The sequence below is a fragment of the Carcharhinus amblyrhynchos genome, unplaced genomic scaffold (genome assembly GCF_965287045.1).
Source record: "Carcharhinus amblyrhynchos unplaced genomic scaffold, sCarAmb.v2.hapA chromosome_142, whole genome shotgun sequence".
Lineage (NCBI taxonomy): Eukaryota > Metazoa > Chordata > Chondrichthyes > Carcharhiniformes > Carcharhinidae > Carcharhinus > Carcharhinus amblyrhynchos.
The window spans coordinates 67,230-139,089 of NW_027649882.1; the positions used below are offsets into that span (position 1 = coordinate 67,230).

General features: G+C 45.8%; 3 protein-coding genes across 3 annotated transcripts; all 3 read right to left on the bottom strand.

Annotated features, from left to right (window-relative positions):
- Nucleotides 1-3,375: 3,375 nt before the first annotated feature.
- On the bottom strand, nt 3,376-15,454 carry LOC145338694 (putative G-protein coupled receptor 139). Its single transcript, XM_080183092.1, has 2 exons — nt 15,271-15,454; nt 3,376-4,304 (listed from the first exon to the last, which is right to left on the bottom strand). The coding sequence occupies exons 1-2, from the start codon at nt 15,452-15,454 to the stop codon at nt 3,376-3,378; spliced, it is 1,113 nt and encodes a 370-aa protein (XP_080039218.1).
- Nucleotides 15,455-31,195: 15,741 nt separating this feature from the next.
- Nucleotides 31,196-33,514, bottom strand: LOC145338692 (ferritin, middle subunit-like). The gene is made up of 4 exons (XM_080183089.1): nt 33,413-33,514; nt 32,163-32,309; nt 31,666-31,791; nt 31,196-31,342 (listed from the first exon to the last, which is right to left on the bottom strand). The coding sequence occupies exons 1-4, from the start codon at nt 33,512-33,514 to the stop codon at nt 31,196-31,198; spliced, it is 522 nt and encodes a 173-aa protein (XP_080039215.1).
- Nucleotides 33,515-46,808: 13,294 nt separating this feature from the next.
- Nucleotides 46,809-55,706, bottom strand: LOC145338695 (putative G-protein coupled receptor 139). The gene is made up of 2 exons (XM_080183093.1): nt 55,610-55,706; nt 46,809-47,704 (listed from the first exon to the last, which is right to left on the bottom strand). Exons 1-2 carry the CDS (start codon nt 55,704-55,706, stop codon nt 46,809-46,811), a joined length of 993 nt encoding a protein of 330 aa, XP_080039219.1.
- Between the last annotated feature and the right edge of the window lie 16,154 nt (nt 55,707-71,860).

Genomic DNA, 71,860 nt, shown 5'->3' on the forward strand with positions numbered 1-71,860 from the left:
GATTCTCAGTCTGGACAGAGTGGGATGTGCTTGGAGATGGAATGGCACCCCCCCCCCCCCCTTCTCATTCTGGGATTCTCAGTGTGAACAGGGTGGGATGTGTTTGGAGATGGAGTGCCCCTGTTCTCATTCTGGGATTCTCAGTGTGAACAGGGTGAGATGTGTTTGGAGGTGGAGTGCCCCTGTTCCCATTCTGGGATTCTCAGTGTGAACAGGGTGAGATGTGTTTGGAGATGGAGTGCCCCTGTTCCCATTCTCGGATTCTCAGTGTGAACAGGGTGAGATGTGTTTGGAGATGGAGTGCCCCTGTTCTCATTCTGGGATTCTCAGTGTGGACAGGGTGGGATGTGTTTGGAGATGGAGTGTCCCTGTTCCCATTCTGGGTTTCTCAGTGTGGACAGGGTGGGATGTGTTTGGAGATGGATTGCCCCTGTTCTCACCCTGGGATTCTCAGTGTGGACAGGGTGGGCTGTGTTTGGAGATGGAGTGTCCCTGTTCCCATTCTGGGTTTCTCAGTGTGGACAGGGTGGGATGTGTTTGGAGATGGATTGCCCCTGTTCTCACCCTGGGTTTCTCAGTGTGGACAGGGTGGGATGTGTTTGGAGATGGAGTGCCCCTGTTCCCATTCTGGGATTCTCAGTGTGGACAGGGTGGGATGTGTTTGGAGATGGAGTGCCCCTGTTCCCATTCTGGGATTCTCAGTGTGAACAGGGTGGGATGTGTTTGGAGATGGAGTGCCCCTGTTCCCATTCTGGGATTCTCAGTGTGGACAGGGTGGGATGTGTTTGGGACAGGATGTCCCAGTTCCCGTCCATGGGATTCTCAGTGTGAACAGTATCGGACTTGCTTGGGGCAATATGTCCCACTTCCCCTAACTCCCCACTAGGATTATCAGGGCAAACATATTGGATGGGTTTGGGGACAGGCTGTCCCAGTTCCCCACACTGGGAATGTCAGTGTGAACAGGGTGGGATGTATTAGGGGACAGGATTTTCCTGTTCCCCACCCTCGGATACTCGGTGTGAACAGGGTGGGGTGTGTTAGGGGACAGGATGTCCTAGCTCCCCACCCAGGGAACCCGTGTTGACAGGGATGGGATGTGTTATTGGGAAGGATTTCCCAGTTCCCAACCGGGGATTCTCAGTTTGGATAGGGTCTGATGTGTTAGGGTAAAGGATGTCCCAGATCCCAGTCCTGGGATTGTCAGTATGAAAAGGTTAGGATGTGTTTGTGACAAGATGTCTCAGTTCCCCACTTCGGATTCTCAGTGTGAATAGGGTGAGAATTGTTTGAAGAGAGGATGTCCAGTTCCCCACCCTGGGATTCTCAGTGTGAACATGGTGGGATGAGTATGGGGACAGGAATGTCCCAGTTCCCCACCCTGGGATTCTCAGTGTGAACATGGTGGGATGAGTATGGGGACAGGAATGTCCCAGTTCCCCACTCTGGGATTCTCAGTGTGGACAGGGTTGGATGTGTTTGGGGACAGGAATGTCCCAGTTCCCCACCCTGGGATTCTCAGTGTGGACAGGGTTGGATGTGTTTGGAGACAGGAATGTCCCAGTTCCCCACCCTGGGATTCTCAGTGTGAACAGGGTGGGATGTGTTTGGAGACAGGGTGGCCAGTCCCTCACCCACAGGACATCCTGCCCCCAAAGATTCCACACAATTCACTCTGAGAATCCAAGCTTATCGTATCTGCTTGGGTTTCTCCGGTTGCTCTCGTTTATTCCCACAATCTGAGAAGCAAGCTTGTTAGGTGCATTAATTTGTTAGGTGCATTGGCCATGCTAAATTCTCCCTCAGTGTACCCAAACAGGCAGCAGTGTGTGACGGCCAGCTGATTTTCGCAGTAACTTCATTGCAATGTTAATGTAAGCCGTTGAAACTTTATAAATGTTAAGCTTCCTCTGATTACGAATTGCTGAATATCGCTGGGAATCCTCATCTAGCTGTTAGTGTAAGTGACCGTGAATAAGTCCATAATTGGAAACAAGAATCCTCCTGCAGCTTTGAGTTTAGCTCCTCGATCCAAGGGATTGGGTATTTACCCAGCTGTGAGAAACAGTTTACTGTTTGTTTAAAGTTTCCCAGTACAACACATTTTTATTCATTCTTGGGACTTGTGTGTCACTGGCCATCAAGCATGCATGGCCCATCCCTAGTTGCCCTTGTTCAGAGGGGAATTATGAGTCAAACACATTTCTGTGGCCCTGGAGTCACATTTAGGCCTGACCATGTAAGGACGAATGATTTTGTTCCCTAGAACATTAGTGAACTGGATGTTTTTTTTCCAAAAATTGACACTGGTTTTATGGTCACCAGCTGATGCTGAATTCCAGATATATTTATTCAAATTCCACCATCTCCTGTGACGGGATTGGAACCCGGGTACACAGAACATTAGCTGAATTTCTGTATTAAATAAAACTACCAGTCCATCACATCTACACCCTGAGTTCTGGTAACCTGGACACACCATTTTATATATGTCTACAGGGCTCACGGATTGGACAGCATTAACTGCCTCAATCAGGGAGCTCATATTCCAAGAAGTCCACCTGATTGTTATCGTTAAATTCATTAAGTATGTATCTCTGTCTCTTTATGTGTTTCTCTCCGTCTCTGTTTCCCTGTCCCTCCCTCTCTCTCTCTAGCTCGCTCTGCCTTCTGTTCTTGCTGTATCCAGTATACTCATTCAATCTCACTCTTTCCCATTTGCTCCCATTCTCTGTCTCTATATTTCTGTGTCTCTCTGCCTCTGATTATTTCCTCTGCCTACCTTTCTGTCACCCTTCCTCACTTAGTCTCCCTCTCCATCTCTTATTCAATCCTCCCATCTTTCTTCCTCTGTCTCCCTTTTTTAGGCTGATTGGTGTCAATAAATTGTCCCTGAATTGGATCTCCCTTAATCTGGCGCACATATAATTCCCTAAATTTGCACCCCCTTTATTGTGGGTTCCACTACAGGTAGACAAAAACGTTGATGATCGACGAAATACTTGAATAAGGCACTCACTGAGTGTTAAAATGGGTGGCCTGTTTCCTGTGCTGTGCTGTTCTTTGTTCTCATTCCCTGTCCATCTCCCTTTTCTCTCATTTTCTGTCCATTTCTCTCACCCTCTACCCCTGTTTCTATTGCTCTTTGAGTATCTCTATCTGTCACTGTCTCTCTCTCTTTCTCTCCCTCTCGGTCTCTTTTTTCCTGTATCTGTTAGAAACTCTTTCAAACTCTGTCACTTTCCATCTCTTTGTGCCCTTCCCCTTCTGTCAATCTTTGTCTCTCTATCACTCTCACTGCTGCTATCACTGTCTTGTCTTTCTATCTGTCACTCAAACACTGTTATTTACAATTTGAATGGCCAATGGGATGAGTCAGGAGTCTTGCGGTTGCAGTTTCTTTTTGGGGGAAATGAGTTGAAGAATTGAAGTAAACGGATATTTCAGTAGATTTTTTAGCTGTTGTCTGAAGTGAGTCTGTGTCACAGCATAAATGACAGTGTTTGTGCAGCAACTTGTGAGTTGCAGCATGATACCCAATTCCACAACAAAGTAATCTAACCATCCCAACTGATAGCCCAAATAATAAATCCGTTTCCATATTGTATAAACCATTAATAATGACCATAAGAGAATGAAATTGGCTGAGATAACAAACAGTAAAATGATGGATTTCCTTCGACTCTCCATCTCTGGGTCTCTGGGATTCTCCCCACTGCTGTGAGCCCGAAGTCTCCTGCGGGCTCTGCTGCTCACTAAAATGTGCTTGATGGTGAAAGCATTGAGTAGCAGAATCAGGGGAAATGGGACAAATGGGGTTAGAATATTGTGGAGGAACTCAATTGTTCCCCAGACCAGAGATTCCCGAACATCCCACATGACATAACAAAACCAGGGGTCGTTGAACAGCAAATATTCATTTGAAAACATAAAATACCAAAAACTGTTCTTTAAACAGCCCAACAGTGTCACTGTTCCCAGAACCACAGTCGCCGATTTCTCGCTGCAATATTTACTTTTCAGCTTGGGGCAGCAAATGGCCACAAATCGATCAAAGGTGAAAGTGACGGTGAACCAGACAGAACAGTCAGTAGCTGCATAAATCAGGACGGCGTGGATGTTACACACAGGGACCGATTGCAAGAAATCAAACTGTTCCCGATAAACAATGGGAATGTGTCTCAATATCAGGTCGAGGATAATGACCAGCAGATCCCCCACTGACATGGCCACCAGGTAACGAGTGACACATTTCGACAGACCACAGTTTCTCCTCACCAGTGTCACAATTGTGATTATGTTCACTGTCAGGAAGGGAAATAAAGAATAACATTAGACACGATTCAGGGAAAGAAGTTACCATTTAGACTGAGGATGGGTTGAAATATAAATAAGAAGTATACACATAAAATCACTTAGATCTTGTTTTAATCCAGCGCATCTTTCTTTCAGTGTGAGAGGAAAGAAGAGCATCGGAGGAAACCCACACAGACATGGGGAGAAGGTCCAAACTACACACAAACAGTGACCCAAGCCTGGAATTGAACCCAGGTCCCTGGCACCGTTAGTCAGCAGTGCTAACCACTGTGTCACCATGCTGCTCCGCTTTCCAGCATTGACCCTCACTCAGCTACAAGTAAATAGCCCCTCTACCTTGTGGGGGATTGGGAGGGTCAGAAGGCTGTCAGAATATCAAGGCTGCAGTGCTGTAGGTGGTAATCTGTTGTCTCTCAGACAGCTCACTGACAGCCCCTGCAGCAGAGCTGGTACCAAACATTGCTGGTTTCACCCTTTCCTCTGGACAATACTAACATTTGGCAGAGAGAGATCCTGATGCCTTGAATGCACAGAATCTCTATTATATTTATCCAGGACTGTAACCAGGAGAGGAGGCATTGTTAGCACAACACAGGAAGAAACAGTCATTTCATAAACATAGAACACTGCAGCACAAACAGGCCCTTCGGCCCACAAGTTGCGCTGATCATATCCATACCTACCAGGCCTATCTATAACCCTCAATCCCAGTAAATCCCACGTACTCATCCGGAAGTCTCTTAAAAGACTCCAACAACTTCACCTCCGCCACCACCGACAGCAGCCGATTCCACTCACCCACCACCTTCTGAGTGAAAAACTTACCCCTGACAAACTCAACTGGCAAACTCAATTTCAAACGCGATTGACACAGATAGCCAAGTTCTGCACATATGAGGACAGCCTCAAACACAATCTTGCGTTCATGTCACACTATCTGCAACCCCCACGACTTGCCTGGGCTTGCAAAATCTCACTTACTGTCCTGGCTGGGGACAAAACACATCTCGTTAACGTTTTCTTAACCCTCTCTCCACTCACATTGCCTGCATCTTTAAGACTTGTTTACCTGGCATGACTCACATTTCAAACATTATCTTGTCAACTGAGTTTGTATCTTTATATGTCCTGTTTGTGAACAAAGCTCTCACTCCCCTGAAGAAGGAGCTTGAGACTCCGAAAGCTACTGCTGCCAAATAAACCAGTTGGACAATAACGTGGTGTTGTGAGACTTCTTACTGTGCTTATTCCAGTCCAATGCGGGCATCTCCACATCACAGAATACAAGTACCAGGGTTACTTTCAACAGTGGGAGAAAGCCTCAGGGTTCAGAGAACAGTGAGTGTCCAGAGTACTCAGTAAGTTTGCTGCTGTCCCACTTACGGCCAATTGGATCGTTAAAGCTCACTGAGTCCTCTCTCGGCAGGAAGGTTGCTAATCTATACACCAGACAAGGAAAACTCAAACCAAGGCCAGTACAAAGGAAAAGCCAAGCCGCCTGCCTTAATGACTATTGTCCGGTGACATCGATATCCAATATTACGAAATGCATCAAAAGGAAAGTCATGGCATGAATCAGTTGCGGCCTCCCAGATTGCCCGGATCCACCACAGGTCATCTACCACCGCAACAGGTCCACAGACACCATCTCCCTGACCCTACAGTGAACCCTGGAACACAGACTCGTGTGTAGCGACTATAGCTCAGCCTTCAACAACGTCCTTCTAATGAAACTCATGTTGAAAATCCATGGCCCGAGGTTCAGCTGCTGCCACTGCAATTGGATCCTGAATTTGCTAACCCACAGACAGCAAAAAATAAGGACAGTCAATAACACTTCCTCCACTAACATTCTCTGCAGAGGTTCTCCACAAGGCTGTGTCCTCAGCCCCTTACTATACATATGTGCTGAAGACTGTGTGGGCAAATTCCCCTCCCATTCAATGTCCAAGATTGTTGATGTCACCACATAGTGGGTCGCGTCTCAAACAATGATGAGACGGAGAACAGGGAAGAGACAGAGAATCTGGCAAACTAGTATGTCTTCCTCAATGTCAACAAAGCACAGGAATAGTCACAACTTCAGGAAGCAGAGTGGAGTACATGCCCCTGTCTACAACAATGGGGTGAAGTTGAAATGTTCGGCAGCTTCAGGTTTTTCATGCTCCAAATCACCAACAACCTGTCCTGCTCCCTCCATGATGAGCCCTGTAGTTAAAAAACTCTCCAGCAACTCTACTTTCTTAGAGGGCTAAAGACATTCGTAATGTCAGCTACGATTCTCCCCAATGTGTAAAGATGCACAGTAGAAACCATCCTTTCTGGTTGTATCACAGTTTGGTATTTCTCCTGCTCTGTCCAAGACTGCATGAAAATTCAAAGCCCAGTGAATGAAGCCCAGTCCATCACTCAAACCAACCTCTCACCAATTGACACTGTCTATACTTCCTGCTGCCTTGGAAAAGCAGGCAGCCTAGTTAAGTACTCCACGCACGATGGACATACACTCTTCCACCTTGTTCTATCGGAAAAAATAAAGTGCCAAGTTTGAGGACATGCACCAACCGACTCATAGAATCATAGAAACACACGGCACTGCAGACGGACGCCATTCAACCCATCGACTCTGCACTGACAACAATCCCAGGCAGCCCCATCTCCAAACTCCCGCATACATACCCTGCTAATACTACTAACACAGATATCCCGGGACACTAATGGGCAATTTAACATGGCCAATCAACCAAACCAGTACTGTGGACTGTGGGTGGAAACCAGACCATCTGGAGGAAACCTATGCAGACACTGGGAGAATGTGCAAATTCCACACAGACAGTGATCCAAGCCGGGAATCGATTTCAGGTCCCTGTGAGCCAGGAGTGCTAAGCATTGTGGTACCACGCTGATGACACAAGAACAGTGTCTTCTTGCTGCCAGCAGACATTGGAATGGACCTACATGGCATTAAGTTGATATTTTTCTGCACCCTAGCTATAACTGCAACATTACACTCTTAAATCTCTTAGAACATAGAACACTACAGCACAAACAGGCCCTTCGGCCCACGAGTTGCGCCGATCACATCAACACCTACCAATCAGTAGACCTATCTATAACTCCCAATCCCATTAAATTCCATATACTCATCCAGAAGTCTTTTAAAAGACCCCAGCGAGTTCGCCTCCACCACCACTGACGGCAGCCGATTCCATTCACTCACCACCCTCTGAGTGAAAAACTTACCCCTAACATTACTTCTGTACTTGCCTCCCCGCACCTTAAATCTGTGTCCTCTCGTAGCGACCATTTCAACCCGGGGAAATAGCCTCTGAGAATCCACCCTATCTATTCCTCTCAACATTTTATAAACTTCTATCAGGTCGCCTCTCAACCTTCGTCTCTCCAGGGAAAAGAGTCCCAGCTCCCTCAACCTAACTTCAAAAGGCATGCCTCCCAGTCCAGGCAACATCCTTGTAAATCTCCTCTGTACCCTTTCAATAGCTTCTACATCCTTCCTATAGTGAGGCGACCAGAACTGCGCACAGTACTCCAAATGAGGCCTGACAAGGGTCTTATAAAGTTGTAGCATTACCTCCCGATTCCTAAACTCAATCCCTCAATTAATGAAGGCCAGTACACCATACGCCTTCTTGACCACATCCTCCACCTGCGAGGCCGATTTAAGAGTCCTGTGGACCCGGACCCCAAGATCCTTCTGCTCTTCAACACTGCTAAGACTCCTGCCCTTGATAGTGTACTCGTTCATCCCATTGGTTCTGCCAAAATGGACGACTACGCATTTATCCGCGTTGAAGTCCATCTGCCACTTCTCCGCCCAGTCCTGCATCCTAAGTCTGCAGACAATTCGAGTCACTCCATGTGATATGAAGAAATGGTTGGAGGCACTGGATTCTGCAAAGGCAATTGGTCCGAAAAACATTCCGGCAATAGTACTGAAGACTTGTGCTCCAGGATTTGCCGCTCCCCTGGCCAAGCTCTTCCAGTACAATTATAACACTGACATCTACCCAACAATGTGGAAAATTGCCCAGGTATGTCCTAGACACAAAAAGCAGAACACATCCAACCCAGCTAATTACCGCCCAGTCTGCTCTCCATCATCAGTAAAGTGATGGAGAGGAACATCGACAGCGCTATCAAGCAATAACCTGCTCAGTGACGCCCAGTTTGGGTTTCGCCAGCATCACTCAGCTCCTGACCTCATTACAGCCTTGGTTCAAACATGAACAAAAGAGCTGAATTCCAGAGGTGAGGCGAGAGTGACAGCTCTTGACATAAAGGCCACATTCGACCGAGTGTGGCATCAAGGACCTGAGTCAAACTGGAATTAATGGATATCGGGGGCAAACTCTCCACTGGTTAGACTCATACCTGGTGCATAGGAAGATGGTTGTGGTTGAGAAGGGTCAGTCATCTCAGCTCCAGGACATCTCTACAGGAGTCCGTCCCGGTAATGTCCTGGGCCCAACAGTCTTCAGCTGCTTCAGCAATGACCTTCCCTCTATCATGAGGTCAGAAGTGGGGACTTTCACCAATGATTGCACAATGTTCAGCACCATTCGCGACTCCCCAGATACTGAAACAGTCCGTGTCCAAATGCAACAAGATCGGGACAATATCCACGCTGCAGCTAACAAGTGCCAAGTAACATTCGCACCACACAAATGCTACGCAATGCCCATTACCAACAAGACACGAGCTAATCAACGCCCTTAGATGTTTAATGTTGTCATTGGTCTCTGGTCTCTGGTGTAGTCCCGGAGGATTGGAGGATAGCGAATGTTGTCCCATTGTTTAAGAAGGGGAACAGAGACTTTGCCGGGAATTATAGATCGGTGAGTCTTACTTCTGTTGTGGGCAAGGTTTTAGAAAAAATTATTAGGGATAGGATTTATAGTTATTTGGAGTGTAATGAATTGATTAGAAATAGTCAGCATGGTTTTGTAGCGGGTAGGTCGTGCCTTACTAACCTTATTGAGTTTTTTGAGAAGGTGACCAAAGAGGTGGATGGGGGCAAGGCAGTTGACGTGGTATATATGGATTTTAGTAAGGCGTTCGATAAGGTTCACCATGGTAGGCTTCTGCAGAAAATGCAGATGTATGGGATTGTGGGTAATCTAGGAAGTTGGATCAGGAATTGGCTATCAGATAGGAGACAGAGGGTGGTGGTGGATGGTAAATATTCATCATGGAGTACAGTTACGAGTGGTGTGCCTCAGGGATCTGTTTTGGGGCCACTGTTGTTTGTAATTTTTATTAATGATCTGGATGAGGGTATAGTTGGGTGGATTAGTAAATTTGCTGATGACACCAAAGTTGGAGGTGTGGTAGATTGTGAGGAAGGGTGTCATAGTCTGCAGGGAGACTTAGATAGGTTGCAGAGCTGGGCCGAGAGGTGGCGGATGGAATTTAATGCGGAGAAGTGTGAGGTAATTCACTTTGGTAGGAGCAACAGATGTGTCGAGTATAGGGCTAACGGGAGGACTTTGAATAGTGTGGATGAACAGAGGGATCTAGGTGTGTGTGTACATAGATCCCTGAAAGTTGGGAATCAAGTAGATAAGGTTGTTAAGAAGGCGTACGGTGTCTTGGCGTTTATTGGTAGGGGGATTGAATTTAGGAGTCGCAGTGTAATGTTGCAACTGTACACTACTCTAGTGCGGCCGCACTTGGAGTACTGTGTGCAGTTCTGGTCCCCGCATTACAAGAAGGATGTGGAGGCGTTGGAGAGGGTGCAGAGGAGGTTTACTAGGATGTTGCCTGGTATGGTGGGGAGGTCCTATGAGGAGAGACTGAGGGATTTAGGGTTGTTTTCGTTGGAAAGAAGGCGGCTAAGAGGGGATCTTATTGAAACATATAAGATGATTAGAGGTTTAGATAGGGTGGATAGTGATAGCCTTTTTCCTCGGATGGAGAAAGCTAGCACGAGGGGGCATGGCTTTAAATTAAGGGGGGGTAGCTACAGGACGGATGTCAGGGGTAGGTTCTTTACCCAGCGGGTGGTGAGGGATTGGAATGCCCTGCCTGCTGCAGTTGTAAATGCGTCTAGTTTGGGGGCGTTTAAGAGATCTCTGGATAGGTTTATGGACGAAAAGGGATTGGTATAGGCTAGTGGGTCATTGTTTTTGTAACTGGTCGGCGCAACATCGTGGGCCGAAGGGCCTGTTCTGTGCTGTAATGTTCTATGTTCTATGTAACCATTAGTGAATCCCCCACTCTCACCAATCTTCGAGTTACCATGGACTAGAAACTGAACTGGACTCACCATATAAACACAATGGCTACAAGAGCAGGTCAGAGACTAGGAATACTGCGGCGAGTAACTCACATTCTGACTCCTCAAAGCCTGTCCACCATCTTCACGGCATAAGTCAGGAGTGTGATGTAATACTTCCTACTTGCCTGGATGAGTTCAGCTGCAACAACACTCAGGGAGCTTGACACCATCCAGGACAAAGCAGCCCGCTCGATTCACACCAAATCCACAAACATCCATTCCCTCCTCCACCAACACTCTATAGCAGCAGTGTGTACCATCTTCATGAAACACGGCAGCAATTCACCAAAGATCCTGAGACAGCACCTTCCAAACCCACAAACCCTTCCATCTAGAAGGACATGGGCAGCAAATAAATAGGAACACCACCATTTGCAAGTTCCCCTCCAAGCCACTCATCATCCTGACTTGGAAATATATCACCGTTCCTTCACAGTTGCTGGGTCAAAATCCTGGAATTCCTATCTAACCGCATTTTGAGTCAATCCACAGATCATGGACTGCAGCGATTCAAAAAGACAGCTCACCACCATCTTCTCAAGGGGAACTAGGGATGGGCAATACATGCTGGCCAGCCCAGGTCCCACAAATGAATAAAACAACGCCAACTCAATTTGCAGATTAAACTATTCAGGTCTTCCACCAAGCTCTGTTCCCCATTACTACTTCTGCAGCGTCATTTTCCAGCAGTCCAATGTGCACTCTTGCATCTTGTGCATCCATTATATACCTAAAGAAACTCTTGCAAACTTATTTTAAATGTATATTCTCATAATTCGTCTTCTGTCTCCTTATTTCCTTTTTCACTCGCCCACTGTTGTTCTTTAAATTATTCCCACTGTGCTGGCTTCCCAATAGTTTTTGCTGCATTGTATGTTTTTTTTATTTTCTTTGGGGATTTTTACACTGTCCCTGACTTTGTCAGCCACGGTTGCCTCATCCTTTCATGATTATGCTCCTTCTTGGCATAACATTTTCCTGTCCCTCCTGAATTACACCCGGAAACTCCTGTCATTGCTGTTCCACCATCTATTCTGCTCGGTCCCTCTCCCAATCAATTCCAGACAGCTCAAAGAACAAATCAAAGAACAAAGAGCAGTACAGCACAGGACCAGGCCCTTCAGCCCTCGATGCCTGAGCTGATCATGATTCCTGCATAAACTAAAACTATGAAACTACAGAACCCCTCAGCATTCCATTCAAATCCTATTCTGCTAAATGCCTCCGCGATGTTGCCATCATACCTGCTCCCATCACCTGCCTGGGCAGTGTGTTCTAGATATTCACCACACTCCGTGTTTTAAAAAAAAACTTGCCTCACACATCTCCTCAAACTTATCCCCATGCACCTTAAACCTATATCCACTAGTACGTGATGTTTCTACCCTAGGAAGGAGGCTCTGACTATCCACCTTGTCGATATCATTCATTATCTTGTAATCCTCTATCAGGTCACCCCTCAACAAACCGAGTTCATCCAACTTCTGCTCATAGCTAATACCCTCCCGAACAGGCAATATCCTAGTAAAACTTTCCTGCACCCTCTTCAAAGCATCGTCATACATTTGGTTGTGTGGTGACCAGAATTGTACACAAATAAGGCTTATTTAAGTCTCTGTATATCTGCATTGCATGACCTGTCAATTTTTATACTCAATGCCCTGGCCTTCTTGACTGGCTTATTCACCTGTGTTGCCACTTTCAGTGATCAGTGGACATGTACGCCCAGATCTCTCTGCCTGTCAATACTCCTAAGGGCTCTACCATTTACTGTATAATTCCTACATACTTTGGACCTCCCAAAATGCATTATCTCACATCCATTCAGATTAAACGCCATGTGCCGTTTCTCTGTCCAACTCTCCAATTGATCTGAAGCTTCAATTATCCTGTGACAATCCTTTTCACTATCTGCAATGCCACAATTTTCTGTGGACATTTTGTGAACTTACTAATCGGACCAGCTCCATTTGCCTCCTAATCATTTATGTATACTGTGAAGAGCAAATGTATCAGAACTGATTTCTGTGGAACACCGCTCGTCACATCCTTCCATTCAGTAAAAAATCCCTCACTGCTGTCTTATGTGGCCAAGCCAGTTCTGAATCCATTTTGCAAGCTCCCATCTGATTCTGGGTGACTTCAAATTTCATATATGTACCATGAGGTGCCTTGCCAAAGCCTTTATTGAAGTCCATGTATTTCACAGCCGGTGCCTTTTCCTCATCTTTTATCTTTGTCACTTCCTCGAAAAACAAGTTTATTTTGCACAACACCCCCCCCACCCCTCTCTTCACAAAACCATGCTCTCTGTCACTAATAAGTTTTTTTTTCAAATATGAATAAATCCTGCCCCTAAGAATATTTTCCAGTGTTTTCTCTGTGACTGATGTAAGATTTCACCGGCTTATAATTTCCTGGATTATCCCTTCTGCTCTTCTTAAACAATGGAATAATATTGGCTATTCTCCAGTCCTCCAGAACTTCACCTGTAGCTGATGATATAGAAATTTCTGTCAAGGCCCCTATTCCCTCAGGCTCTATAATGTCCCAATTAAACATTAAAAAAGTGACTGCCACACTCTGACTGTATCTCTCAATTCCACCACATAATCTAACAGCACGTTCCAGGCACCCACCACACTCTGCGTGAACCACCCCCACCCTCCACATCTCCCTTAAACTTTCCCCCTCTCAGATTGAACCTGCGCCACCTGACACTTCTACCCTGGGAGAAAAAAAAACCTCTGATGATCACCCGGCTTTTTCCTCTCATGATCTTGTAGAAATCTATCAGCCACTGTCTTTCCAGTGAAAATAATCTGGTTTCTCCAGCCTCTCCTCCTAAACAAAACCCTCGAGACCAGACAGCATTTTTTTTTAATGTATTTGTTGGGCGTTGCTGCTTGGCCAACATTTTAAATTGTCCATTCGCAGTTGCCCTTGAGAAGTTGGTTGTGAGCCAGTTTCTTGAGTCGCTGCGGTCCATGTGCTGTGGGTTGACCCAAAATGCCCTTTAGAAGGGATTTTCAGCATTTTAACAAAGCGACTGCAAAGGAATTGGCGATACATTTCCAAACCAGGACATTGACTGACTTGGAGGGGAGCTGCTCGTTTCCATATGTCTGCTGGAGGGCAGTGTCCCCATGCATCTGCTGCCCTGTCCAGTGGTCTTGGGTTTTGAAAATGCTGCCTAAGGACCTTGGGTGAATTGCCGCAGTGAATCCCGTAGATAGTACACACTGCTGCTACTGAGCATTGGTGATGGAGGGAGTGGATGTTTGTGGATGTGGCGCCAATCAAGCGGGTCTGCTTTGTCCTGGATGGTGTCAAGCTTCTTGAATTTTGTTGGAGCCGCACCCATCTAGGCAAGTTGGGAGTATTCCATCACACTCCTGACTTGTGCCTTGTAGATGGTGGACAGGCTTTGTGAAGTCATAGAACATAGAACATAGAACATTACAGCGCAGAACAGGCCCTTCGGCCCACGATGTTGCGCCGACCAGTTACAAAACAATGACCCACTAACCTAAACCAATCCCTTTTCGTCCATAAACCTATCCACGGATCTCTTAAACGCCCCCAAACTAGGCGCATTTACAACTGCAGCAGGCAGGGCATTCCAATCCCTCACCACCCTCTGCGTAAAGAACCTACCCCTGACATCTGTCCTATAACTACCACCCCTTAATTTAAAGCCATGCCCCCTCGTGCTAGATTTCTCCATCCGAGGAAAAAGGCTATCACTATCCACCCTATCTAAACCTCTAATCATCTTATATGTTTCAATAAGATCCCCTCTTAGCCGCCTTCTTTCCAGCGAAAACAACCCCAAATCCCTCAGCCTCTCCTCATAGGACCTCCCCTCCATACCAGGCAACATCCTAGTAAACCTCCTCTGCACCCTCTCCAAAGCCTCTACATCCTTCCTGTAATGTGGGGACCAGAACTGCACACAGTACTCCAAGTGCGGCCGCACCAGAGTTGTGTACAGTTGCAACATGACGCTGCGACTCCTAAATTCAATCCCCCTACCAATAAACGCCAAGACACCGTATGCCTTCTTAACAACCTTATCTACTTGACTCCCAACTTTCAGGGATCTATGTACACATACACCTAGATCCCTCTGCTCATCCACACTATTCAAAGTCCTCCCGTTAGCCCTATACTCGACACATCTGTTATTCCTACCAAAGTGAATTACCAAAGTAAGTCAGGAGGTGACTTACTCACCACAGTATTCCTCGCCCCTGTCCTGCTCTTGGCCCCACTGTGTTTGTGTGGTGAGACCAGCTGAGTTATTTTGGTAAATGGTAACATCCTGGTGATCTCTCTTTGCACTGTCTTCAAAACTTACTCGTCCTTCAGGTAGTGTGGTGAACAACATTGCACACAATACCCGAAGTGTGGACAAACTAATGTTTTCTCTGGCTGCATGGGATATGGGGTGAATAATCAACTCAAGGGCAAGTGTTAATGAAGGGTCTAATCAGTGTGGATCAGACTCAGGTACAGGAATGGAGTAAATAGACAGGAAACAGAGATTAAGTGTAAAACTGAAGCCAATGGACTCCATGTTCCCAGAACTGAAAATAACAAGACTAGCAATCAGACTTAGATGACAAACAGAATAAGTGGAAACGGAGACTTACCAGGGACACCAACAATGGCCAGGATTGGAAAGTAAACCCCTTGTATAATCCAGAGCACAAAACGGATGCGACTTGTTAACGGTAACAAACCAAAAATAGATAAAGAAACAAAGTACAGACCCTCAGCAAAACTCCTGTCCAGTGTTGGAATATCCCCATCCGTTATTCCCAGATTCTGATCCATTGTTGGAACATTCCAATCCATTGTTCCGAGATTCTGATCCATTGTTGAAACATTCCATTCCATTGTTCCCAGATTCTGATCTCTCCTCCCCCTCCCTCTCTCTCCACAGCCGCTGATCTCTGTTCGTGTCGAACAGATTCCCTTATTAATAGAGGGAAAACCCTTTCCGCACACTAATCAGATCCATGGAGACTCACATCAGTTACAGTCACTAAACAAACAGTTCAATTAACCCCATTCAATCCAACACTTTTCATATCACAATGGAATAGAACATGTACCCAACTGGATAATGGTGGAGGTTCACTGAGAGCAGGACGAGTGGAAATAGTGGAGACACTGGCCATAAACTTTCAATCTTCCCATTTCTTTCAGAATAAATTTTATCAGATGTGGGTACTGCTGGCAAGCCCGAGTATTCATTGTGTATACCTTGCTGCCCTTAAGGGGATGGTGAGCTCCCTTTTTGAACCATTGCAGCCTGTCCATTGGGACAACAACAGAGCTGTTAGGGAGGGATCCCAGGAATTGGACCCAGTGACAGTGAAGGAACAGTTGAAATATTTCCAAGTCAGGATGGTGTGAGATTTGCCAATTGTAGTAGTGTGGCCCCTTTTAGGGAGAATTTCCTATGGACCATGTGGTCAGGCCTGGCCCTATGGAGCGTTGAGGTGGGATGAGGAGACACTCGAGTGTGAGGGTGCAGATTCTGAGCCAGGGGAGGATTTGATGTTGGACCCAGGAAGGTGCAGTGTACAGTTGCAGAGTTATGCTGTCTGATCATGTGATAAATACAGTTTAGGATGAATAGAACAACCAGAGTAATCCCACGCAGAGACGCGTAGACTCACTAAACTCCACACAGACACTGACCTGAGGATGGAATTGAACCCGGGTCTTTGGCGCTGTGAGGCAGCATGACTAAGCACTGTGCTACAGTGCTGCCCAAATGTGCAGGATAGGGGTATTGGCCATTCTAAATTGCCCCTTAGTGTACAAAGATATGCAGGTTAGGCGGATTGGCCATGCTAAATTGCCCCTGAATGTCAGGCATTAACAGGGTAAATATGAGGGGTTACAGGAATGGGGCCTGTGTGGGATTGTCGTCGGTGCTGGCTCAGTGGGCCGAATGGCCTCCTCCTACACTGTTGGATTGTATGATTGTAAAGAACACATTATAAATGAGAAATGTAATTGTGTTTGTAAAGGCTCCACACAAATAATTCACAAAACCAGGATTATATGCAGCAGTTGTATTAAAAGCTGTGAATTTTAAATTGTATCTCTGAAACCTCATTAATACCATTTATTCCCCATCACAGAGAAAGGTGATTATTCTCATGGTAAGTTATTTATTCATAATATTCATTCAATTTCCTTCACTAAAAAGAACAATCTGATGGATTAAAGTAAATGTGTTCTCTGGATAATTAAACAAAATCCCTTTGATTTGTGGTGATGGTTTTCATGGCCATAAGGTCTGGGTGTGGTAAACAGTGGCACACTGCCACTTGGTAAAGTATCTGACAGCACTTACATTCTTGATTGGGCCGACTTTCCTGACTCAGGGTGGGTGGTTTGGTTTATTATTGTCATGTGTTAGTATACAGTGAAAAGTATTTCTTGCGTGCTATACAAACAAAGTATACCGTTCATTGAGAAGGAAACGCGCAAGTGCATTATGTAATATTACAGTCATAGCGAGCGTGTAGAGAACGATCAACTTAATGTGAGGTAGGTCCATTCAAAAGCCTGATGGCTGCAGAGAAGTAGCTGTTCCTGAGTCAGTTGTTACGTGTCCTCAGATTGTGTACATTTTCTCCTGATTGAAGAAGGTGGAAGAGAGGATGTCTGGGTTGTGTAGGGTCCTTGATTTGCTGGATGCCTTGCTGAGACAACAGGATGGAGTCAATGGACGGGAGGCTTGTTTGCTTGATGGATTGGGCTTTATTCATGACCCTTTGTAGTTCCTTCTAGTCTCTGGCAGAGCAAGAGCCATACCAAGCTGTGATACAACCAGAAAGGATACTTTCTATGGTGCATCTGAAAATGTTGGTGACAGTCGTAGCTAACAGGACAAATTTCCTTAATTTTCTGAGAAAGTAAAGCCATTGATGGGCTTTCCTAACTATATTGTTGGCATGGAGGGACCAGGACAGATTGTTGGTGATCTGGGCACCTAGAAACTTGAAACTCAGAAAACACAAAACTCAAAAAGGAAAGCTTTCCCCTAGTTCTAGGGGTGAAGATGGACAGGAATCCTTATTTACAACATTGGCTGCTAGGAAGCAGGTAAGTTTAAATGTCCCAATGTATGGGAAAATGTAAGTTTGTAAGGTAGGTTTGTGGGATGGGATGGGCTGGGTGAGTAGTATTTCGGATACACTGGGGAGTTGAATGGCATGGGGGGAGGTGGAGGTCGCAGGTCAAGGAAAAACAAATCAATCTCTTAGTCCAGCACTCCTGACACAAATCCCTCCCTCTCTGCTTTGCTCCGGTCGAACAATGAGCAACAGTGTTATTGTCGAATTTGTTAGTGTTTAAAATGCTGGAGTTGTTGTTGAAAAACACTAACAAATTCAACAACAACCCCAATATTGAAAACACGAACAAATTCAATGTGTGAGTTGAATGTTGGTGTTGTTGCTGAATGTGTTAGTGTTTTTCAATGTTGGGTTACTGTTGAATTTGTTACATTTAATGTGGAGAAGTGTGAGGTAATTCACTTTGGTAGGAATAACAGATGTGTTGAGTATAGGGCTAACGGGAGGACTTTGAATAGTGTGGAGGAGCAGAGGGATCTAGGTGTATGTGTACATAGATCCCTGAAAGTTGGGAATCGAGTAGATAAGGTTGTTAAGAAGGCATACGGTGTCTTGGCGTTTATTGGTAGGGGGATTGAATTTAGGAGTCGCAGCGTCATGATGCAACTGTACACAACTCTGGTCCGGCCGCACTTGGAGTATTGTGTGCAGTTCTGGTCCCCACATTACAGGAAGGATGTAGAGGCTTTGGAGAGGGTGCAGAGGAGGTTTACCAGGATGTTGCCTGGTATGGAGGGGAGATCCTATGAGGAGAGACTGAGAGATTTGGGGTTGTTTTCGCTGGAAAGAAGGCGGCTAAGAGGGGATCTTATTGAAACATATAAGATGATTAGAGGTTTAGACAGGGTGGATAGTGATAGCCTTTTTCCTAGGATGGAGAAAGCTAGCACGAGGGGGCACGGCTTTAAATTAAGGGGGGGTAGTTATAGGACTGATGTCAGGGGTAGGTTCTTTACCCAGAGGGTGGTGAGGGACTGGAATGCCCTGCCAGCTGCAGTTGTAAATGGGCCTAGTTTGGGGGCGTTTAAGAGATCTGTGGATAGGTTTATGGACGAAATGGGATTGGTTTAGATTAGTGGGTTAGTGTTGTTTTTTTAAAAGCTGGTCGGCGCAACATCGTGGGCCGAAGGGCCTGTTCTGCGCTGTAATGTTCTATGTTCTATTTTTCAATGTTGTGGCTGTTGATTTTTAAATTTTTTTCCCCCAATGTTGGAATCGTTGTTTGATTTGTTCATGGTTTTTCAATGTTGGGGTTGTTGTTGTTGGAGTTGTTACTGTTTTTCAATATTGTTTTTATTGTTGAATTTGATGGTTCTCAGTGTTGAGATTGTTCTTCCATTTGTAGGTGTTTTTAAATGTTGGCTTGTGGTCGAAGAACTTGTGGTTTTCAATGTTGGGGTTCTCGTTGAATTGTTGGTGTTTTTCAGTGTTGGGATTGTTGTTGAACTTGTTTTCTGGTATTGGGGTTGTTGTTGCGTTTGTTAGTGTTTTTCAATGTTACACTTATTGTTGGATAGTGTTGGGGTTGTTGTTAAATTTGTCCTTGTGTTTCAATGTTGGGATTGTTGTTGAATGTGTTAGTGTTTTTCAGTGAAGTTGTTGTTGAACTTGTTGGTGTTTTTCAATTGGGGTTGTTGCTGAATTTGTTTATGTTTTTTAATGTTGGGGTTGTTGTTGAATTTTTTGGTGTTGTTCAATGTTGGGGTTGTTGTTGAATTTTTTGGTGTTGTTCAATGTTGGGGTTGTTGTTGAATTTGTTAGTGTTTAGAATATCTCACTGTGTATCTAAATATATTTAGTGAATATCTAACAGCTTGTTTCCATCCTGATATAATTGCCTCATCACAATTTCTGTCCACGTTGAATTACCTTTTTGATATTAACTTTCTTACTCTTCTTGCTCTCTTCATTCTTGAAAGGTGGCTTAAAGCTTCTCACTTCTTTAAAAGAACGCGCTGTCTCATATTTCTACTTTTTAAATATTAGCAGGATGGCAATTCCAGAAATTGTAATATTTGTGGCTGAAAGTAGAATCAAACAGAAATACATGTCAAATTAGACAAATAACCCTTACAATAATTAATGTGTCTGTATTACAGGTGTACACATAACTTTCCCAGATCCTCTGTGACGAGTGGATGCCTCGGGCTGGTGTGCACCAACACTCCAGAAATGGTGTTTCTGTTTAGTTCATTCAATTTCTTTTGATGTTTTGGTATCAGTTACATTGTCCCATCAGAGGCTGTCACCCATTTATTGATTTTTTTGGCTCAATTATTGATTATTTTGTCTTATCAAATGAATATTCACAGAAGTTAGCATCAGACATTTAATCTGATGGCCCAAGGGTTCCAGTCCCTCTGGCAAAAGATGATCAATTCCTATGGAAACACAGAAGGTCAGTAATTTATGCTGAATTCTGTTCCCTGAACCAAAGTGGAAGAGTTATACACAAAATTAAATAAAAATATCATTCAATTTATTTATCTTCCAGCTCTCTAAAACATAAAGTTGCTGTCTTCGATGAGGCAAGATTGATTATAATCAGGGAAAACAAAAAGTGCTTCGAATATTTTACGAAGAAAACATTTTCAATTTACTTGGTGGGTTTTTCAAAACACATTTGGGTGTCCAATCTTCATCTGAATCACTGGATTAATACAGGAGACTGACATCCCCTGCCATGTCTTGATATGAATGCTGGCTTTGGTGCATTCAATCCTGTAAAACTTAAAATATTCCAATTACCTACTGCATTTAAATTGAATTCCCTTGCTGACATAAGGTACATGTTGAACTGATTGGACCATTCTATAATATAATGTGTATGTGGAGTTTGCACATTCTCCCTGTATCTGCGTGGGTTTCCTCCCACAGTCCAAAGATGTGTGGGTAAGGTTGTTGACCATGCTAAAATTGCCCCTTAGTATGAGGGAGTTAGTAGGGTAAATAAATAGAGGATAGGGCGTGGGTGGGATTGTGGTCGGTGCAGACTTGATGGGCTGAATGGCCTCCTTCTGCACTGTAGGATCCCATAAACAAAAAACATCAGGAAAGGACAGTACAGAGAATTTCCTTCCACCATTGGCATTTGAATTTAAATCCTCTCCAACCTCCTCAGGTAAAGGGGATTAATTCACGCTAGAATGCTGAAAACATTGCACTCAGACCCATGACATAGAAGTGTCTTCCGCAGTTGTTATTTCTGGTACCTCGCTGGTCCCAGTTGTACCAATTGAAGAGTTTAAAGAAAAGAGCTTTACATTTGTGACAGCGGTCACTCTCTGATCCTAGGGAGAGACAGGGTAATGATGACAGAGATGTACAGGTCATCTCCATTATTCCAATACATATCAGTTGTTTATTCCTGTGCTGGAATCTATATAAAGAAGGAGTGAAGGAGAAAAGCTTCAATCACTATTTTTCATTCAGTTCCACTCATCTCCACATCAAGTGAAACAGAATAATACTTTTTCTTCAATTTATTTTTATATTGATGGGATCTGGCCATCACTGGTTGGGCTGACATTTATTGCCCATCAAAGACTTGCTCGGCCATTTCAGAGGGCAGTTAAGAGTGAACCACATTGCTGTAGGCCTGGAGTCACAGGTAGGCAGATTGCAGATTCCACCTCCCCCACCCAAGGATTAGTGAACCAGATAAAGGGGGTTTACAACAATGGTTTCATGTCGTTTCCAGATTTCATCCCATGCAATTTCACCCTCTGCTATGAGGGGGTGCAAACCTGGATCCCCAGAGCATTGCCCTGGATCATTAGTCCAGTGACAATACCACTGCACACCACGTCTCCACTGCTTTCAAACAGTCACCACGTCCTTCCTAACTGCAATATTCCTCCTTATATCAACCAAGGTCATCTTTACCTTTATGAACGGGGACTTTGGTTGGTTATCTCATTTAAAATTCACGATAATTTCTACACAATCCTATTGTTACAAACCAATCATCTTCAGGTCGTCGTTGGCCTCTGGTATAGTACCAGATGATTGGAGGTTAGCGAATGTTGTCCCATTGTTTAAGAAGGGGAACAGAGACTTCCCCGGGAATTATAGACCGGTGAGTCTCACTTCTGTTGTGGGCAAGGTTTTGGAAAAAATTATTAGGGATAGGATTTATAGTTATTTGGATAGTAATGAGTTGATTGGAGATAGTCAGCATGGTTTTGTGGCGGGTAGGTCGTGCCTTACTAACCTTATTGAGTTTTTTGAGAAAGTGACCAAAGAGGTGGATGGGGGTAAGGCAGTGGACGTAGTGTATATGGATTTTAGTAAGGCGTTTGATAAGGTTCACCATGGTAGGCTTCTGCACAAAATGCAGATGTATGGGATTGGGGGTGATCTAGGGAACTGGATTAGGAATTGGCTAGCGGATAGGAGACAGAGGGTAGTGGTTGACGGTAAATATTCATCATGGAGTTCGGTTACAAGTGGTGTGCCTCAGGGTGTTGGGGCCACTGCTGTTTGTGATTTTTATTAATGATCTGGATGAGGGTATAGTTGGGTGGATCAGTAAATTTGCTGATGACACCAAAGTCGGAGGTGTGGTAGATAGTGAGGAAGGGTGTCATAGTTTGCAGGAAGACTTAGACAGGTTGCAGAGCTGGGCCGAGAGGTGGCGGATGGAGTTTAATGCAGAGAAATGTGAGGTAATTCACTTTGGTAGGAATAACAGATGTGTTGAGTACAGGGCTAACGGGAAGACTTTGAATAGTGTGGAGGAGCAGAGGGATCTAGGTGTATGTGTACATAGATCCCTGAAAGTTGGGAATCAAGTAGATAAGGTTGTTAAGAAGGCATACAGTGTCTTGGTGTTTATTGGTAGGGGGATTGAATTTAGGAGTCGTAGCGTTATGTTGCAACTGTACACAACCATGGTGCGGCCGCACTTGGAGTATTGTGTGCAGTTCTGGTCCCCACATTACAGGAAGGATGTGGAGGCTTTGGAGAGGGTGCAGAGGAGGTTTACCAGGATGTTGCCTGGTATGGAGGGGAGATCCTATGAGGAGAGGCTGAGGGATTTGGGGTTGTTTTCGCTGGAAAGAAGGCGGCTAAGAGGGGATCTTATTGAAACATATAAGATGATTAGAGGTTTAGATAGGGTGGATAGTGATAGCCTTTTTCCTCTGATGGAAAAATCTAGCACGAGGGGGCATGGCTTTAAACTAAGGGGGGGTAGTTATAGGACGGATGTCAGGGGTAGGTTCTTTACCCAGAGGGTGGTGAGGGATTGGAATGCCCTGCCTGCTGCAGTTGTAAATGCGCCTAGTTTGGGGGCGTTTAAGAGGTCTGTGGACAGGTTTATGGACGAAAAGGGATTGGTTTAGGTTAGTGGGTCATTGTTGTTGTTTTTTTTTAACTGGTCGGCGCAACATCGTGGGCCGAAGGGCCTGTTCTGCGCTGTAATGTTCTATGTTCTATAACAAGAGATCACAATTTTACCCTGTCTGTGAAGGCCACTGGCTGTCTGATATAAATCATTATGTTTGATTATGGTGTAAAACGGCCAAGATTGATTGGAAATCAGTCGATGGAGACTCTGGTGCAGCAAGGGTTTGGAAACTGCGCTCCCGGGGAAGGAAAATGTGTTCACATCCGAACACCTTTTTCAAAACTGCAATGACAGGTGCTGAGGAAGGCTGCTCTCAAAAACACTTTTCGCTACGTTCAGTAATTTGCTTGGGAGAGATTAGTGGGTCTGGGAAGAATCCCATAACATGAAAGCTGTCAGCTTCTCAAAGTTGATGATTTGTTAGAATTTGCTGCATAGTACACGGTTTTAAATTCACAAAGTTCCCAAAATCCCAGATGTAATGTGGGTTGGGCAGTTAGCTCATTTCCAGCACAGTGACATAGAATTGGAAGGTGATCTGACTTTAGGTTGGGAAGGAGTAAGATTATTGATTGAGAGTTTAACATTTGCTCACAATACAGTTGTCCTGCTGAAGAGTACACATGAGCTAGTCAGGATCAGCTTCCCCAATTCCCACACCACATTGCTGCTAACACTCAGACGGGATTGTTCACTGCAGCATTCCTGATGCACAGAAGGAAAGAACATTTGGAAATTTGGAACTCCATCCAGTTATTTCACAGGCGTTAGTTTAATATTCAGAGGCTCACAGCCTGATGCTGGGGAATTTCTCCATATTCATTCCTCATGTTCAGCAGTGGTGATATGGAAATTCCCAGTCAAAATGCCTGACCTCTGAGGAGGAGATTGTCCACTTGGGTGTAACATTGGAAGAATGCTGTGCCTGTGCATATCAAAGTTTTCAGAATAGGGAGTGAGAAACGTAGAAAGGAAAACCTCACTAATTTTGTACAGACCAATTGGGAGCATGGCCTCAGTTTCACTTCACATTCTTATACCAGATCGTTTCCCATTCACTTAGCTCTGCCCATTCATCTTTGGGAAAAAGCCAACGGCAATGTCTTTAAACTGGTCTGTAACCTGGAAATGTAAAACAACTGTGATTCCTCACACATCACTAAATCAGTAATATTCACCAACACAAGCTCTATAAATCTAGGACTGACCAGCCTGTCAGCTCTGCCATCCTCTATAAGAATGTCCTCCACTAGAAAACACTGGCTTTGTAATCACTGACAGAAAACTGACATAAAGAACAGCCTGTCTATAAAACAATCCAATGATATGATGGTGAGATTGTTGCCCGTGTGATCTTGGGGCTAAAAACAGACCTGGACAACACCAAGATACGCCACCTCGATCAGATAGTCCTCATACACAGGGAAGTTCACTCAGTTTCCCATCAGAGCCAAGGTGGAATGGAATGGAAAAGACAAGTTCACAGAAATCCATTCAAATAGGAGCAACAGGACTGGGATAAACCTGGGAAAAAGAGAGTTCAGAATTAATGTCACAGAAAGAATTATCAAGAACTGAAAGTCCCCTGGGTCAGATAGTAGAAATAAACCTGATATTTAGATGAGGAACTGATTTAAACTGATATTTAGATATGGACTTTGTATATTTCCACAGGAAGGATCAGTTAGATGGGCTGAATGGTCTCACTGATCAATATTGAGAATTGTGATCCCACTGACACACTGGGGAATTCACTCTCTCCCCACAGACAGGATTACTGTGACTGACCAGCTCAATCTTCCCCATCTCAAGCTGCAATAAATAGAGCCAGCATTTTCTATCTCCTCTCCATGGGAAATCTCTCAGGATCTTCCCTGGGATTCCCTCTGCTCAGACAGGGTCTTTCCCTCTGCACTCTCTGCCTGGTCACCCATCACCATCCTGAGGTCGGTACCTGATTCACTCCACTTTCCCCCTGATTTGTTTTCAGTCCTAATCTCACCCCTCATCCTTTCCAATGGTTAGATCCCGGATCTATTATTCCTTTCTCTCAGTCTGAAATGGAATCCAATCTGAGTCAAATCCCTTCCTATCAGCAGCAGTGTCTAATGTTTATGGCACTAATATCTGGATCTCTCTGACTTTCCCTCAGAAAGGGAAAACCACCTCAGTCCCTTCTCACTGAAAGGAAACAAACCGGCTCCTGTTTTCCCTTCAGGATATTTAAATATTATCCAACAAGCCTCTGAAATATTCACACAATCAATTTATCCAATAAGAATCAAAGTACCATCTAAACCCTCACAATTAAAAAGTATTCCAAATTAATTTTCCTATTTTAAAAACTAGCAATACAATTTATAAACTGGACTATTATTTTCCGCATCAATTTAATCAAGTGTAAAAATGCAATAAAAGTGATGAAATTTGGCTTTCGTTCAGGAGAAAGTTGTTTGAATTTCTATCTAATAATTTGCTGCAATAATCTGCAGCAATATAATCTCTGCTCCTGTTTTTCTCACAGTTTAAATAATGTCTCTGAATGATTGAAGTTTCAATGGGAGACTCACTCACTGAGACTCACTCAGACTGAGCACCGTGCGGCTCCGTCTCCTCTATTTATATCCTCAGCCCCTCCCTGAAGGACGACATCAGCCTCGAGCTCCTCCGGCTCCTTGGCGCCTTTTTTTGAATCCCTCGCGCTCCCTTTCGCCCAGCGGGCACGTGCCGGCGCGCAGGCGCAGCCTCTTCACACAGCCACCGCCCAACCGTCAGAGGCAGGTGGAGCGCAAGTCACGTGTCTCCTTTCCGGGGTGGGGCCGATTTTATAAATAGAGGCTGTGCGATGGGTGGAACTGCAGGAGGGGCAGGGGCGGGGCTACGAGGGTTGGGAGCGGGATTGGAAGAGGGTGGGGAGGGGCGGTGGGAAGGCGGGGCTGGGCTGAAGGGGGCGGGGCCGCGGGAGGAGGGGGCGGAGCTGTGGAAGAGTGAGGCGTGGCTGGAGGAGAGTGGGGGCGTGGCTGTGGGTGCTGAGGGCGGGGCTGTGGGTGCTGAGGCTGGTGGAGGCAGGAGGTGGCTAGAGGAGAGCGGGTGCAGGGCTGGAGGAGGCTGGGGGCGTGGCTGCGGGAGGTGGAGTGGGGCTGGAGGAAGGTGGGGGCGTGGGTGCAGGAGCTGGGGGCGTGGCTGTGCGGGTTGGGACTGGTGGTGGGCGGGGCGGTGCAGCGGGAGGGTGGGGGCGGGGCGACAGGAGACTGGGGGCGGGGCCGCTGGATGGCGGGGGCTGGAGGGGGGCGGAGACCGGGGGCGGGGCGGCGGGAAGGTGGGGGCGGGGCGGCGGGAGGGTGGGTGAAGAGCTGTGGAAGAGTGAAGCGTGGTTGGAGGAGGGTGAGGGCGTGGCTGTGGCTGCTGAGGGCGGGGCTGTGGGTGACGAGGCTGGTGGAGGGCGGGGGCAGGGCTTTGGGCGGGTGGGCGTGGCTAGAGGAGAGTGGGGGCAGGGCTGGAGGAGACTGGGGGCGTGGTTGCGGGTGCTGGGGGCGTGGCTGTGCGGTACGGGGCTGGTGGATGGAGAGGGCGGTGCTGCTGGAGGGTGGGGGCGGGACTGCAGGAGGGTGGGGGCGGTGCTGCGGGTGTTGGGGGCGTGGCTGTGCAGGGCGGTGCTGGTTGAGGGTGGGGGCGGGACTGCGGGAGTTTGGGGCGGGGCTTCGGCAGGGTGGGGGCGTGGCTCCGGCATGGCTGGGGCGGGGCTCTGAGCTGGCTGTGTGGATGGACACACAATGGGAGATGATGGTCAACCTTCAACTCAAACACTGGGACATTGAGACTCAAAGCACAGCTGGCTGCAGGGGGAGGGGGTCTGAAGTGTATTTGTTTCAATGTGAGCAGTATAACCAGTAAGACAGATCAGATTAGAGCTTGGATTAGTGTTTGGAACGAGAATGTTGTTGCTGTTACACAGACTTGGTTGGAAGATGGACAGGATCGGCAGCTAAACATCCCAGGATTGAGATGCTTCCAGCAGGATAGAGGGGGAATGTGAAAGGGGCGAGGGAGTTACATTACTGCTTAAGGAGAATATCCCAGCTCGACTGAGGGAGGACAACTCGGAGGGTTCAGGGCAGCGAGGCGATACGGGCAGAGCTCAGGGACAGGAAGGGGGCAGTCACAATGTTGGGGCTTTATTACAGGTCTCCCAACAACCAGCGGGAGATAGAGGAGCAGAAATGCAGACAGATTGTGGAAAGATGCAAAAAACAACAGGGTTGTTGTGACGGTCATTTTAACTTTCCCGATATTGACTGGGTCTCACTCACTGCTTGGGTCTTAGATGGGGCAGAATTTGTAAGGAGTGTCCAGGAGGGTTTCTTAAATAGTATTTAAATAGCCCAACTCAGGAAAGAGCCATATTAGACCCATACTGGGGAATGAGCCCAGCCAGGTGATCAAGGTTTCAGTACGAGAGCATTTCAGGAACAGTGATCAGAATTCCATAAGTTTTAAAGTGCTTGTGGATAAGGACACAGTGGTCCTCGAGCGAAGGTGTTAAATTTGGGGAAGACTACATCAACATTAGGCAGAGTGTAGATTGGGGGAAGCTGTTTGAGGGTAAATCAACACCTGACATGTGGGAGTCTTTCAAATGTCAGTTGATTGGAATTCATGATGGCATGTACCTGTGAGGATGAAGGCTAAATGTGGCTTTGGGAACCCGGGATCAGAAGGGATGTTCGCCTTGTCAAAAAGAGAAAGGAAGTATTCATCAGGTCTAAAAGGCTTAGGGCAGATGAAGCCCTTGAAAAATATAAAGAACGTACAAAGGAACTGAAGGAAGGAGTTTGGGGGGCTACAAAGGGTCGTGAGAAGTCCTTGACAAATAGGATTAAGGACAATCCTAAGACATTTGTAAAGAGGGTGATCATGGAAAGAGTTTATCCACTCCAGGATAGTGGAGGGCATCTATGCTTGGAACCAGAGGAAATGGGTGAAATACTAAATGAATACTTTGCCTCAGTATTCACCAAAGAGAGGAACTTGATGGGTGAGGAGCTAGGGTAGGGGATGTAGATATTCTGGGTCATGTCGATATCAAAAAGGAGGAGGCATTGTGTGTCTTAAAAACCATTAAAGTAGATAAGCCCCCAGGGCCTGATGGGATCCACCCAGAATACTGAGGGAGGCAAGAGTGGAAATAGCTGGAGCCTTGACAAATCTTTGTATCATCATTGGCTACAGGTGAAGTTCCAGAGGACTGGAGGATAACCGAGGTTGTTCCATTGTTTAAGAAGGGCAGCAGGGATAACCCAGGAATTATCTATGCTTCTCATAATCTTGTGGACTTTTATCAGGTCTCCCCTCAGCCTCTGTCGCTCCAGTGAGAACAAACCAAGTTTCTCCAACCTTTCTTCAAGCTAATGCTCTCCAGACCAGGCAACATCCTGGTAAATCTTTTCTGTACCCTCTCCAAAGCCTCCACATTCTTTTGATAGTGTGGCAACCAGAATTGAACATTATATTCCAAGTGTGGCCTAACTAATGTTCTATAAAGCAGCAACATGACTTCTCATTTTTTAAAATTCAATACACTGGCCTATGAAGGCAAGCATGCTATATGCCTTCTTGAATATCTTCTCCACCTGCATTGCCACTTTCAGTGACCTGTGTACCTGTACACCCAGATCCCTCTGCCTATCAATGCTCTTAAGGGTTCTGCCATTTACTGTATACTTCCTATCTGTATTGGACCTTCCAAAGTGCATTACCTCACACTTGTCCAGATTAAACTCCATCTGCCATCTCTCTGCCCAAGTCTCCAGGGGATCTATATCCTTTTATGATCACTATCCACAAATGCACCAATCTTTGTGTCGTCCGCAAACTTACTAATCAATCCAATTACATTTTCCTCAAAATCATTTATATATATTACAAACAGCAAAGGTCCCAGCACTGATCCTTGAGGAACACCACTTGTCACAGCCCTCCATTCAGAAATGCACCCTTCTACTGCTACCCTCTGTCTTCTATGGCCAAGACAGTTCTGTACCCACCTTGCCAGTTCTTCTTTGACTGAGCCAGTTCTATATCTATCTTGACAACTCACCTCTGATCCCATGCGACTTCACCTTCTGCACCAGTCTGCCATGAGGGAACTTGTTAAAGGCCTTACTGACGTCCATGTAGACAACATCTACTGCCCTACCCTCATCAATCATCTTCGTCACTTCCTCAAAAAACTTGATCAAGTTCATGACACATGTCCTCTCCTTCACAAAACCATGTTGCTTCTCACTAATATGTCCACTTAGTTCCAAGCGGGAATAAATCCTGTCTCAAAGAACCCGTCCAATAAGTTCCCCACCACTGATGTAAGGCTTACTGGCCTGTAGTTACCTGGATAGATGAGGGAAAGGCAGTAGATGTTGTATACACGGACTTCAGTAAAGCATTTGACAAGGTCCCTCATGGTAGATTGTATGAAAGGTGAAGACACATGGGATCAGAGGAGAGCTGGCAAGATGGATACAGAACTGTCGTGGCCATAGAAGACAGAGGGTAGCAGTAGAGGGGACCTTTTCTGAATGGAAGGCCGTGACTAGGGGTGTTTATGATGTGGAGATGCGGCTGTTGGACTGGGGTAAACACAGTAAGAAGTCTCACAACACCAGGTTAAAGTCCAACAGGTTTATTTGGTAGCAAACGCCACTAGCTTTCGGAGCGCTGCTGAGTGGGGAAGTTCAGCTAATCAAGGTGCAGACAATGTGAGTGGAGATAGCATTAAGCATAGTTAAAAGGATGTGTATTGTCTCCAGACACCACAGTAAGTGAGATGTTGCAAGTTCAGGCAAGTCATGGGGGTTACAGATGGTGTGACAAGATCCCAGATGAGGCCGTCCTCGTGTGTGCGGAACCTGGCTATCAGTTTCTGCTCACTGACTCTGCGCTGTCGTGTGTCGTGAAAGCCGCCGTGGAGAACGCTTACCGGAAGGTCAGAGGCCGAATGCCTGTGACCGCTGAAGTGTTCACCAACAGGAAGAGAACAGTATTACCTGGTGATTGTCAAGTGGTGTTCATTCATCCGTTGTTTAGTGTCTGCATGGTCTCCCCAATGTACCATGCTTTGGGACATCCTTTCCTGCAGCGTATCAGGTAGACAATGTTGGCCGAGTTGCAAGAGTATTTACGGTGTACCTGGTGGATGGTGTTCTCACGTGAGATGCTGGCAGCTGTGCCACTGATCCAGCATGTCTTGCAGAGGTTGCTGTGGCAGGGTTGTGGGGTCACTGTTCACCCGAAGGCTGGGTAGTTTGCTGTGGACAATGGTCTGTTTGAGATTGTGTGGTTGAAGGCAAGAAGTGGGGGTGTGGGGATAGCCCTGGTGAGATGTTTGTCTTCACCAATGATATGTTGAAGACTCTGGTGAAGATGTTTTAGCTTCTCCACTCTAGGGAAGTACTGGACAACGAAGGGTACTCTGTCCCCTGTTTGTCCTCTGAGGAGGTCAGTGCAGTTTTTCACTGTGGCACATCACAACTGTTAGTCAATGAGATGAGCACTGTATCCTGTTCTGAGCACTGTATCCTGTTCTTATAAGGGTATCTTTCAGTGGCTGTAGAGGGAGGTGCCTGCCCTAAGAGATATGTATGTCTAAGGCTGCAACTGATTCCAGAAAATAGTCCATGGTGAGTCTGATGGTGGGGTGGAACTTGATGTTGTCATATCGTTGTTTCAGTGATTGTTCACCATGAGTCTAAAGGAAGGAAATGAGAGTCAAAGCAGAGATTCCCCACATTGAAAAATGTTTGACAGTGTGGCATTGCCTTGAATACAATAGCAGGGTGTTTCACCTAGAGCTGAGGGGAACCACGTTGTGTTAGAAAATGTGCAGTTTCAAAAAAACCAAATTTCTGAATCAGTGTAATTGTCCTGGGCAGGAATTGGATCACATTTAGGAAGCTGGATTGGGATTTAAAGCAGTCAAATATTTCTAAATAATGAAGTCAGATACAGAATTACAGAGACAAAATTTTATTCCCTCATGCAGAAAAGCTGACATTTCCATTCGAATCCCAGTCAGTCGAGGGTGAGCCTGTCAAACAGGTACTCTCCCATACCATTCTCAGGGGCTCCCAGTCTCTTCAGGTTGGTGATGTGATCACCAAGCTTCTTGATCATCTTCACTTGTTCATCCAAGTACTGAGTCTCCAGGAAGTCACACAGCTGGAAACAGGAAAGACAGCAGAGAAATTAGTGATGTTTTTGGCAATGATCTTTCCTGGATGAGAATCTTTGGCACTGGGGAGGGTGACAAAGCTCTGTATCTGGGTCAAGGGGGGTAATTCTGGCTTAATGCCCAGAGAGCACAAGTCAATTCCATTAAACTGGAAGAGAACAAGTGCCTCAGGAACAGAGGTCAAGATCCAGATGTTATGGACACAGTTCAGTAATCCAGATCTACAGTTTCTGCTGTAAATAGAAACACTATCTACAGTCTGCAGATAAGAAACCCCAAGGACAGGTCCCAATATCAACATCCAACTTACATGAGGGTCAGAGTTCCCAGAGGAGAGTTTGTGCAGATCCAGCAGACTCTGGTTCACATCCTTCTCCAGCTGCAGAGCTCTCTGCATTGCCTCCAGACCATTGCCCCACTCATCCTGCTCTGCCTTCTGGAAGGGGACAAAAATAGATCTCATTAGTGTCATGGGATGTTACCTTGGAAACTGTTACATCAGTTGATCAACTGAAGGAAAGAATCAAAGCCCATTTTCTCTAATTTAATTGATAGAAAGCACTTTCTCTGCAGTGTTTAAACTGTTTACAGCCCAGAAACCATTTCCTCTGAGCCTCCACACTTACTGATACTTTAGCCACTTGCTAGGGTGATCTGAAGGTCAAAGCCACAGCAAATCATCATGGACCTGTTCTCAGGTCAACACTAGGCAGTTTTAATCACAGCAGACAGTAGGAACCCAGGAATGCTGTGGGAGAATAAATCAAACAATGAGAAAAGTATGATGTGAAGGTGACAGAATCCAACCTTGACATCCTCCAGGATGACTCTGCCCCCACATTTATTCTGGAATTCCATCAGTTTCTCAGCGTGTTCCCGTTCCTCATGTGAGTGCTCCTTGAAGAACTCAGCAAAGTGACTCAGGGCAACATCATCCCGGTCAAAGTAACAGAACTGTGGGTAAAGAGTCAGATCAGGGATTATCCAGGGGACACTTGGATGTCAGAACAATCATTCACCACAAAAGTTATTTCTTTACTCAAAAAGATCACAAGATCTAGGAGCAGAATTAGGTCATTCAGCCTATTGGCTCCCACCATTCAATCACAACTGATCATTTCTCAAACCCAATCTCCCACCTTTCCCCCCAAGGAATCAAGAACCCTTTGTCTTAAATACATTCAGATGACCTGGTGTCCACAGCCAGTTGTAGCAGTGAAATCCAGATTCAGCATCCTTTGACAGATGAAATTCCTCCTTGACTTGGTTCTAAATGATTGTCCCTTTATTCTGAGGCTGTGCCCTTAGACCCTAATCTCTCCAACTAATGGAAACATCTTCCTGCAGGTTCCCTCTATCCAGGCCTTTCAATGAACAAGGGGCTGATGTTTTACTACATTCAGCCCATGTTTAAATGCATGATATTCTTCACCTTCTCCCTCCAGAGATTTTTAGAAAAAAAACAGCCAATGCTTAAGGGAGCAGGATAGTTTGACCTTGATTTTGGACATCTCAGCACAGAGTGCCAAAGGCCTGTACTGTTCTATATTCTATCATGGAAAATAAATTTCTACTATTCAGTGCATTGAAGTGATTTAATCTTGGGGAAGGAATGTTCAGGACAACAGAATGGTAGAGAGAAAACACAATTGATAACTCAATCAATTGAGTTTAAAGTGATGCAATTAAGTTTAATTACTTCCATCCAAGTTGGATAATTTGACCAGGTTCATCCATCTCAAACTCTATCCCTCAATAAAGATCAATCCTCCAAGGGGATTGGAGGCCCAGTCCACTCTGCACTGTGGCTTTGTGACATTAATATTAATCTTCTGTCAGAAGCTTCACAGAGCCTGTTTCAGATGGAAACTCTTCAGAATCAGGTCAAGTTATTCCAGACAGGGAGCAGTCTGCTAACAAGACCCTGTCCCTCAGTAACATTTTATCAGCAACAACTATCATTTAAAGCCAAATTCATTGGCAGAGACATTACACCTGCTCAGAGCACAACCAGACCATTATTTTAAATTTAAACCCCAATCATCACAAAGCCTCACCATGGAGAGGTAAACATAGGAGGAATAGAGCTCCAGGTTGATCTGCTTATTCACAGCATCCTCACAGTCCTTGTGGTAGTTCTGATGTACTTGGGAAGCCATCTTCACTATTCCTGCTACCTAGAAAGTTCTAGAAGTGTCCCTTCCTACCACAAGCTCCTGAATTTATATATCCTGCACCCAAACCAGGGAATGACAGCCCCGATGCTGATTGGCTGTCAGATTGTCAATCAGGAATTGGTGATGAATCCAGGCACCAATGAGGGAGAGGGGGTGGAGTGTGTGATACCCAGAGCCAATCAGAGCTCTGGAATGCAGGCAGGTTTGGTTGATTATTTTATGATGAGAACAGAGGAAGCGGAGGAGGCCATTCAGCCTCTCCATCCTGTTCCACCATTCAATCACATTATGGCTGATGAACATCTTATTCATCCACGTTGGTTCCAGATGCCTTCATCCCCGAACCGAACAAAAACCTCAGCTTTGAAATGTTTAGTTCCTCCCAATGTTTTAGGGAGGGATTGTCCAGATTTCAACTTTCCCGTTTGTGAAGAAATGCTTCTTAGTGTCAGTGTTAGATGGCCAAGATTGAATAAGATTATAGCGACTGTCACAAAGGAAATAGTTTCTCTCTCTCTACTTTGTTCAAACCTCAGTTATAATAAATTCTCATTTTTTACATTTGAAGGACTGTACAACTTATTTCCATAAACTGTCCTCATGATTTAACCCCTTCAGCCCCCGTATCATTCTGGTCAATTTGAGCTGTCTCTCCACAGCCGATACATCAGAATGGAATGTTCTAGATGTTCTCTAACTCCCAACTGGAGCAGAGCCTTCACTCCTTGATATTCCTTGAGATGAAGACTAAAATTCTGTTCGTCAAAGTATCAGACAATCCCTACAGTGCAGAAGGAGGCCATTCAGCCCATTGAGTGTGAACCGACCATAATCCCACCCAGGCCATATTCCCATAATCCCACACGTTTACCCTGCTCACTCCCTCCAAACTAGTGTCAATTTAGCGCGGCCAATCTGCACATCTTTGGACTGTGGGAGGAAACCAGAGCACCCGGAGGAAACCCACGCAGACACGGGGAGAACGTGCAGACTCCACACAGACAGTGACCCAAACCAGGAATACGAACCCTGCTGTGAGGCAGCAGTGCTAACAGCTCTGCCACCCAAATCATTTCCATTACATTGATGTGACAGCCTGTTATAGGTTATTGACTTCTGTCAATGAATTGTAAATCTCATCTCTTCATTTCGACATGGAGCCCAAACTCCTCCCTTCCTCCACAGCTTTTAAGAACATAAGAAATAGGAGCAGGAGTAGGCCATCTAGCCCTTCGAGCCTGCCCCGCCATTCAATAAGATCATGGCTGATCTGTCGCGGCTCAGTTCCACATTCCCGCCCTCTCCCCATAACCCTTAATCCCCTCTCTTATCAAAAACCCATCAACCCGCGTCTTAAAAATATTTAGCGAGGCAGCCTCCACCACTTCAACGGGCAGAGAATTCCAGAGATTCACCACCCTTTGAGTGAAGAAGTTCCTCCTCAACTCCGTTCTAAACCGCCCCCCTTTTATCTTGAGGCTGTGCCCCCTAGTCCTACTGTCCTTTCTGAGTGGGAAGAGCCTCTCCACCTCTATCCTATCCATCCCATTCATCATCTTATACGTCTCAATGAGATCTCCCCTCATTCTTCTAAACTCTAACAAGTACAAGCCTAGTTTATTCAGCCTCTCCTCATAGCTCAACCCCCTCAACTCCAGTATCAGCCTAGTAAACCTCCTCTGCACTCCCTCCAGCATTTATTTCTCAGCCCTAGTTAGCCTTGAACTGAGTGCCATTTCAGAGGGATAGTTGAAAGTTAACCACATTGCTCTAGAGTCCCATGTAGACCAGGCTGGCAGATTTCCTTCCCTAAAGGGACATTAGTTCACCAGGTGGGTTCCGAGCTCCTCAATATTTAACAAGCATTGATTGATCTTTCTTGATTCTGAGTCAACGTCCTCACTGAAGTTTTTTCACCCTTTATCAATGTCTGCTGCAGCTTCTCTCTCTCTCCCCCCCGTCGATGCATTTTATTGTCCCACCCACCCCTAATGCCATCAGCAGATATGAATATAGATCATAGAACCCTGCAGTACAGAAAGAAGCCCTTTGGCCCATGCACTGAACACAATCCCACCCAGGCCCTACCCCCATATCATACCCACTAATCTGCACTACCCTGGACACTAAGGGGCAATTCCTTAGCATGGCCAGTCAACTGAACCCGCACGTCTTTGGACTGTGGGAGGAAACCCACACAGACACGAGGCGAATGTACAAACTCCACATGAGTTTGAGTGAGCCGAGCCAGGAATCAAACCCAGGACCCTGGAGCTGTGAAGCAGCAGTGCTAACCACTGTGCTACCGTGCCGCCTCTCTGTGCGTCTTATGTAAATTTATAAACATAAGAAATGTGAAGCAAACTGTGCCAATCCCAGAGAAATGACTAGACCCACCCTGCCAACTGGAGTGAGCGCCCATTCTCCCTACTCCGTCTTCTAGACCCAACCCATTCCCAATAATATCCAAAGGCTGCATCCAATTTTCCCAATAATCCATTCTGTGGAGCTTTTCCAGTGATGTCCATTGTTTTTGGATCCTTTGTCTTTCCTCCCACTGAATCCGATAGGGTTCTCTCAGGGTCAGAGTTCACAGTATCATCAGCATCCAGTTTACAAATGGAAGTGGAGTGTAATTGAATCTCCGTTAATAAATTCATTGAATAAATGGGTGTGATAGAACATAGAACATAGAACATTACAGCGCGGAACAGGCCCTTCGGCCCACAATGTTGCGCCGACCAGTCTTATTTTTAAAAAAAACATTGACCCACTAATCTAAACCAATCCCTTTTCGTCCATAAACCTATCCACCAATCTCTTAAACGCCCCCAAACTAGGCGCATTTACAACTGCAGCAGGCAGGGCATTCCAGTCCCTCACCACCCTCTGGGTAAAGAACCTGCCCCTGACATCCGTCCTATAACTACCCCCCCTTAATTTAAAGCCATGCCCCCTCGTGCTAGCTTTCTCCATCAGAGGAAAAAGGCTATCACCATCCACCCTATCTAAACCTCTAATCATCTTATATGTTTCAATAAGATCCCCTCTTAGCCGCCTTCTTTCCTTCTGGTCCTGGGGTGGGGGGGGGGGTGGTTTTTCGTGTCAAACCAAGTAAACAAACTCAAATTACATTAGGACAAAGAAAAAGGGGGCTGCTCCCCCAAAAGGAAGGGGAACGGCCCGAACAGAAACAAAAAGTACAAAGGAAACTTAAGACACGTCAAATCAAAATGTAATCATCAGGGTCACCAAGATTGGGGGAAAGGCAAATTGTGCGGAGGGTGTGGAGAGTCTGCAGAAGGATCTAGATAGGCTGGGCGAATGGGCCAGGAAATGGCAAATGGAATTTAATGTTGGCAAGTGTGAGGTGGTCCACTTTGGTAGGAAGAATGGTAGGAAGGACTATTACTTACGGGGCGAAAAACTGCAGCAGGCGACGGTGCAGAGGGACCTCGGGGTCCTTGTGCATGAGTCGCAAAAACCCAGCCTGCAGGTGCAGCAGGTGGTCAGGAAGGCCAATGGGATGCTGGCCTTCATAGCGAGGGGGATTGAATATAAAAGTAGGGAGGTCTTGCTGCAGCTGTATAGGGCATTGGTGAGGCCGCAGCTGGAGTACTGTGTGCAGTTTTGGGCGCCGCACCTGCGCAAGGATATTTTGGCCTTGGAGGGAGTGCAGAGGAGGTTTACTAGGCTGATACCGGAGTTGAGGGGGTTGAGCTATGAGGAGAGGCTGAATAAACTAGGCTTGTACTCGTTAGAGTTTAGAAGAATGAGGGGAGATCTCATTGAGACGTATAAGATGATGAATGGGATGGATAGGATAGAGGTGGAAAGACTCTTCCCGCTCAAAAAAGACAGTAGGACTAGGGGGCACAGCCTCAAGATAAAGGGGGGGCGGTTCAGAACGGAGTTGAGGAGGAACTTCTTCACTCAAAGGGTGGTGAATCTCTGGAATTCTCTGCCCGTTGAAGTGGTGGAGGCTGCCTCGCTAAATATTTTTAAGAAGCGGGTTGATGGGTTTTTGATAAGAGAGGGGATTAAGGGTTATGGGGAGAGGGCGGGAAAGTGGAACTGAGCCACGACAGATCAGCCACGACAGATCAGCCATGATCTTATTGAATGGCGGGGCAGGCTCGAAGGGCCAGATGGCCTACTCCTGCTCCTATTTCTTATAGAACATAGAACATAGAACACTACAGCACAAACAGGCCCTTCGGCCCACAAGTTGCGCCGACCACATCACCTACCAACCTACAGACCTATCTATAACCCTCAATCTCATTAAACCCCATATACTCATCCAGAAGTCTTTTAAAAGACCCCAGCGAGTTCGCCTCCACCACCACTGACGGCAGCCGATTCCATTCACTCACCACCCTCTGAGTGAAAAACTTACCCCTAACATCACTTCTGAACCTCCCTCCCCGCACCTTAAATCTGTGTCCTCTCGTAGCGACCATTTCAAACCGGGGAAATAGCCTCTGAGAGTCCACCCTATCTATCCCTCTCAACATTTTGTAAACTTCTATCAGGTCGCCTCTCAACCTTCGTCTCTCCAGGGAAAAGAGTCCCAGCTCCCTCAACCTAACTTCATAAGGCATGCCTCCCAGTCCAGGCAACATCCTTGTAAATCTCCTCTGCACCCTTTCAATAGCTTCTACATCTGTTCTAGCTTCTACATAGCTTCTACATAGCTTCTACATTATGTTCTTATGTTCTTATGTTCTTATGTCTATAACGTATCTCAGCCCCTGCGGTGCCCAACGGGCGCGGAAGGCGTGTGATGGTCCTGGGAAGGAATTGAATCAGGTTTAGGACACTGGGTGGGGTTTTAAATGTTGCAGAATAATGAAATCAGCTACAGAATTATAGAGACAAAATGTTTTATTTCCAAATGCAGCAAAACTGATGACATTTCCATTCGAATCCCAGTCAGTTGAGGGGGAGCCTGTCAAACAGGTACTCTCCCATACCATTCTCAGGGGCTCCCAGTCTCTTCAGGTTGGTGATGCGACCTCCAAGCCTCTTGATCATCTTCACTTGTTCATCCAAGTAGTGATTCTCCAGGAAGTCACACAGCTGGAAACAGGAAAGACAGAAATTAGTGAAGATTAACTCAAACATGGAAGATCTTTCACAGGTGACAGTCAACCCCCATCTCACACTGGGTGGATGGGGAAAATATTACAAGTGGATAATCCTGGTTAGTGTGCACAAGTCACAGTTTCATTCAACTGGGAGAGCGCCTCAAGAAACAAGTCTCAGAATCCAAAAACCTTGGGAACGTTTCAGTGACACAGATGTAAGGCATGGGTGGCCTCTGCTTAGACTCAGCAACTGAAAGCTCAGAGACTGCAACTGTGAAGGGCAGGTCCCAACATCCAACTTCCATGAGGGTCAGCGTTCCCAGATCCAGCAGACTCTGGTTCACGTCCTTCTCCAGCTCCAGAGCTCTCTGCATTGCCTCCAGACCATTGCCCCACTCATCCTGCTCTGCCTTCTGGATGAAGGGAAGAGGCTGTTAGTGCTTTTGCACGGAAGGCCAAAGGATGTTTGAACTTGAAAAGCAACAACAAAATGAGTCTGTGCAGCTCAAGGACACCATGTTGGGGCAATTATTGGGATGACTGGAGACCATTGGACACAATCAGGATGCTGGTTACTCTGTATTTTACAGAAAGAACTCCATTCTTTCTTTCCATTCTTTCTAAGCAGGATTATCCACTTGTAATATTTTCCCCATCCACCCAGTGTGAGATGGGGTTGACTGTCACCTGTGAAAGATCTTCCATGTTTGAGTTAATCTTCACTAATTTCTGTCTTTCCTGTTTCCAGCTGTGTGACTTCCTGGAGACTCACTACTTCGATGAACAAGTGAAGATGATCAAGAAGCTTGCAGATCACATCACCAACCTGAAGAGACTGGGAGCCCCTGTCTTTTCTTTCCATTTCTTTCCATTCGTGCCAAGGTTCACCATGGTAGGCTTCTGCAGAAAATGCAGATGTATGGGATTGAGGGTAATCTAGGAAATTGGATCAGGAATTGGCTAGCAGGTAGGAGACAGAGGGTTGTGGTTGATGGTAAATATTCGTCATGGAGTTCGGTTACGAGTGGTGTGCCTCAGGGATCTGTTTTGGGGCCACTGCTGTTTGTAATTTTTATTAATGATCTGGATGGGGTATAGTTGGGTGGATTAGTAAATTTGCTGATGACACCAAAGTCGGAGGGGTGGTAGATTGTGAGGAAGGGTGTCATAGTTTGCAGGGAGACTTAGACAGGTTGCAGAGCTGGGCCGAGAGGTGGCGGATGGAGTTTAATGCAGAGAAATGTGAGGTAATTCACTTTGGTAGGAATAACAGATGTGTTGAGTATAGGGCTAACGGGAGGACTCTGAATAGTGTGGATGAACAGAGGGGTCTAGGTGTATGTGTACATAGATCCCTGAAAGTAGGGAATCAAGTAGATAAGGTTGTTAAGAAGGCATACGGTGTCTTGGCGTTTATTGGTAGGGGGATTGAATTTAGGAGTTGCAGCGTCATGTTGCAACTGTACACAACTCTGGTGTGGCCGCACTTGGAGTATTGTGTGCAGTTCTGGTCCCCACATTATAGGAAGGATGTGGAGGCTTTGGAGAGGGTGCAGAGGAGGTTTACCAGGATGTTGCCTGGTATGGAGGGGAGGTCCTATGAGGAGAGACTGAGGGATTTGGGGTTGTTTTCGCTAGAAAGAAGGAGGCTAAGAGGGGATCTTATTGAAACATATAAGATGATTAGAGGTTTAGATAGGGTGGACAGTGATAGCCTTTTTCCTCGGATGGAGAAAGCTAGCACGAGGGGGCATAGCTTTAAATTAAGGGGGGGTAGTTACAGGACGGATGTCAGGGGTAGGTTCTTTACCCAGAGGGTGGTGAGGGATCAGAATGCCCTGCCTGCTGCAGTTGTAAATGCGCCTAGTTTGGGGGCGTTTAAGAGATCCGTGGATAGGTTTATGGATGAAAAGGGTTTGGTTTAGGTTAGAGGGTCATTGTTGTTTAACTGGTCAGCGCAACATCGTGGGCCGAAGGGCCTGTTCTGCGCTGTAATGTTCTATGTTCTATGTTCATTCACATTTCCAATTTGGAATTGCTTGTTTAAAAGCTGATTTTGTCTCTGTTTACAGATTGAGCACATTTAATTCCTGTTCCCTGTGCAAGCAACACGAAGTGAGGGTTTACATGTAAAAACCCTGAATATCCAGATTTAATGGATTTCTATGAGGATGTGACTAGTGGGGGAGACAGAGGGGAACTGGTGGATGTAGTGTTCGATAAGTTGCCTCGCAAAAGGTTGCTTCAGAAGGTTAGGGTGCACAGAGTTGGGGGTAAGGTGTTAACGTGGATAGAGGATTGGCTGTCTAATAGGAAGCAGAGAGTTGGAATCAATGGGTGCTATTCTGGTTGGCAGTTGGTGTTAGTGGAGTGCCGCAGGGATTGGTGCTGGGGCCTCAGCTATTTACCATTTACATAGACGATCTGGAGGAGGGGGCTGAGTGTAGGGTGACGAAATTTGCTGATGACACGAAGATGAGTGGAAAAGCAAATTGTGGAGGGTGTGGAAAGTCTGCAGAGGGATCTGGATAGGCTGAGCGAGTGGGTGAGGACCTGGCAGATGGAATATAATGTTAGCAAGTGTGAGATTATCCACTTTGGTAGAAATAATAGTAGGAGGGATTATTATTTAAAGGGTGAAAAGCTGCAGCAGGCGACGGTGCAGAGGGACCTGGGGGTCCTTGTGCATGAATCGCAAAAACCCAGCTTGCAGGTGCAGCAGGTGATCAGGAAGGCAAATGGGATGCTGGCCTTCATAGCGAGGGGGATTGAATATAAAAGTAGAGAGGTCTTGCTTCAACTGTACAGGGCACTGGTGAGGCTGCAGCTGGAGTACTGTGTGCAGTTTTGGTCGCCGCATTTGCGGAAGGATATATTGGCCTTGGAGGTAGTGCAGAGGAGGTTTACTAGGCTGATACCGGAGATGAGGGGGTTAGTTTATGAAGAGAGATTGAATAGACTGGGTCTGTACTCATTGGAGTTTAGAAGTCTGAGGGGGTATCTTATAGAGACTTACAAGATAATGAAGGGGCTAGATAGGGTAGAGGTAGAGAGATTCTTCCCGCTTAGAAAGGAAACCAGAACTAGGGGGCACAGCCTCAAGATAAAGGGGGGGTGGTTAAGATCAGAGTTGAGGAGGAACTTCTTCACTCAAAGGGTGGTGAACCTCTGGAATTCTCTGCCCATTGAAGTGGCGGAGGCTGCCTCGCTGAATATGTTTAAGTGACGGGTAGATAGATTTCTGATAGACAGGGGAATTAAGGGTTATGGGGAGCAGGCGGGAAAGTGGAACTGATCCACTTCAGATCAGCCATGATCTTATTGAATGGCAGGGCAGGCTCGAAGGGCTAGATGGCCTACTCCTGCTCCTATTTCTTATGTTCTTATGTTTTTAAACCCACACAGACACTGGGCGAGTGTGCAAACTTCACACAGACAGTCACCTGAGGGTGGAATATAATCTGTGTCCCTGGCACTGTGAGGTAACAGTGTTAACCATTGTGTCACCGTGCCTTCCCAGTAACCCCAGGGGAAGGAATGGCAATGCAGCCTCGGAGACTGTGGCACCATGTGTCAGTGTGAGAGAACTGGTCAGGAGAAACAGGAAACAGCGTCACAAGGATCTGAATGACCTAATCCAGGCGGATTCTGTCTAATGACATTGAGATTGGCCTTTACCCGAATTCAGAAGCTTGATTTCTGACCTATCCTTATCCCTTTCCATAATGACGTTGAAACTTTCGGAGTTATGGTCATGATCTGCAAAATGGCCAGGCTTCATTCCCTGGGTGTAGGTCCAGCGATGCCCCATTCCTTGTAGGACTAGAGTCATAGAGTCATTGAACAATACAGCATGGATACAAGCCCTCAGCCCAACCTCTTCATGCTGACCATGGTGTCCTCTCAGCTGTGGTGCCTCCCAGAACATGGTGCCCTCCAGCTCGTCCAAAGGTGGCCCCACGTTTTGCCCATATCCCTCTAACCCATTTCCCATCCGTGTACTTATCCAAATGCTTTTTAAGTGTTGCTGTTCAATGTGCCTCAAACCACTTTCTCTGGCACCTCATCCAATGTCCACCACCCTCTGTGTGAAGAATTTACCACTCAGGTCCCTTTGGAATCATTCCCCTCTCTCCTTAAACCTACACCCTCTAGATTTCAATTTCCCTCCTCTGGGAAAAAAAAGCCTATGTGCATTCATCCTATCTATGCCCACAATGATTTCCTACACCTCAAAAAGGTCACCCCTCATTCTCCGACATTCCAAGGAATAAAGATCTCACCTGGCCAACCTCTCCCTGTAACTCATCCCAGGAACATCCTTGTAAACCTTCTTTGCACTCTTCCCATTTACCAATGTCTTTCCTTAAACAAAACTGCCCACAATACTCCATGTGTGGCTTCCCCAGTGACTGACACAACTGGAACACAGAGTCCCAACTCTTATACTCAATGCTCTGAGTGATGAATGCCAGTGCGTTAAACACCTTCTTCACCACTCTGTCTACCTCTGAAGCAACTTTCAATGAACTATACTTGTATTCCTAGATCCCTCTGTTCCTCAACACTCCCCAGAGCTCTACCATTCACGGTGAAAGTCCTAACCTGGTCTGACTTTCCATAATGCAACACCTCACAATTAACTCTACTGAAATCCATTTGCCAATTCTCACCCCACTCCCCAACTGATCACAATCCCCCCTTACAATTATTGATCCTCTATCTAGGTACTAGCATTTAAAGCTCTCCAGGGAGCACTTTGAACATTCCACCTCATCTAATCCTTCCACACAAAGGTTTTTCCATTAATATTGAAATTCCCTCCCACCATAACCTTATTCTTCCCATATCTCTCTGTGATTTGCCTAAATATCTGCTCCTGTATCTCCCACTGGTTGTCAGAGACCTCGAGAATAATCCCAGTAAAGTGATTGCTCTTTTTTTGTTGTTTCTAAGTCCCATCTGTATGGGCCGCATCTGAATAGCCTTCGATGATATCGTCCTCCCTTATTACTGCAGTGATGGTCCCACAGTGCCAGGGACCCGGGTTCAATCCTGGCCTTGGGTGGCTGTCGATCTGGAGTGTGCACATTCTCCCCTTGTCGCCCTGGGTCTCCTCCAGGTGATCACATTTCCTCCCACTCTCCAAAGATATATGGGTTAGGAGGATTGGCCATGCTAAATTGAACTAGTAAGAAGTCTCACAACACCAGGTTAAAGTACAGCAGGTTCATTTGGGAGCAAACGCCACTAGCTTTCGGAGCTCTGCCCCTTCATGAAGTGAGTGGGGAGTTCTGATCACAAACAGGGCATGTAACAGCACACTCTCAGTTACAGGATACTGTTTAGAATGTGAGTCTTTACAGCTAATCAAGTCTTAAAGGTGCAGACAATGTGAGTGGAAATAGGACTACACAAATTGACGTAGTGTCAGGGAGATTAGTAGGGTAAATTTGTGGGATTATAGGTATAGGACATGGATGGGATTGGGTCAGTTTGTATTCAATGGGCTAAATAGTCTCCTTCTGCTGTGGCGAGATTCACTTCCTAATCTAAATTCCATTGAGTGTTTTAAGACAGACTCTTGATCAATAAGGGGATCAAGATTATTAATGATCTGGATGAGGGTATAGTTGGGTGGATTAGTAAATTTGCTGATGACACCAAAGTCGGAGGTGTGGTAGATTGTGAGGAAGGGTGTCATAGTTTGCAGGGTGACTTAGACAGGTTGCAGAGCTGGGCCGAGAGGTGGCGGATGGAGTTTAATGCAGAGAAGTGTGAGGTAATTCATTTCGGTAGGAGTAACAGATGTGTTGAGTATAGGGCTAACGGGAGGACTTTGAATAGTGTGGAGGAGCAGAGGGATCTAGGTGTATGTGTACATAGATCCCTGAAAGTTGGGAATCAAGTAGATAAGGTTGTTAAGAAGGCATACGGTGTCTTGGCGTTTATTGGTAGGGGGATTGAATTTAGGAGTCGCAGAGTCATGTTGCAACTGTACACTACTCTGGTGCGGCCGCACTTGGAGTACTGTGTGCAGTTCTGGTCCCCACACTACAGGAAGGACGTGGAGGCTTTGGAGAGGGTGCAGAGGAGGTTTACCAGGATGTTGCCTGGTATGGAGGGGAGGTCCTATGAGGAGAGACTGAGGGATTTGGGGTTGTTTTCGCTGGAAAGAAGGAGGCTAAGAGGGGATCTTATTGAAACATATAAGATGATTAGAGGTTTGGATAGGGTGGATAGTGATAGCCTTTTCCCTCGGATGGAGAAAGCTAGCACGAGGGGGCATGGCTTTAAATTAAGGGGGGGTAGTTATAGGACGGATGTCAGGGGTAGGTTCTTTACCCAGAGGGTGGTGAGGGATTGGAATGCCTTGCCTGCTGCGGTTGTAAATGCGCCTAGTTTGGGGGCGTTTAAGAGATCTGTGGATAGGTTTATGGATGAAAAGGGATTGGTTTAGATTAGTGGGTCAGTGTTTTTTTTTAAAAAAAACTGGTCGGCGCAACATCGTGGGCCGAAGGGCCTGTTCTGCGCTGTAATGCTCTATGTTCTATGTTCTATGTTCAAGGTTTGTGGGGAGAAGGTGGGACAATGGGGACAATAATCATATCAACCATGATTGAATATTGGAGCAGACTCTATAAGGCGAATGGTCTAATTCTGCTCCTACATTTTATGGCCTTACAGTTTGACCAGCCAATGTGGGTCTTCTCCGCTGTGTGAAACAGGGCTATTAAATTTAGTTCTGTGGAACCTTCTGGCACCATTGAAGTCTATAACCAAGATTGGAGACTGTGACTCAATGTCCCGTTAGTTCAACCTTCACTTTGCTCAGTGAAGTAAGATTTTGTTTTATTCATTCATGGGACATGGGCATCAGTGGCTGGCCAGCAGTTATTGACCATTGTCGTTGGTTGTCACTTTCGAAGGTGGTGGTGAGCTGCTTTCTTGGATTGCTGCAGTCCACGTGCTGTGGGTTGACCCACGAGACCATTTGGTATTGTGCGGTCCACAAGATCATTTGGTAGGGAATTCCAGCATTCTGATCCAGCGACTGTGAAGGGACAGCCGATATATTTCCAAGTCGGGATGGTGAGTGGCTCGGAGAGGAACTTGCAGGTGGTGGTGTTACCATAGATCTGCTGCTCTTGTCCCTCTAGACGGAAGCGGTCATGGGTTTGGAAGGTGCTGTCTAAAGATCTTTGGTGAATTGCTGTAGTGCATCTTGTAGATGGTGCACACTGCTGCTATTGAGAATCAATAGTGAAGGGATTGGATATTTATCAGTAGGGTGCCAATCACTCAGGGCTGCTTTGTCCTGGATGGTGTCAAGCTTCTTCAGTGTTGTTGGAGCTGCACCCATCCAGGCAAGTGGGGAGTATTCCATCGCACTCCTGACTTGTGCCTTGTAGATGGTGGACAGGCTTTAGGGGAGACAGGAGTTGAGTTATTTGCTGCAGTATCCCCAGCCTCTGACCTGCTCTGGAAGCCGCTGTGTTCATGTTGCGAGTCCAGTTGAGTTTCTGGTCGATGTAACCTTAAGGATGTTGACAGTGGGGGATCCAATGATGGTAACACCAGTGAATGGTTTTACAATCGTTGAATCCATTCAGATAGAAAAGCGAATATTAATATGAAAGCTACCAAATTTCTTGAAATAGAAACCACAACTTCTGGAAAAGCTCATCAGATAATGTTGCATTTCCAGAGAGAGATACAGATTCGCACACTTCAATGCAACCTTCTTTGAAGAGAAAGAAGAGACAGATTGGATATGAAATGTTAACTTTGTGTCTCTTCCGTATAGATACTGCCCAGTCCTGCTCAGTTTTCCCAGCATTTCCTATTTTTATTTCATGGTTCCAGTATCTGCACTGTTTACTTTCACTTTAGAAGCATCAAATCCCATATCTCCTGTACTCCCTTTATTGTAACATTGGCCAAAAAAAACACTTGTCCTGTGAAGACAATTGCAAAATGCTCATTACTACATCAACCAACCCTCTACATCCAGAAAACATCTCTTGCTTGATTGTTTTAACTATGCTTTTAATGTGTGTGCCTATTAAATGACTTTTGAGAGATAATTGAAGCTCAAACCATTATTTTACCCCCCAAGTTGTCTTTATTTAGACCTCTTCTCTTTTTCTTAAACACAAATTAATATTACAAATGAGGGAATCATATTATCGAATTAGTACCATCATCATGACGATTGGATATTTCACTCCATTTCTCAATTCCTCTCTGAATTTGCTCTGAGTAACAGCATAGACAAAAGTGTTTGTACAGCAGCTCAGGAGTTGGAGCATGAAACCAATTTCAGTTACAAAGGCGGGCAGGGAAACTGGATATCCGAAGTAATCCAATCGTCTCCATGCAGAACAAACCATAAACACCACCCACAATAGCATGAAATTCCCAGATATAATGAAGAGTAAAACCATAGATTTCCTTCGTTGCCCCATCTCTGGGTCCTTGGAACTGTCCCCATCTCGTTGACTCCTGAGTCTCCGTCGGGCTCTGTTGGCCACTAAAATGTTTTTGACTGTCAATGCATTGAAGAATAAAATTAAAAGAAATGGAATAAAGGGTGTTAAAATGTGATGTATTAACTCAACTAGGGTCCAAGCGATTGAACGAGATACGTAGACCTTCACCAGGCAGAACCATGGACTGTTCGAAAGCCAATATCTATTTGTATACATGAAATACCAGAAGGTATTCTTTAAACAGCTCAGGAGTGTCACTGTTCCCAGAACCACACCGGCTGTTTTCTTGGTACAGTATTTTGTCTTCAGCTTCTGACAACAAATGGCGACAAATCGATCGAATGTGAAGGTGACGGTGAACCAGACGGAACAGTCTGTGGCAGCATAAAGCAGGACGGCGTGAATGTTACACACTCTCACACCCAACAGAAAAACAAACTGTTCTCGATAAACAATAGGAATCTGCCTCAGGATTAGGTCAAATACAATGACCAATAAGTCTGCTGCTGCCATGGCCACCAAGTAGCCGGTAACGCATTTGGAGAGACCACACTTTCCCCGAGACAGGATCGCGATCGTCACGGCATTAACTGTGAGTAAAAAGGATATCAGTGGGAATTCCAAATAGAAGTCAGATAATCATCTCCAACCGTACATTTCCATTGGAATGGAGAAATACCTGTAGCATTATGGGGTTCGTGATGGCCAAGTATTGTCGCTAGGCTATTAATCAACAAACTCAGCTAATCTGCTGGGGGCCCAGTTCGAACGCCGATACAACAGGTGGTTGAATTTAAATTTGGGGAGGTAGATTTGTGACCAAATCTCAACCATGATCTGAGTGAATGGCGGAACAGGCTCCAAGAGCTGAATTTGCTGATTTCTGTCCCTAATGCCGATGGTCCAATGGGATTCTGAGGACAAATGTGTTCAAAATTTGAGAAATATGTCTCCCACCCCTGAGCCTCAAAGAGGTTAATTGTAAGACACAGGCAGATAAAATCATTCATGTTTTTCTTTCAGTATATAAAATAATCCCTGTCAAATAATGGATCAGATTTATAGCTTAAATATTTCTGGAAATTTAAACCTCATGCATGCAAACTATCTTCATTGATAAATCATTTTAACCACGATAAAGTTCTGTTGATTGTGTGCTACAGCCTCCTTGATAATAATATTTGCTGGGAGGGACAGTATCAGAAACATGGGCAACACAGTGGTTTCTCTGCTGCCTCACAGCGACAGGGGACCGGATTTGATTCACGCCTTGGGTCACTGTCTGTGTGGAGTCTGTATATTCTCCCTGTGTCCGGGTGCTCCGGTTTCCTCCCACAGTCTGAAACCCGTGTTTGCTCAGTGTGTTGGCCACGCTAAATTCTCCCCCAGTGTGCCCGAGCAGGTGCTGGAGCGTGGCTTTTCACAGTAGCTGCATTGCAGTCTTAATGCAAGTTTATTTGTGACGTTGATAAATAAACTTTAAACTTTAGCAGTGTTATTGCTAGACAATTAATCCAGAAACTCAACTAATGTTCTGAGGACCCGGGTTCCAATCCCACCACAACAGATGGTGGAATTTGAATTCAGTAAAAAAAATCTGAAATTAAGAATCTACTGAAGACCATAAAACCCATTGTCAACTGTTGCAAAAACCAATCTGGCTCACTAATGTCCTTTAGGGAAATAAATCTACTGTCCTTACCCAGTCTGGTCTACGTGTGACACCAGAGCCACAGCAATGTGTTTTATTCCTAAATGCCCTCTGAAAGGGACGAGCGAGACAGTCAGTTGTATCAATCTCAAGGGCAAATAGGGATGGATAATAAAATGCTGACCAGCCAGCGACGCCCATGTCCTACGAGTGAATAAAACAAATTTTCACAATAAACGGATAACCAGCAAAAAACTCTGCAACTTGAGTTTGTAGCCAGCAGTTGAATCCAATTGTTCTATTTGGAAAACGGCATTCTAGGCAGGGATTTCATTCAGACTCTTCAGCAACAGACAAAGAAATCATGGATTTGACCAAACCAAATGCAGAACAAATAAATAAAAGAATGACCAGGGTGAGGTTAGGGCCAGTCAAGGATAGTAATAGGAACTTGTACGTGGAGTCAGAAGAGATAGGAGAGGCAATGAATGAATACTTCTCTTCAGTGTTCAGTAAGGAGAGGGGCCATGTTTTTGAGGATGAGAGTGTGACACAGGCTGATAAGATGGAGGAGGAAGATGTTCTGAGGGAAGATGTATTAGCAATTTTGAAAAAAACCTGAGAGTGGATAAGTCCCCTGGGCCAGATGGGATATATCCTAGGATTCTTTGGAAGACAAGGGATGAGATTGTGGAGCCTTTAGCTTTGATCTTTGGGTCCTCACTGTCCACAGGATTGTGCCAGAGGACTGGAGAGTGGCAAATGTTTTTCCTGTCTTCAAGAAAGGAAATAGGAATGACCCTGGTAATTATAGGCCAGTTAGTCTTACTTCAGTGGTCGGTAAATTAATGGAAAGGTTCCTGAGGGATAGGATTTATGACCATTTGGAATGATGCAGTTTAATCCGGGATAGTCAGCACGGTTTCATGAGGGGTAAGTCCTGCCTCACAAATTTGATTGAGCTCTTTGAGGAGGTAACTAAGCGTGTAGACGGAGGTAGAACAGTTGATGTTGTAGACATGAATTTTAGTAAGGCGTTTGATAAGGTTCACCATGGTAGGCTCATGAAGACGATAAGGATGTGTGGGATAGAAGGAAATTTGACCGATTGGATAATAACTGGCTGTATCATAGAAGACAGAAGGTGGTGATGTGGGGAAAATATTCAGACTGGAGGCCAGTTACCAGTGGTGTACCACAGGGGTCAGTGCTGGGTCCTCTGCTATTTGTGATTTTTATCAATGACTTGGAAGAGGGGGCTGAAGGGTGGGTTAGTAAATTTGCAGATGACACCAAGATTGGCAGAGTAGTGGATGAGGTGGAGGGATCTTGTAGGCTGCAAAGAGACATTGATAGGATGCAGAGCTGGGCCGAAAAGTGGCAGATGGCGTTTAACCCCAGTAAGTGCAAGCTGATTCATTTTGGTAGGACAGACTTGAATGTGGTTTACAGGGCGAACAGCAGGGCTCTGAGGAATGTGGAGGAACAGAGAGATCTTAGGGTTCATATCCACAGATCTCTGAAGGTTGCCACTCAATTGGATAGAGAGCTTATCGTGTGTTAGAGTTTATTAACGGGGGGTTTGAGTTTAAGAGCTGTGGGGTTAATCTGCAACTATACAGAACCTTGGTGAGACCACATTTGGAATATTGTGTGCAGTTCTGGTCACTTCACTATAAGAAGGATGTGGAAGCATTGGAGAGAGTGCAGAGGAGATTTACCAGGATGCTGCCTGGTTTGAAGGGTAGGTCTTATGAGGAAAGGTTGAGAGAATTAGGGCTCTTCTCTTTAGAGTGGAGGAGGATGAGAGGCGACTTAATAGAGGTTTATAAGATCATGAGGGGGATTGATAGAGTGGATGTGCAGAGACAATTTCCTCTGGTGGATGTAGCTGTTACTAGGGGGCATAACTATCAGGTTGATGGTGGGAGATATAGGAGGGATGTCCGAGGTAGATTTTTACTCAGAGAGTGGTTGGGGTGTGGAATGCACTGCCTGCTGTGATAGTGGAGTCAGACACTTTAGGAACTTTCAAGCGGTTATTGGATAGGCACATGGAGCACTCCAGAATGATAGGGAGTGGGATAGACTGATCTTGGGTTCAGACATAGTTCGGCACAACATTGAAGGACAAAGAGCCTGTACTGTGCTGTAATGTTCTACGTTCTATGTTGTAACGTGGCAGAAGCAGGAATGCTCATTGTGATTTAATGCAAAACCAGTCACTCAGGAATTCGGAAAGACATTTATTTATGGACAGTATTTGTCTATTTCACAACTTGGAAGGGTTAACAGAATCAAATAGATCATGGCAGACCAATGATTTAACTCCATTTAGCTGCTGTGAATTTGTAATTCCCCAATAGATATAGAAATGTGGAACTGGGAGCGAGAGTGGGCCATTCGGCCCTCTGGACCTGCTCCAGCATTCACCTTGGTCACGGCTGATCATCAAATTCAATATCCTGATCCACCCTCCTCCACCCCCCACCCCCACATCCCCCCCGTCCCTTGATCCCTTTAGCCCCAACTGTTTTATCAAATTTATTCTTGAAATCAGACAAAGTTTGACCTCAACTACTTTTTCTGGTAATTCCGCCTCTGTGTGAAGAAATTTCTCCTCACCTCAGTTCTAAAAGGTTTACACCTTGTCCTCAAATTATGACTCCCAGTTTTGGACTCCCCCACCACTGGGGCCATTCTTTCTGTCTAACCCTGTTACACAGTTGGAGAAATGGCAGACGGAGGACAATGTTGGCAAGTGTGAGGTTATCCACTTTGGCAGGAATAATAGTAGGAGGGATTACTATTTAAAGGGCGAAAAGCTGCAGCATGCTACGGTGCAGAGGGATCTGGGGGTCCTTGCGCATGAGCCGCAAAAACCCAGTCTGCAGGTGCAGCAGGTGATCAAGAAGGCGAATGGGATGCTGGCCTTTATAGCGAGAGGGATAGAATATAAAAGCAGGGAGGTCTTGCTGCAACTGCACAGGGCACTGGTGAGGCCGCAGCTGGAGTACTGGGTGCAGTTTTGGTCACCGCACTTACGCAAGGATATTTTGGCCTTGGAGGGAGTGCAGAGGAGGTTCACTAGGCTGATACCAGAGATGAGGGGGTTGGACTATGAAGAGCGACTATGGGTCTGTACTCGTTGGAGTTTAGAAGTATGAGGGGGGATCTTACAGAGACGTATAAGATAATGAAAGGGATGGATAGGGTAGAGGTAGAGAGATTCTTCCCGCTCAGAAAGGACAGTAGGACTAGGGGGCACGGCCTCAAGATAAGGCGGGGGCAGTTTAGATCGGAGTTGAGGAGGAACTTCTTCACTCAAAGGGTGGTGAATCTCTGGAATTCTCTGCCCGTTGAAGTGGTGGAGGCTGCCTCACTAAATATTTTTAAGTCACGGGTAGATAGGTTTCTGATAGACAGGGGAATTAAGGGGAGAAAGCGGGAAAGTGGAACTGATACACTATCAGATCAGCCGTGATCTTATTGAATGGCGGGGCAGGCTCAAAGGGCTAGATGGCCGACTCCTGCTCCTACTTCTTATGTTCTTATGTTAGATTTTTTTGAAGTTTCTATCCTATCCTTCTAAACTCCAGTGTGTATAATCCTAACCGACATAGTCTGTCCTCATATGACAGACCTGCCATTCCAAAAATCAGCCTGATAAACCTTTACTGCACGTTATGCTCATCAAATATTATTTGTTTAGGCTTACAGTCCAGCTCGCTGCTAAGCCAGAAAGCAGATTCAGAATCCTTTTGGGCAGAGGGATCTGGGTGTCTGTGTTCATGAATCACAGAAAGTCGGAATGTAGGTGCAGCATGTAATAAGAAATGCAAACGGGATGTTCATGTTTATATCCAGAGGACTGGAGTATCCAAGTAGAGAAGCATTGTTACAATCGTGAAGTGTGTTGGTGAGACCACATCTGGAGTATTGTGTCCAGTTGTGGTCTCCTCATTTCAGGAAGGATGTGGTGGCATTGGAGGCAGTTCAGAGGAGGTTTAATAGATTGATTCCTGGGTGGGGGGAAGAGCCATAGAAACCCTACAGTACAGAAATAGGCCATTTGGCCCATTGAGTCTGTCCCAATCACAGTTCATAGAACATAGAACATAGAACACTACAGCGCAGAACAGGCCCTTCGGCCCACGATGTTGCGCCGACCAGTTCCTCCAAACTCTATCCCTATAACCCCACATCGTTACTCTGCTAACCCCCTGACATTGAAGGGAAATTTAACATAACCAATTAACCTCATCGACACATTTTGGAGCTATGGGATGAAACCAGAGCACCTGGAGGAAACCCACGCCTACACGGGGAGAACATGCAAACTCTACACAGTCACTCAAGCCGGAATTGAACCAGGGCTCCTTGTGCTGTGGGGCAACAGTGATTATCACCGTGCCACATGTTGACATCTGAGAAGATATTAAAAAAAAGGGTTTACACTCGCTGGAGTTTAGAAGGCTGAGAGGGGACTGTGACCGAGATATATGGGATTGATAATGTAAATGTAGACCAAATGTTTCATATTGTGGGACAATCTCAAACAAGAGATGAGAAGTACAGGCTGAGAGGTGATAAAATGAGATGAGGAGGAACTACTTCTCACAGAGGGCGGTGAATATGTAGAATTTGCTGCCCCCATTGCATTGTGGATTCTGAATCATTGAATAGTTTTAAGAAGGAGATAGATATATTTGCAATTTAAAAAAGGGATAAAGGAACACGGGGAGCAGGAGGGGAGGTGGTTTTGAGACCAGGGAGAGATCAGCTATGATCTGATTAAATAGTGGGGCAGGATCGAGAGGCTGAATTTGCCGACTGCTGCTCCTAATTTCTGAGTCCCAAAACACCTATCAGGGCAGATGGGTTCAAAATTCTTGTTTTGAGAAATGTTTATTTCACTTCTGAGCCTCCCACGGTGATTTGTAAGAGAGTGGCAGATGGAATAATTCATTTTTATTCATTGTATAAAATAATTCGCTATCAAACAACTGATCAGATTTATATCTTAAATATTTCTGGAAATTTAAACCTTGTGCGTGCAAAGTGCCTGCACTGATCTGAAGCACAGTAAATTTCTGACGATTGTCTGCTGCACCCTCCTTGATACTAATGTTTCCTCGGAGGGACAGTGTCAGAAACGTGGGTGGCACAGTGGCACAGTCATTAGCACTGCCGCCTCACAGCGCCAGGGACCCAGATTGAATTCCTGGTTTGGGCCACTGTCTGTGTGGGGTTTGCACATTCTCCCCTTGTCTGTGTGGGCTTCCTCTTGGTGCTCCGGTTTCCCCCCATAGACCAAAAGACGTGCTGGTTAGATGCATTGGGCGTGCCAAGTTCTCCCTCAGTGTACTCAAACAGGCACCGGGGTGTGGTGACCAGGAGACATTCACAGTAACTTCATTGCAGTGTTATTGTCAACATACTTCAAATTATAGAACAGAATCAGATAATTCCTCCAGTGCAGAAGGAAGCCATTGGCCCATCAAGTTTGCACTGATAACAAATCCAGCCAAGCCCTATTCCATTAACCCACATATTTAATCCCCCTGACACGAGGGGCAATTTATCCAGGCCAATCAACCTACCCTGCACATCTTTGGTCTGTGGGAGGAAACTGGAGCACCCAGAGGAAACCCTCACAGAAACGGGGAGAACATACAAACTCCACATGGACAGTGACCTAAGCTGGAATTGAACCCGGGTCCCTGGCGCTGTGAGGCAGCAGTGCTAACTACTGCGTCAGCTAATGGTCCTGATCGTCTGACTCCACTTGGTCAAGAAATTAATCACTACTGAACAATATCTAAAAGTTAACATTCTCACTCAACAACTTTTCAAATTTGTGTGACTGGTCAGAAATCATAATTATGGAATCTATATTGAATTTGGACATTTGTACAGAATCCCAGTCATATTTACCGCTCCTTCTAACCTCGTGGTCAAATGTAAAATAAGTAGAGAAATACATTGTCTATATTACACCCTAGATTATTGAATAGGCAAAATCAAGATCCAACCAATTAATTCACATTAACAAAAAAAAAGAGAGAGAGAGGAAGAGAAAGAAAGAGCGAAAGAGAGAAAGAGAAAAGAGAGAAAAAATAAAGACTGAAAGAGAGAAATAAAAGAGAAAGAGAGAGACAAAGGACAAAAGAGAGGAAGAGAGAGAGAAGGAATAAAAGACAGAAAGAGAGAAACAAAGCTTATAATTAAAACCAACGAAACAGATGGAGAAACTGCCAATATTTTAACTTGTAGAAATGCTATAAAGGAAGAATGAAATAAAGAGAGATAGAAAGAACAAAAGAGAGAAAGAAAGAGAGAGAGAGAAAGAACAGAGAAAGAGACAGGGAAAGAACAAAAGAGAGAAAGAAAGAAAGAACACAAGGGAGAAAAAGAGAAATCAAAAGAGAGAAAGAGAGAGAGAAAGAACAGAGAAAGAAAGAGAAAGAACAAAAGAGAGAAAGAGAGAGGGAAAGAACAAAAGGGAGAAAAAAATGAGAAAAGAGAGAAAGAACAAGAGGGAAAGGATGAGAGAGAAAGAACAAAAGAACGAACAAAAGAAAACCAAACGAAAAACAAGGAAAAAGAAACAGAGAGAGAAAGAACGAATGAAATGTTGATAGACAGAAAGCAAAAAAAACACTTAGATTTATCATACATTCGATTGTGTTGAACATTCAAATGGAATTTATAGCCAATAATAGATATTGTGATGTGTCGATATTTTCACCTTGTGACAATCTTATAAAATAAACAGCTAGACACGTGCAATAAGATGTCAGATATTTTAACAGTCCTGGACTTGCTCCAGGTATTAACTTACCAGGGACACCAACCACAGCTAAAATCGGGTAGTAAATCTTTTCAACATCATAAATAGCCCACAAGATCTTGAGTTTGATCAGGTATCCGAGGGACATTTCTTTCTCACTCTCTTCTAAGAATGGATAATTTGACGGCTGGTGTGTTTGGAGCTGGCAGCAATTCTCCAACTGACACACTAGGAAAATGCTGCTTTATATATTGGAGAGAAAATCTAACAGTTCAGCGGTTTGGATCCCTTGCTGAATTGGTGTCATTACACTCACTGAACAAACAGGTGACGTCAACAACTCTCAGACTTATTTTCAATACTGGAATTTCCAATAGGACAATGACCCTGGGGGATTGTCTCAATGCTGTAACCGCACACACTCACACAAGCTCCACAATCCGCATTACCATTCCACACATATATTTTCTTAAGAAAACTATAAGGATGCATTATCAAAGTACAGTCCATCCACTGTGCCCCTTTGTACAGAACTCTGGATGACTGTGTGCGGTTCTGGTCACTACATTACAGCAAGGTTGTGACTGCACTGGAAGGGGGTGCAGAGGGGATTCACCAGGATGTTCACCTCAGATGGAACATTTATCTTATGGAGAGAGGTTGGCTAGGCTTGAGTTGCAGGAGAGAAGACTGAACATAGAACATAGAACATTACAGCGCAGAACAGGCCCTTCGGCCCACGATGTTGCGCCGACCAGTTACAAAAACAATGACCCACTAGCCTATACCAATCCCTTTTCGTCCATAAACCTATCCAGAGATCTCTTAAACGCCCCCAAACTAGACGCATCTACAACTGCAGCAGGCAGGGCATTCCAATCCCTCACCACCCGCTGGGTAAAGAACCTACCCCTGACATCCGTCCTGTAGCTACCCCCCCTTAATTTAAAGTCATGCCCCCTCGTGCTAGCTTTCTCCATCCGAGGAAAAAGGCTATCACTATCCACCCTATCTAAACCCCTAATCATCTTATATGTTTCAATAAGATCCCCTCTTAGCCGCCTTCTTCCCAACGAAAACAACCCTAGATCCCTCAGTCTCTCCTCATAGGACCTCCCCACCATACCAGGCAACATCCTAGTAAACCTCCTCTGCACCCTCTCCAACGCCTCCACATCCTTCTTGTAATGCGGGGACCAGAACTGCACACAGTACTCCAAGTGCGGCCGCACTAGAGTAGTGTACAGTTGCAACATGACGCTGCGACTCCTAAATTCAATCCCCCTACCAATAAACGCCAAGACACCGTATGCCTTCTTGACAACCTTATCTACTTGATTCCCAACTTTCAGGGATCTATGTACACACACACCTAGATCCCTCTGTTCATCCACACTATTCAAAGTCCTCCCGTTAGCCCTATACTCGACACATCTGTTGCTCCTACCAAAGTGAATTACCTCACACTTCTCCGCATTAAATTCCATCCGCCACCTCTCGGCCCAGCTCTGCAACCTATCTAAGTCTCCCTGCAGACTATGACACCCTTCCTCACAATCTACCACACCTCCAACTTTGGTGTCATCAGCAAATTTACTAATCCACCCAACTATACCCTCATCCAGATCATTAATAAAAATTACAAACAACAGTGGCCCCAAAACAGATCCCTGAGGCACACCACTCGTAACTGCACTCCATGATGAATATTTACCATCCACCACCACCCTCTGTCTCCTATCTGATAGCCAATTCCTGATCCAACTTCCTAGATTACCCACAATCCCATACATCTGCATTTTCTGCAGAAGCCTACCATGGTGAACCTTATCGAACGCCTTACTAAAATCCATGTATACCACGTCAACTGCCTTACCCCCATCCACCTCTTTGGTCACCTTCTCAAAAAACTCAATAAGGTTAGTAAGGCACGACCTACCTGCTACAAAACCATGCTGACTATTTCTAATCAATTCATTACACTCCAAATAACTATAAATCCTATCCCTAATAATTTTTTCTAAAACCTTGCCCACAACAGAAGTAAGACTCACCGGTCTATAATTCCCGGCAAAGTCTCTGTTCCCCTTCTTAAACAATGGGACAACATTCGCTATCCTCCAATCCTCCGGGACTACACCAGAGACCAATGACGACCTGAAGATCTGAGCCAGAGGCTCTGCAATCACCTCTCTAGCCTCCCAGAGAATCCTAGGGTAGATCCCATCCGGACCAGGGGACTTATCTATTTTCAGCCCCTCAAGAATTTCCAGCACATCCTCTTTATCAACCGTAATACTTTCTATTTTACACCCCTGCGACCCAATGTCCTCCTCAGCTATATTCATGTCCCCCTGCGTGAACACCGAAGAGAAATATTGGTTCAATACTTCTCCAATCTCCTCCGGTTCCACACACAACTTCCCCCTGCTGTCTGTAACTGGCCCTAATCTTGCCCTGACCAACCTTCTGTTCTTGACATACTTATAGAACGCCTTAGGATTCTCCTTAATCCTATCAGCCAAAGTCTTCTCATGTCCTCTTTTAGCCCTTCTCAACTCACTCTTCAACTCCCTCCTAGCCAATCTAAAGCTTTCTAGTGCACTATCTGAGCCCTCCAATCTCATCCGAACATAAGCCTCCTTTTTCTTTTTACTGAGGATCGATCTGATTAAGATGTACAAGATTATGAGAGACGTGGACAGAGTAACTAGGAATAGGTGTTCCCCTTAGTTGAAGGGACATCACGAGGGGATGTAAGTTCAAGGTGAGGGGCAGGAGGTTTGCGGGGGGGGGGGAACGGTGAGGATTTTTTTTACCCAGAGGGTGGTGAGGGTCTGGAATGTGCTGCCTGTGAGGGTCGTTGAGACAGATTGCCTCACATCCTTTAAAAAGTAGCTGGATGAGCACTTGGCACAACGTAACATTCCAGGCTGAGGGCCAAGTGCTGGTAAATGGGATTGGTGGGAACAAAGAATAAAAAAACCCCACAGAAACAGGTCCTTCCATCTGCACCAAACATGCTGCCCTCCTTAATTAAATTCCCCTACACTCCCGGGGACCATATTGCTGTATTCCCATCCTTTTGTGTATTTGTCAACACAGCCCATAAAAAAAACACTATGTATCTGCCTCCACTACCTCCCCTGGCAGAGAGTTCCAGGCACCCACCACCCCCCGTGTAAAACATTGCCTCATTCAGCTCATTTAAACCTCACACCTTAGAACATAGAACATAGAACATAGAACATTACAGCGCGGAACAGGCCCTTCGGCCCACAATGTTGCGCCGACCAGCCTTATTTTTAAAAAAAAAACATTGACCCACTAATCTAAACCAATCCCTTTTCGTCCATAAACCTATCCACCAATCTCTTAAACGCCCCCAAACTAGGCGCATTTACAACTGCAGCAGGCAGGGCATTCCAGTCCCTCACCACCCTCTGGGTAAAGAACCTGCCCCTGACATCCGTCCTATAACTACCCCCCCTTAATTTAAAGCCATGCCCCCTCGTGCTAGCTTTCTCCATCCGAGGAAACAGGCTATCACCATCCACCCTATCTAAACCTCTAATCATCTTATATGTTTCTATAAGATCCCCTCTTAGCCGCCTTCTTTCCAGTGAAAACAACCCCAAATCCCTCAGTCTCTCCTCATAGGATCTCCCCTCCATACCAGGCAACATCCTGGTAAACCTCCTCTGCACCCTCTCCAAAGCCTCCACATCCTTCCTGTAATGTGGGGACCAGAACTGCACACAGTACTCCAAGTGCGGCCGCACCAGAGTTGTGTACAGTTGCAACATGACGCTGCGACTCCTAAATTCAATCTCCCTACCAATAAACGCCAAGACACCGTACGCCTTCTTAACAACCTTATCTACTTGATTCCCAACTTTCAGGGATCTATGTACACATACACCTAGATCCCTCTGCTCCTCCACTCTATTCAAAGTCCTCCCGTTAGCCCTATACTCAACACATCTGTTATTCCTACCGAAATGGATTACCTCACACTTCTCCGCATTAAACTCCATCCGCCACCTCGCGGCCCAGCTCTGCAACCTGTCCAAGTCACCCTGCAAACTTCGACACCCTTCCTCACAATCTACCACACCTCCGACTTTGGTGTCATCAGCAAACTTACTAATCCACCCAACTATACCCTCATCCAGATCATTAATAAAGATTACAAACAGCAGTGGCCCCAAAACAGATCCCTGAGGCACACCACTCGTAACCGAACTCCATGATGAATAATTACCATCAACCACCACCCTCTGTCTCCTATCTGCTAACCAATTCCTGATCCAAGTACCTAAATTACCACCAATCCCATACATCTGCATTTTCTGCAGAAGCATACCATGGTGAACCTTATCAAACCTTAGTTGAAGGGACATCACGAGGGGATGTAAGTTCAAGGTGAGGGGCAGGAGGTTTGCGGGGGGGGTGAACGGTGAGGATTTTTTTTACCCGGAGGGTGGTGAGGGTCTGGAATGTGCTGCCTGTGAGGGTCGTTGAGACGGATTGCCTCACATCCTTTAAAAAGTAGCTGGATGAGCACTTGGCACAACGTAACATTCCAGGCTGAGGGCCAAGTGCTGGTAAATGGGATTGGTGGGAACAAAGAATAAAAAAACCCCACAGAAACAGGTCCTTCCGTCTGCACCAAACATGCAGCCCTCCTTAATTAAATTCCCCTACACTCCCGGGGACCATATTGCTGTATTCCCATCCTTTTGTGTATTTGTCAACACAGCCCATAAAAAAAAACACTATGTATCTGCCCCCACTACCTCCCCTGGCAGAGAGTTCCAGGCACCCACCACCCCCTGTGTAAAACATTGCCTCATTCAGCTCATTTAAACCTCACGCCTTAGAACATAGAACATAGAACATTACAGCGCGGAACAGGCCCTTCGGCCCACAATGTTGCGCCGACCAGTCTTATTTTTAAAAAAAACATTGACCCACTAATCTAAACCAATCCCTTTTCGTCCATAAACCTATCCACCAATCTCTTAAACGCCCCCAAACTAGGCGCATTTACAACTGCAGCAGGCAGGGCATTCCAGTCCCTCACCACCCTCTGGGTAAAGAACCTGCCCCTGACATCCGTCCTATAACTACCCCCCCTTAATTTAAAGCCATGCCCCCTCGTGCTAGCTTTCTCCATCCGAGGAAACAGGCTATCACTGTCCACCCTATCTAAACCTCTAATCATCTTATATGTTTCTGTCAGGTCCCCTCTTAGCCGCCTTCTTTCCAGTGAAAACAACCCCAAATCCCTCAGTCTCTCCTCATAGGACCTCCCCTGCATACCTTAAGCCTCTGTCTCTGAGTAATTGACTGGTCCATCCTGGGAAGAAGCTGCTGACTATCCACCCTGTCCAAAACTCTCATAATCTCACTGACTTCTCAGAGTTCAGGTGTTTCTGATGTGTCAGTGAAGACCCAATAGGCCAAAGGTCCTCTTCTATGCTACATAATTCAATGATTCTAAATGTGTGGTGCTGTACTTTGGGAGATCAAATATTAACGGTTAATGATACAGTTAATGGTCTGACCCTGAACAGCATTAATGTACGGAGGGAGCTTGGGGTTCAAGGGCATATTTCCCTAAAAGTGGCCTCACAAGTAGATAGGATGGTAAAGAAGGCGGATGGCACACTTGCCTTTATTGGTCAGAGTAATGAGTACACGAGTTAGCATGTCATGTTGCAAATTTATAACATGTTGGTGAGGTTGCACTTAAGAGTGTTGTGTTCAGTTCTGGTCGCCACATTACAGGAAGGGTGTGGAGGTTTTGGAGAGGGTGCAGAAGAGTTTTAACAGGATGCTGCCTGGATTTGAGGCTACGAGCTATAAAGAGAGACTGGACAGATTTAGGGTTGTTTTCTCTGGAGCAGAGGAGGCTGAGGGGAGACCTGAGAAAAGTCTATCAAATGATGAGGGGCATGGAGAGGGTTGGCTGTCAGAATCTCTGTCCCACAGTTGAAAGGTCTAATATTAGGGGGCACACACTTAAGGTGAGAGGGGGAAAGTTCAACAGGGGATGTGAAGGGCAAGGTGTTTTATAGAGATGGTGGTAGGTGTGTGGAACACGCTCCCATGGGCAATGGTGGAAGCAGATAAGAAAGGAGCATTTAAGGGACTTTTAGATAAGAACAGGGGAGTAATGGTCCAGTGATATTATCAGTAGATTATGAATCCTCACAGCCTCACATCCTTTAAAAAGACCCTGGATGAGCACTTGGCACATCATAACATTCAGGACTTTGGGCCAAGTGCTGGCAGATGGGATTTAGGTGAAGTTGAGGTTTTCTTTAATGTGCCAGTATGGATTCGATGGGCTGAATGCACTCCTGCATTGTCTGATTCTATAAAGCTATGGTTCTTGCCAGAGAGGTGCCAGGGACACTACAGGTTAAACCAAACCACGGAAAGGGAAATGATTTATTTCACTGGCAATGTTATTCCCAGCACATCCTGCAGTACGTGTGGTGTAATTCCCACAGATATTCTGAAGCATACTCTCTGGTATTACCTATCCCCCCCTTGTATTTCAAAATGACAACTTTCACTTTATTTAGCTTTTGTTTTAACAGTTCAGTGTCCATCCACTTCCACTGGGTTCACTATTTACTCAATGACATTGACCAAGCGATAAAATCCCCCAGTAGATCATAACGGCTCATGATAGGATTTGGAAAATATAATCACTGGCAGGCAGCAGTGTATCAATCAGAGTCATCAGCTAATTGCAGCGCTCCCAACAATGGGCGGGATTTTCCAGCCTCGCTCTCCACAAAACCGGGAAATCCCACCCCAGGTCAATGGACCTTTCCAAGGTCCGCCCCTCACTCACTCCGATTCCCGTGGTGATCAGGATGGTAAAAGTTACCCCATTGTTTATCATCTTCTGATTGGGGTGACATTGTGGCACAATGGTTGGCACTGCCACCTCATAGCACCAGGGACTCGGGTTCAATTCCCAGATTGGGTCACTGCCTCTGTGGAGTCTGCAGGTTCTCCCCATGTCTGTGTGGGCTCCCTCTGGGTGCTCCCGTTTCCCCCCCACATAGCGAAAGACGTACTAGTTGACCAATTCTCCTGACCAAACAGGCACCAGAGTTTGGCAACTAGGGGGTTTTCGCAGTAACTTCACTGCAGCTGTTACAAGGTGATGGTTCCCTCTGCGTGATTTTAGAACCTGCCCTCTCCCCCCAAAAAAAGAGATATACCTCACCTCGTAATCTTAAGTAAGTTAGTGTGAGATAATAGGAACCTACTGGCTTTGGAAAATTAAAGCAAGATTGGACACTCTCTATATGAACAATTAACAGATCTTTATTTTAGAACTGGCTACAACCTTACTAAAACAATTAACAAACTGAATTAGCTCCACAATAGAATGTTGTTCCATTTACAAGACCCATTCAGGAGTAATAAAATAAATCATTTCATAATATAGTGACTCTCCAATAATATAATACCAGGCATCGGTCGGAAGTATGGACTTTTTTCTGGAATACTTTCTGAGTTAGTTTCTCTGTCTATTTAGATGCTGATTTGATGAATCTGTTTATATTGCTGCAGGATTCCAAGTGAGAGACTCTCCTCTCCCTCCTCTGCCTACAGAGGTGACAAGGTTGCTCCAACCTTTGTTTTCCCATGTCCGGTTTAAATACCAAGAGTTTTCTCTCATTATTCCTGTAATTTGAGCGGCTTGAGGCTGTCAACAACACTCGAACTTGAATTCAATTGGTTCTGTGTTTTTAAGTGTTTGCTTTAAAATAAATAGACCAATTCAAAAGCCTGTTTTGCTCTGCTGCAGAACAAATACACATGGCTTTTAAAGAGACAATGCGATATGATTTCTCTTGGTTTTCTTAACATTTCTTTTCAATAGGAACGTGTTTATCTGGAGTTAGGGGAAATATGAAGCCATCAGGCAGGAAATTGGAGACGTAAATTGGAAGGAGGTTTTCTCAGGGAAATGTACCAATGTAGCAGATTTTCAAGGAATGTTTGTCTGGAGCTCTGCACGACAACGTTCCAATGAGACAGGGAGGTTTTGGTAGGTTACGGGAGCCGTGATGCACAAAAGTTGTAATGAATCTAGTCAAAAATAATAGAAAAGCTTACAAAAGGTTCAGAGAGCTAGGAGATGTTAGGGATCTGGAGGAGTATACGGCTTGTAGGAAGGAACTTAAGGAGGAAATGAGGAGAGCCAGAAGGGGTCATGAGAAGGCCCTGGCGGGTCAGATTAATGAGAACCCCAAGGTGTTCTACAAATATGTGACGAGTAAAAGGATGGGATGTGAAGGAATAGGACCTATAAAATGTGAAGGTGGGAAAGTTTGTAAAGAACTGGTAGAAATAGCAGAGGTGCTTAATGAGTGGTTGTGGATGGGTCTTTTTCTGCATGGAGGTCGGTCACCAGTGGAGTGCCCCAGGGATCTGGTTCTGGGACCCTTGCCGTTTGTCATTTTTATAAATGACCTGGATAAGGAAGTGGAGGGATGGGTTGGTAAGTTCGCCGATGATACGAAGGTTGGTGGTGTTGTGGATAGTCTGGAGGGATGTCAGAAGTTGCAACGTGACATAGATAGGATGCAAGACTGGGCTTCAACCCAGATAAATGTGTAGTGGTCCATTTTGGCAGGTCAAATGGGATGCAGGAGTATAATATCAAGGGTAAGACCCTTAGCAGTGTAAAGGATCAGAAAGACCTTGGGGTCCGGGTCCATAGGGCTCTTAAATTGACCTCGCAGGTGGAGGATGTGGTCAAGAAGGCCTATGGTGTACTGGCCTTCATTAATCGAGGGATTGAGTTTAGGAGTCGGGAGGTAATGCTGAAGCTTTATAAGACCCTTGTCAGGCCCCATTGGAGTACTGTGTGCAGTTCTGGTCGCCTCACTACAGGAAGGATGTGGAAGCTATTGAAAAGGTGCAGAGGAGATTTACAAGGATGTTGCCTGGATTGGGAGGCATGCCTTATGAGGATAGGTTGAGGGAGCTCGGTCTTTTCTCCTTGGAGAGACAAAGGATGAGGGGTGACCTGATAGAGGTGTATAAGATGTTGAGAGGTATTGATCGGGTGGATTCTCGGAGGCTATTTCCCAGGGCTGAAATGGTCGCTATGAGAGGACACAGGTTTAAGCAGCTAGGGGGTAGGTACAGAGGAGAGATCAGGGATAAGTTTTTCTAGCCCATTCCTCCTTGCCCTTGAGAAAGTGGTGGTGAGCTGCCTTCTTGAATCGTTGCGTTCCACGTGCTATGGTTTGACCACAATGCCATCAAGGAGAGAATTCCAGGATTTTGACCCAGCGACTACGAAGGAATGGCCGATATATTGCCAAGTCAGGATGATGAGTGGCTCGGAGGGGAACTCGACATTGGTTACTGACAAAGGGCAGGAATTTGATCAAAGGTGCTGCTTGTCAGTCACAGTGTCCCCCTCTCACACTCTCCTCAAGGTGCTGACTGTCTGTCCCAGTGTCCCAGTGTCCCCCTCTCACACTGTCCTCAGGGTGATGACTGTCTGTCCCAGTGTCCCCCTCTCACACTCTCCCCATGGTGCTGACTGTCTGTCCCAGTGTCCCCCTCTCACACTCTCCTCAAGGTGCTGACTGTCTGTCCCAGTGTCCCCCTCTCACACTCTCCTCAAGGTGCTGACTGTCTGTCCCAGTGTCCCAGTGTCCCCCTCTCACACTGTCCTCAGGGTGATGACTGTCTGTCCCGGTGCCCCAGTGTCCCCCTCTCACACTCTCCCCATGGTGCTGTCTGTCTGTCCCAGTGTCCCCCTCTCACACTCTCCCCATGGTGCTGCTTGTCTGTCCCAGTGTCCCAGTGTCCCACTCTCACACTCTCCTCAGGGTGATGACTGTCTGTCCCGGTGCCCCAGTGTCCCCCTCTCACACTCTCCCCATGGTGCTGACTGTCTGTCCCAGTGTCCCAGTGTCCCCCTCTCACACTCTCCCCATGGTGCTGACTGTCTGTCCCGGTGTCCCCCTCTCACACTCTCCTCAGGGTGCTGACTGTCTGTCCCAGTGTCCCCCTCTCACACTCTCCTCAGGGTGCTGACTGTCTGTCCCAGTGTCCCCCTCTCACACTCTCCTCAGGGTGCTGACTGTCTGTCCCGGTGTCCCCCTCTCACACTCTCCTCAGGGTGCTGACTGTCTGTCCCAGTGTCCCCCTCTCACACTCTCCTCAGGGTGCTGACTGTCTGTCCCAGTGTCCCAGTATCCCCCTCTCACACTCTCCCCATGGTGCTGACTGTCTGTCCTGGTGTCCCAGTGTCCCCCTCTCACACTCTCCTCAGGGTGCTGACTGTCTGTCCTGGTGTCCCAGTGTCCCCCTCTCACACTCTCCTCAGGGTGCTGTCTGTCTGTCCCAGTGTCCCAGTGTCCCCCTCTCACACTCTCCTCAGGGTGCTGACTGTCTGTCCCAGTGTCCCCCTCTCACACTCTGCCCATGGTGCTGACTGTCTGTCCCAGGGTCCCCCTCTCACACTCTCCTCAGGGTGCTGTCTGTCTGTTCCAGTGTCCCAGTGTCCCCCTCTCACACTCTCCTCAGGGTGCTGACTGTCTGTCCCAGTATCCCCCTCTCACACTCTCCTCAGGGTGCTGACTGTCTGTCCCAGTGTCCCAGTGTCCCCCTCTCACACTCTCCTCAAGGTGCTGTCTGTCTGTCCCAGTGTCCCAGTGTCCCCCTCTCACACTCTCCTCAGGGTGCTGACTGTCTGTCCCAGTGTCCCAGTGTCCCCCTCTCACACTCTCCTCAGGGTGCTGACTGTCTGTCCCAGTGTCCCAGTATCCCCCTCTCACACTCTCCTCAAGGTGCTGTCTGTCTGTCTGTCCCAGTGTCCCCCTCTCACACTCTCCCCATGGTGCTGACTGTCTGTCCCAGTGTCCCCCTCTCACACTCTCCACATGGTGCTGCTGATTCTGTTTGGGTGTCCTGTGTCCTTCTCCCACACTCTCCCAAAATTACTCTGGCCTCCTGACGAGCTCACAATAGAAAATGCTGAGAAAGTTTGATGTGAAGCCTCTTGATGAGGTTGTTATTTGTGTAACACTGAGAGACAGTTCGATGTGAAAACTCTTGTTCAGATCGTACTGGACATAACACTGAAATATGGTTCTATCTGAAGCCTCTTGTTAAAATTGGACTGTGCATGTCACTGTGAGATAGTTCTGTCTGAACCCTTTTGCTAAGACTGTGCGTATCACTGTAAGATAGTTATATTTGAAGCCTCTTGCTAAGACTGAACTGTGCATAACACTGAGAGATAGTTATATCTGAACTCCCTTGCTAAGACTGGACTGTGTGTATCACTGTGAGATAGTTATATCTGAACCCTCTTGCTAAGACTGGACTGTGCATAACACTGAGAGATAGTTATATCTCAACCCCCTTGCTAAGACTGAACTGTGCATAACACTGAGAGATAGTTATATCTCAACCCCCTTGCTAAGACTGGACTGTGCGTATCACTGTGAGATAGTTATATCTGAACTCCCTTGCTAAGACTGGACTGTGTGTATCACTGTGAGATAGTTATATCTGAACCCTCTTGCTAAGACTGGACTGTGCGTATCACTGAGAGATAGTTCTGTCTGAACCCCCTTGCTAAAACTGGACTGTGCGTATCACTGTGAGATATTTATATCTCAACCCCCTTGCTAAGACTGAACTGTGCATAACACTGAGAGATAGTTATATCTCAACCCCCTTGCTAAGACTGGACTGTGCGTATCACTGTGAGATAGTTATATCTCAACCCCCTTGCTAAGACTGGACTGTGCGTATCACTGAGAGATAGTTATATCTGAACCCCCTTGCTAAGACTGGACTGTGTGTATCACTGTGAGATAGTTATATCTGAACCCTCTTGCTAAGACTGGACTGTGCGTATCACTGAGAGATAGTTCTGTCTGAACCCCCTTACTAAGACTGGACTGTGCGTAAGACTGAGAGACAGTTCTATCTGAAGCTCTTGCTAAAACTAGACTGTGCGTAACACTGAGAGATCGTTCTATCTTATGATTCTAGTGAAGATTTTACTGTACGAAATGCAGAGATATTGACCTATGTGAAGTACGTTACTAAGATTTTTCTGCATATAAGCTGTACAAGAGATCGACTAAAGCTTGGATTTAGCAATCTGTAGCAATCCTGATTAAAACCCACAACCCTGATATCGAAAGACAATAACATATCGGAGCAGAATTAAACCATTAGGCCCATCAAGCCTGCTACACCATTCAATTAAGGCTGATAAGTTTCTCAAACCCATTTGCCCATTTTTTTTTCCCTGTAAACCTTGATCCTTTTACCAGGCAAGAATCTATCTATCTCTGTCTTAAATACACTCAATGATCTGGACTCCGCAGCCCTGAGTGGCAATGAATTCCACAGATTCACCACCCTCTGGCCAAAGAAAATCCTCCTCGTGACATTTCTAAATTAAAAAGTCTCACAACAGCAGGTTAAAGTCGCACAGATTTACTTGGAATCACAAATTTTCAGAAGGCTGCTCCTTCTGGACAACTGGTACTGTAAGACTTCTCTCTGTGCCCACGTGTCCAGCACCAGCATCTCCACATCACTGTTATAAAGGGTCATCCCTTTCCTCTGAGTCTGTACCCTTCTGTCCTAGTCTCTCCTTCGAATGGAATCACCTTCCCCAAGAACACTCCATCCAGGCATTTCATTATTTTGTAAGTTTGAATGATATGCATATCCTCATCCTTCTAAACTCCATCCAATAAGGATCCAAAGACCTCAAACATTCCTCATGCATTACGCTTTTTATTCCCTAGAACCTCCTGTGGACTCTCTCCAAGACCAGCACATCTTTCCTTCGATATAGGACCCAAAACTGCTGACAATGTTCTGATTGTGACCTGACCAGAGTCTTATAAAACCTCAGCAGTACACTCCTGCTTCTGTTTTCTAGCCCTCTAGGAATGAATGCTGACAGAGGGATGTTTGTTATATAGAATGAATATTGAAAAAATTATGGACTGACCCTACATTGTTTCCAACTTTCCATACCGCGCTGACGCTCAACACCCCAGCTAGGCTTTAACTGTTCAATTTTGGGTACAAAAAGTGTAGGATTGATCAGGGTTAAATGAAGCTGTTTGTTTAGTGACTGTAAATGATGTGAGTCTCCATGGATCTGATTAGTGTGCGGAAAGGGTTTTCCCTCTTCTATTAATAAGGAATTCCGTTCAATGTGTAGTCTCATTGAGTCAGCGGGAGAGACAACTCGGACACTAACAGAGATCAGTGGCTGTGGAGAGTGAGGGAGGGGGAGGAGAGATCAGAATCTGGGAATACTGGATTGGAATCTTCCAACAATGGATCAGAATCTGAGTACGATGGATTGGAATCTTCCAACAATGGGTCAGAATCTGGGAACAATGGATTGGAATGTTCCAACAATGGGTCAGAATCTGGGAACAATGGATTGGAATGTTCCAACAATGGGTCAGAATCTGGGAACAATGGATTGGAATGTTCCAACAATGGGTCAGAATCTGGGAACAATGGATTGGAATGTTCCAACAATGGGTCAGAATCTGGGAACAATGGATTGGAATGTTCCAATTGAGGGCAGGAGTTTATTCTATTGGATTTCTGAGTTTACTGCAGATGATTGGTGGATGACATCAGTTTATCGGATTCGATATCTACTGTACGTGATCCAATGCTTTTACTATCCCCTCCTGGCGATTGTTGGTGTTCCGGGTAAGTCTCTGGCTGGAATTTCACCGGCCCAGCTGCCGCGGGAATCGGAACAGGCGAGGGGTGGGGCGTGGGAAGGTCTGTTGAACACGGATGGGATTTTGCAGCTTCGGGAAGAGTGAGGCTGTAAAGTCCCATCCCCTGTGTTCAGTTGTGAATTTTAGAAAGGCTGTATTGATTTTCTTGTCATTTACTGTACTGGGTTTGTTGCTCTTGTTTCTGTGGAATCTCTGTATCCAGTTATTATTTATTTTAGCCACTGACATATGTCACAGGGCCTATGGGCTAGGTTGTCTTCTGTGTGCTGTGACTATCCATAGACGTGTGAACTCAAACACTATTCCTTTTTAAGTAAAAGATTGAGACAGAATTCTTTTTGCCTACTACATATTACACCAGTTCACTTCTAATCGCTCACCTAGTCAGCAGAATGCAGAATCCATTTTATTGGTCATGTGTGCACAGTAAGATCTCGCGGAGAACATGTTTTGTAAAGTTTATTCATTACTGCCACAAATATGAGAACATTAACACTGCAATGAAGTAACTGTGAAAATCCCCAAATTACCATACTCCGGCGTCCGTACACTGACTGAAAATATAACATGGTCAATGCACCTAACCCGCACAACTTTCAGAGTGTGGGAGGAGACAGCAGCACCAGGAGGAAACCCACGCAGACACTGGGAGAACGTGCAGAATATGCACAGACAGTGGCCAAGCCTCGAATTGAACCAGGGCCCCTCGTGCTGTGAGGCAACAATGCTATCCCCTGTGAACATAGAAATAGAACACAGAAAAACGACAGCACAGACAGGCCCTTCGGCCCACAAGTTGCACTAAACATATCCCTACCTACTCGGCTCACCTATAACCCTCTATCTTACTAAGTACCATGTACTCATCCAAAAGCCTCTTAAAAGACCCTATTGCATTTGCCTCCACCATCACCGACGGCAGCCGATTCCACTCTTTGGACACAGGTGAGGTCCCAGAGGACTGGAGGATAGCGAACGTGGTACTGTTTTTTAAAAAGGGTAGGAGGGATAGTCCGGGTAACTATAGACCGGTGAGCTTAACGTCAGTGGTAGGTAAGTTGATGGAGAGGATTCTTAGGGATAGGATGTATGTGCGCTTAGAGCGTTGCGATCTGATTAAGGATACGCAGCATGACTTTGTCAAGGGGAAGTCTTGCGTCACGAATCTGGTAGAATTCTTTGAGGAGGTGACAAAGACGGTCGACGAAGGACAAGAAGGATGTGGAGGCGTTGGAGAGGGTGCAGAGGAGGTTTACTAGGATGTTGCCTGGTATGGTGGGGAGGTCCTATGAGGAGAGACTGAGGGATTTAGGGTTGTTTTCGTTGGAAAGAAGGCGGCTAAGAGGGGATCTTATTGAAACATATAAGATGATTAGAGGTTTAGATAGGGTGGATAGTGATAGCCTTTTTCCTCGGATGGAGAAAACTAGCACGAGGGGGCATGGCTTTAAATTAAGGGGGGGTAGCTACAGGACGGATGTCAGGGGTAGGTTCTTTACCCAGCGGGTGGTGAGGGATTGGAATGCCCTACCTGCTGCAGTTGTAAATGCGTCTAGTTTGGGGGCGTTTAAGAGATCTCTGGATAGGTTTATGGACGAAAAGGGATTGGTATAGGCTAGTGGGTCATTGTTTTTGTAACTGGTCGGCGCAACATCATGGGCCGAAGGGCCTGTTCTGCGCTGTAATGTTCTATGTTCTATGTTCTATGTTCTATGTCATCTATGTGGATTTCAGTAAGGCGTTTGACAAAGTCCCTCATGGTAGGTTGGTACAGAAGATTAAAGCTCATGGGATATGTGGTCAGGTATCTAGATGGGTAGAGAACTGGCTTGCAAAGAGGAGTCAGAGAGTAGTAGTGGAGGGGTCTTTTTCTAGCTGGAGGTCTGTCACTAGTGGTGTGCCGCAGGGCTCGGTACTGGGACCTCTTCTCTTTGTAGTGTATATAAATGACTTGGAAGAGGGAGTAGGTGGTGTGATCAGCAAATTTGCTGATAACACCAAGATGGCTGGATTGGCGGGCAGTGAGGAGCAGTGTCTGGCAATACAACGGGATATTGATAGGCTGGTGGATTGGGCAGATACTTGGCAAATGGAGTTTAATCTGGATAAATGTGAGGTGATGCATTTTGGCCGGAATAATGTAGGGGGGAGTTATATGATAAAGGGTAAGCCCATAAGGAGTATAGAATCGCAGCAAGACCTGGGGGTGCAAGTGCACAAGTCTTTGAAGGTGGCAGTGCAAGTGGAGAGTGTGGTGAAGAAAGCCTATGGTATGTTAGCCTTTATAGGAAGGGGTATATAATATAAGAGCTGGAGTCTAATGTTGCAGTTAAACAGAACGTTGGTTAGGCCGCATTTGGAGTACTGCATCCAGTTCTGGTCGCCTTACTACCGGAAGGACATGGAGACTCTGGAGAGAGTGCAGAGGAGGTTTACCAGGATGTTGCCTGGTATGGAAGGACTGGGGTATGAGGAAAGATTGAAGAATTTGTCTACAATG

Coding starts and splice junctions, on each gene's coding strand:
- LOC145338692 (XM_080183089.1), bottom strand. CDS start 33,514: ATGGCTTCCCAAGTACATCAGAACTACCACAAGGACTGTGAGGATGCT. Junction 32,310..33,412: donor CCTATGTTTACCTCTCCATG/GTGAGGCTTTGT, acceptor CTTTACCCACAG/TTCTGTTACTTTGACCGGGA. Junction 31,792..32,162: donor TCATCCTGGAGGATGTCAAG/GTTGGATTCTGT, acceptor GTCCCCTTCCAG/AAGGCAGAGCAGGATGAGTG.
- LOC145338694 (XM_080183092.1), bottom strand. CDS start 15,454: ATGGATCAGAATCTGGGAATAACGGATGGGGATATTCCAACACTGGAC. Junction 4,305..15,270: donor GGCCATTGTTGGTGTCCCTG/GTAAGTCTCCGT, acceptor CCTTCCTGACAG/TGAACATAATCACAATTGTG.
- LOC145338695 (XM_080183093.1), bottom strand. CDS start 55,706: ATGTCCCTCGGATACCTGATCAAACTCAAGATCTTGTGGGCTATTTAT. Junction 47,705..55,609: donor AGCTGTGGTTGGTGTCCCTG/GTAAGTTAATAC, acceptor TTTTACTCACAG/TTAATGCCGTGACGATCGCG.